The 62145-nt window shown below is 45.6% G+C and overlaps 1 protein-coding gene across 1 annotated transcript; it reads left to right on the plus strand.

Annotated features, from left to right (window-relative positions):
• The first annotated feature begins 7012 nt into the window (after positions 1–7012).
• Positions 7013–52575, plus strand: NFATC2 (nuclear factor of activated T cells 2). Its single transcript, XM_031556555.1, has 8 exons — positions 7013–8047; positions 8410–8578; positions 21334–21536; positions 22877–23049; positions 32554–32694; positions 46824–46879; positions 47777–47903; positions 49475–52575. The coding sequence occupies exons 1-8, from the start codon at positions 7155–7157 to the stop codon at positions 50200–50202; spliced, it is 2490 nt and encodes an 829-aa protein (XP_031412415.1). The 5' UTR covers positions 7013–7154; the 3' UTR covers positions 50203–52575.
• Positions 52576–62145: the final 9570 nt, after the last annotated feature.

Below are 62145 nucleotides of genomic sequence, written 5' to 3' on the forward strand. Positions count from 1 at the left end.
CCGGCGGGCGGTGGCTGCCCCGAGCCCTGCAGGGTGACCGAGCAGCTGGGGGATGGATTTCTGATTAGTTACAAAGGTGGTGCACGTGGGAACTTGAGCCCAGCGGTGAGAGACGAAGCAGAAGCGCTCGGCTCGGTTGGTCTCCTTGTGAGCGTCGTCATCGTGCTGGCGGGTGCGCTGGGAGCTGGCGCGGGGCAGGAGCGCGGCGGGGGGCAGGCAGCTCCTGCTCCGGGTTCAAACGCCGTACGCTTCAGCTTAAAAACAAGAAAAGTCAGTCTGTTCTGCTTCCCGAGCTGATGCGAGTCTGTGGTACGATCAGCACTGTGATGTGTTCCCTGGCTTTCTAAATGGTTCTAAAAAGTAGCACTTCCTATCCCATGAAATACAGTCTGTGTGAAGCAGATGAAGCCAAAAGAGGCAGGACCCGGGGGATGGATTGCCAGGAGGTCGTTTGTAAGATATGTTGGTTGTGGTTCTGCAGAGCTGAGGAGGTGTTTCGTGAGGGCGTTTGTGGAAGGAGGCCATTAGGCCTGGCTGGGCTGTCCTTAGTGAAATGGAGAGTCCTTATGGAGGTGCTCTTTGCTCACCTGTTCACAAAAACAGACTGTGCCAGCATGGCAGCTGGGGAAGGGTGGGTGATGGCAGCAGATGTACAAAGCTGAGTGCTGTTTCAAGGTTCGATGTAGATCAAACCATACTGAAAGAAATCCACAATGTTCCCATTGGAAGAACAGAGGTCAGAGATTTTAATGGAAGTACATTCAATTTCAGTGAAAACTTCAGATACTGGCTTTTGTTGTTTTTTTTTTCTTTTTTTTTTTCACAACTTTTTTTCTTTCGTCAGTATAGATTCCTGCTATGGGGCATGAAGTGGGAAGTTCCACAGCACACAGTAGTGCGGAGGTGGGGGTTAGAAAGTTTTAATCTTCTCAACCGCATAAATGCGGAGCAATGGATGCTTGGAGTAGAAGTAACTTCCTTCTCGAGCCTGCTTTCTCCCCATCTGAATGACTGGAAACCATAATTAATAGTAATTTTGTTTGTTCCAAAGATGGAAATCATTAGCATTTAAAAAAAAAACAAAACAAAAAAACCACAACCGTATATACCAGCATTGTAATCTGGAGAGCATTCTCTCTCGCTTTGAAAAGCACCAGGCAAAGTCTGTAAGCAATCCAGTATACATCCGTGACCTTTCATGTACAAAAGATTAAAGCGTGTTTACACGAGAACAGAAAATGTTCAAATTTTGGGGAAGGGCTTTGTCCACATGCTGGTGGTAAATGATGCTCCTTGTTCATGTGAGATTCTGGCCTCATCTGAACTGCAGTTGCAAAAACAAGTCCTTTCTGTGGAGGATTCAAAATGGAACCAAAACCATAGGAGTGTCTGAGGATCTCAGTGCTGCAGTCTGCATTCAGAGCCCGTCTGAGTGGCCCCGGTTTCCTCCGAGTCTGGGCAGCTCCACCCACCTCGCAGCTCCTGCAATAACAAATCTCTGCAAACACGCACAAAGTCTTTTTTTTAAAGAAACAACAGCAACCGTGAGGCTCCAGGAGTGGGCTGGGAGAAAAAAGCATTTCTGGTGAATGTATTCAAAGGCTGTGATTTGATAGTATTCGCTTAAGCTTATGTTTTAAAAGTAGGATCTGTATCACAACTTGTTGTCGTGGGAATGCCAGAAATATTCTTACTGAAAGCCGCTGGCATTCAGGAGGGCTTATGTGTGCCTGAGACAACAGGAACAGGGACTGCTATAAAAGCAACAGGGGAAAAAGAGTCAATAAAAACCCTACGGTCAATATTATTAATATTAGATATTCCTCATTAAGCCAGCTGTTTCCATAAGCAGGAGCCTTGTACCCAGTGCCATTTTCCATGTGCCTTTTCCCATCCTTGCCAGATGCGGTTTAGACATCTGCGCTCCCCAGGCAGGCGGGACGGGGATGGGGACAGGGATGGGGACAGGGATGGACGTGGTGCTGGAGCTGCGGGGCGGCTCTCCTGGCTGCCAAGGACTCGTGGTTTCACGTGGGCAAGGAAGATGCTTTCTGTCTTGTCAGAGAACCTATTAGATTCGCTTCCTTCCAAGAGACACGTGGAGGTACTGCTGGTGGCATCCCAAGGTTTATCTTATTTCAATCTTGAGAGGTGCTGAGTGTTCCTCAGAGCATGCAGGCAGGTTCCAGCTCCCAGCGAGAGGCACAGCAGAGCTGAGGAGAGCTTGAGCTTGCTCCTGCACACGGGGTTCCCACATGAACACGTTCTGATGGATGTTCTGCATATTGCTGTGCAGCACTCCCATGCTGTCTCTCTGCTAAGAGAGGCACAGAAGTGAAAAGCCAGACTGCCACTCTGGGTCAGTTCTTGTATTTTTGGTCTGTGCTCACGGTGGATGGGATGATGCACAGGATGAGAGTTAAACTCGTGTGTCGTTTGTTACACCTGAGGTTACTGTGGAGTGATCCTTTGAGTGGTGTTTTGAAATTTAAAATGCAAACAAAACCCGCCTTATAATCAGGTTCCACGGCAACAGGTGAGAGCAGCAGCTGGAAGTTTTCCTCCCAGGACGGAGCCCTGCCTGTAGCTCAGCAGCACTGCTGTTACATGTTGCATTAAGGATCTACGAGGAAGCGGCTGTGTGCGTACCCTATAGCGAGGGGAAGCAGGGAACGTTTGTAAACGTTACTGTTCTTCTAAATGTTTCTTTGTGCATAGACAGATCCAGGGCTATTGCCACCTCTGGTAGGCGTCACAGCCCGGGTAGTCCTTCCTTTCCTCCCCAGTACAAAGCTACCAGAAGGGGAAGAAGGGCTTGCAGCTCGGTGTGCACCTGGCTCGGTAACACAGGACGCAGTGTTCTGCAGCAGCCCTACAGTAAGGAAACAAATATGCACATGCAGCAGAGAATGCCAGATTTCACTCAGGAAACCAACTTTCACTTCGAGCTTCCAAGCAGTCAGTGTAAATAGCAGAATGCTCAGCTTTTGAAAACCGCCACGAGCTTGGCACTGGCCCTTTGCAGTGACAATACGCAGCTTAAAAACTTTTGGACTCTCTTACAAATAAGTAACTCCATTTAAATCACAGAAGATGCGCTGCTGCAAATGGATGAGGACAAAGCTGTGCTTCTCCCCTGAGCTCCCCCTCCCGCACACAGCTGCTATCCTCAGCTTTTGTTAGGTGATGGTTTGTGTAAACCCATCGTGGAACGCAGTTGCTCTGATGATCTGTTAATCCTTGGTTTCATGCTAATTGGGAAGGTCGTATTTGGCTGACAGAATGGCTTAGAGACTGCTGCCTTGTTTTAAAAAAGTAGCAGAGAGTGGGCCGCTGCCACCCCGAATCCACACACACGGGACTCAAAAATGCCTCGGGGCCAGCAGGTCCCAGCACTGCGTGTGAAAAGGTGAAATCCTTTGGAACTTCAGTCCGTTGATCTTTTCCACCCGTGTTTTAACTCTCCTTGTTAATTGCATCTGATGAGAGCACCTGGGGAACTGCGGGGCCACGTGCTGGGTAGTTGAGCTGCTGGTAGCAGTCGTGTGTCTGCAGCGTCTGGTGTGCTGTTTATTGTATTGCATGGGAACGTGCAGAGCCCTGCTTCCCTTTGCTATTGTGAGAGGAGGAAAGATCGTCTTTTGAACAGTGCGTAAAGACTGCGAGGCAGAGCGGCAGCTATGGAATGTCAGCGTGGGTGCAGCGCTGGGGGGCTTGGAGCATCCCGAGCGGGGCTGGGACTTACTGAGCCTTGGGGGTCCAGAGGGAGCGTGACGGAGTTTGCTGACAGCTCTCACTGAAGCTGACGGGGTGTGAAAAGGTGCGGTGTTGCTTGGATGTGAAGCTTTCTTTAAACTCCCTTTCAAACGAGGACGTTTTGTTGGTGAATCAATGGGTGATTCAGCAGCAAAAGCAAAGGCTGAGAAGTGCCCAGGGGAGGGGAGGTGGGGAAGCACTGTAATAACGCGTGTGGCGTGGAGGTGCCGCAGGAGCTGGGTCGCTCCCTGTGACGTCTGTCCAGCTGTGGTCAAAAAGCTGTCTGCAGGAGGAGCCTGGTCTGTATGCTGGGATGCAGGAACGGATGAATCCTTGGAGATGACAGAACCCGGGTGCAAAGCTGCACCTTCAGAGTTTCCGCATGATGGTTTTAAAGCTACTTTGGTTCTTGAAAAACGCCACTGTTAGGTCTTGGTCCCAACAGCCCTCTTAGAGGGGATGCAGTGGCCCCTTACCTCCTGCTGCCTGCCACCTCTGGGCAGGGGTTTGCTGCCCTCTGCTCCTGGGGGCAGCTTTTCCTCCCCACCTCGTGGAGATGCACGGGCACTGCTGCCTCCCCGGGCTGCTGCACGTTCTTGCTGGTGCGGCAGAGGGGGAACCTTTCCCTACACCCCGTTTTCTCTCTCCCTGATACTGTTTGGAAGAACAAGCCCTGTGGTGTTTGCACGTGGGTCCCACAGCTCAGGCTGCTCAGTGCCTTGGCAGTGAGCTGAGCAGCCAGCCCTGCTCCTGCTGCGACACAAACAAAAACTACTGATTTCAGAGGCAGAATTCTGTTTCTGGAATGCAGCGCTTGCTGCTTTGCCCAGCCGCCCCTTTTCCCTCCCGGTGAAGTCAGAGTGTTGCGCTGTAGCATCACAGGCGTGGGCAGCAGTGCCTGGGACAGTGACTTCGCCACAGCAATGAAGGCACGCAGGGCCTGGGACTCTCCCAAAAAACCTTCATCCTGCGGGGACCGGAGCCCCGGTGCTGAGCCTCAGCCCCATGCAGCCCTGCTGCTGTCTGCAGCCCAGTCCCATCCCAGTGCTGCTGCCTGCTGTACTGATAACTTGATGGTGGGGCGGGGGGTAGAGAAATGTTTTTGCTCTGAGGAAGGCTGTGGGTGTTGTCTGCTTGGCACAGGGTGCCTGCTGTGCTCTCTCCCTGCTAGCAGTGTGAGCAATCTGGCTTTGCGTGGCCACGAAGCGCTGCAGTGCTGTGAGCAATGCCATGTGGAGGCACGGTCGTGTTGCAGCTTGTTGGTGTGCTTAAGTGGGGTTATTGACATCTGGAGCGTGGATCTTCCTTGGGAGGGTGAATATGAATGGTGAAAGTGCTCATTTAGACACAGTATTTCAGTGAAAGGCAAAACTAAAGTCATCTGAAGGCTGACTTTCAATGAACAGAAAGAGGGGGAGTTGTTTGCGAGACCTTAAAATTACACGTGCACATGAAATTTTTCTTGCTGCTTTCCCCACACCCCCCGGTGCCAATCTCAACACACCAGCTTCAGTGCTTGGCATGAGCTGTGAGGAGCTGCAGTGCTGTCCCTGCCGCGTGTTGCCCAGCAGCCGTGGCACAGATAAGGAGCGGATGTGTGGGGCAGCTGCTGCTGGAGCTGTGGGGAGTGGGGCAGCCCTGATCTTTGGCTGAAGCTTCGAGTACCGATGGTGATGTGAATCTCATTTCAAGCCTCGCTCTGTTTGGTGCTAATTTTGCTTTATTGCACCAATTTAAATCTGAATTATTCTTCTGAAAGCAGTGGGAGTGATGTCTTTGTGTCTGCCAAGAGGTGTGCTGCTCTACTGAGCCCTAAGGGGGGTGAGCCACACCAATATCTGAGTATGATGCAACAGAATCTGGGTGATGTGAGTGACACGTGAATTCCCACGAGATAAGGTGCAAAGAAGCATGCTGCTCCAAGTTCAGCTAGTCGCTGCTTTTTCCCTACCCCCCCAAGAGCGATGGGCCAGGATTAAGTGCCAGAGGGAACCTTAAAGCTCTGCAAACTGGACTTCCCAGTCGTCTCTGGTTCTGTCCCATGTAGATTCTTTGTGTGGCTGTGGTTGGTTGGCTGGTTGGTGTTTTTCAATAAACACTATGCTCAGCAGTTCTTGTGAAATTACTCCTTAAACGGAGTTTTCTCCAGGTTGTACAAAGCATTCAGCACAAAAAGCAGCAGCAGTCCGTGCTGAGGCTCTGTCTTCATTTGCACACTCTTCAGGCTGAGTTAATTTTACCATAAGTTCCTCCCAGAGCTGATGAGTCCCGTACTTGGGAAATGCCATCACTTTGGAGGAGAAAATGGAGTTCATCATCAAAAAGTAAAGGTGGCTTTGAACTTTTCCTTACATTCACTACAAACCCATCTGTGGAGGGTTTTGCTTTCGCGTTCAGAAGAATTCAGTAGTGAAAACTAACAGAAAACTCCTGAAATTAAGTCACAGTCGCTGAGTGTGGAAGCATCACTATGGGCTTCTCAGCTTTTGCACAAAGTGCAGTTGTCTCCGACCTGGCTCTGCATGCAATGTACTGCTCATGGGAAATGTTCCTGGTGTAGGGTGGGAGGTGGAGATGTTGGAGCTGTTATTTGAATACTTCAGTGAGGCACTCCTTGTGTGGCTGATACTGATTTCTGATCATCCGGTGCTTTCTTGTGCTAAACTTGTCACCAAAACTCATTGGGGTGATATGGACCCAAACAAGTGGCTTTTTATTTTAAGAACTTGAATTCAGCATTGGTTTCATGAAGCCTTTTTTTTTTTTTTTTGTTTGCGCTGGGATTTGATGTGTAAGAAATTTTTCTCTCCATTGAAAGCTGTTGCTCAACATTTTGGTTTTATGTGGGCTTACTTGGAAGAGGTTTCACGATGCGATGGTCTTGCTCCAGCTCATAGCTGATAAAAGTTGACCAGAATCACAACGCCCCAATTGGTGCTAATGGGTATAGTTGTCCAAATGAATAGGAAGGCCAGCAGAGAAGCTGATGTGCTGTGTGCCCTCCAGGTGACCCCTCTAGCTCAGGGCTTGGGTCGTGGGAGCCCACAGGGCAGCGTGGAGATGCTGGCAGTGCTTCTGTCCGTGTCTCATCTGCTCTCGAGCTTCCCTGGCTGTTAATCCAGTACTTTTCACAAGTATTAATTGCAGTTAAAAATAATTAAACAAATATTTACCTAATATCTGATCACAAGCAGTATATAAATATGCATATTTTTAATCCGTGATTGCTCAGCTTCTGTAATAATATTTATAGTCTTAAAGAGACCCTTCTTTTTCCAGAAGAACCGACTCCACATAAAACCAACAGCCCACCCTCTGGAGTTGCATACGCTCATGATGTCTTGGACTGTGGCCTCAAGCCATGCCCCCTGCCTTTTCCTAGCCTTTCTGCAGATCCCATGGGCAGATATGGACAGCCAGATAGCATAGGGACAGCACCTACACACCCTGCCAGCGCCGCAGGGGCCTCTGCTCCGAGTCCTAGGATTGAAATTACTTCATATCCTGAACTGATTAATTCAGGGGGTCCCTTCCGCAGCAGAGACACAAATGTTCTTTTGGTAGAACATCAGTCAAACTCAGCTACCACTAGCCCAAGGGTTACCCTGCCTGTCCCTGGCTTTGAGGGCTACAGAGAACCACTGTGTCTGAGCCCAGCTAGTAGCGGCTCTTCTGCAAGTTTCATTTCAGAGACAAATTTATCTCCTTGCACATCACCATGTGTTTCACCAAATAATGGTCCTAGTGATGACCTTTGTCCGCAGTTTCAAAACATCCATACTCATTATTCTCCTAGAACCTCTCCAATAATGTCACCACGAACAAGCATCACGGAGGAAACCTGCTTGGGACAGCATTCACCATCACCACGTCCCAACTCAAGGTCTTCATCACCAGGTGCAAAACGGAGGTACTCTTGCACTCAGCAGCCTTCCACCTCTCCACGACAGTCAAGGACCCCCTCTCCACAGTCCTCTCCACGCATCCCCCTGAGGGAAGACAGCTCTACGCTTACTTACACGCAGTTGTCCAGCGCTCCACTTTCCATGGATGCTATGAACAGCCTTCCTACAGATCCTTCCTGTGGTGTTCCCACCAAAATTTGGAAAACCAGCCCTGACCCTTCATCAATGCCATCCCACAAAAACAGCATTCCGTGCCACGTCTTTCAGACTGTTGACTTCCACGGGCCCTGCGAGCAGGAGGACAGGAGAAACTCAGCGCCAGAATCGATTTTGTTGGTTCCTCCGTCCTGGACAAAGCAACTGATGCCAGCAATACCTATCTGCAGGTATGTAATGCTTCTCATGGTTGTGGGTTCTCCGATGGTGTGATGCCCTATCCCGTGCACGGTGATCCTTAGGGAGTGTTTCCCTGGGCAGATCCTGCTGTAAAGCAGAGCTATGTGCTTAGGGACAGCAAAGGTTGATGAGAGTCCAATTCATTATGACTGCGAGGGATGAAAGATATGGGTTTGGAAGAAACATTGTTGAAGTGATTCATTGGTACCACGCCATGCAAAAAATTCACGTTAGTTTGCCTAACTGTATAAAAAGTGGAAGCAGCTCTGGTGGGGTCTTTGATGGGCAAATGTATCAGGGTTTTGAGAAGTAAAGTGCTGGAAGCTTCAACTTGCCTGTCTCTTGTGCCCAGCTTACCTGTCCAGTCTCTGCCGCCCCTCGAGTGGCCGCTCTCCAGCCAGTCCGGCTCCTACGAGCTGCGCATCGAGGTGCAGCCCAAGCCCCACCACCGCGCGCACTACGAGACAGAGGGGAGCCGAGGGGCCGTGAAGGCCCCGACTGGAGGCCATCCTGTGGTCCAGGTAAGGACTGGAGAGGAAATGCATGGGGAAAAATGAGCTGGCTTATGGGGGAAAGTTGTGCCGGGTGCTGACCCGGAAACAGGGAGCTCGTGGCTCTGTGTGTGATTGTGGATGTGCATGAAATGCCTGAAGTTGACGGTGGCGAGGAAGTTTGAGAAGTTGGTTTGGATTGGCTTATGAAATCTCAGAAACTGAACAAAAATATTTGCCACTTTTTCTGGGCTAAACGTTGAATTCCTGTGATCCAGCTCTGTCATAAGATATCTAGATGACCTAAATTCCAACTGAGCCCATTTTACTTTGAAAACAGGCTCTCTGTTGGATGGGGTTTTTTGAGATGCTCAAGATATAAAGATATCATGTTTGGCTTTCAAGCTCAGAGACCAACCAAGCTGAGATTTGAAATCAATAACAGATTATGTTAGATTTGCAGTACTGTGGATGAATGTTTCAGAGCCTTGATGCCCCGGATTCCTGCAGAACAAGTTCCCATGAAATGCAGGTCAGAGAACATCACCTGATTTGTGTGTGATTCAAGCACTCATTACATTATTTTCAGTCTAGCACCTGCTTTATACGTAACTTACCGATAGTTTTGCTCATCATCTATGGTAACTTGCTGCCTCCTTTTTGTTCTGGATATGTGACACCAATAGGAAATGGTACCAGATGTAATTGTGGTGTGATAAGGAGACAGGAGGGCATCAGAATTACATAGCAGTGGGGATGAGCTGAAGAAAACATTTGCCCTCTTTAAGACTTTGGCTATAGAGAGGATGTGTTGACCAGCTTTGCAACTCTACAGAGAAAGGATGAATGAGTTTAAGCAGGAGCTCCCTCCTGAATTGGGCTGATTTCTGTACAGGCACAAAATTTTCTGTCTCTGAGATTTTGCTTGTAGGGCTATTAAAAATTCTGGTTCTGGTCCTTACCCATGCTTGTGAGAAATCAGCAAACCAAATCCAGGCTGATAGGGATGAGGGTAACCAAATTTAGCCTGCAGCTGATCCATGGAAGGGCTTCTTCACTGTGCAAAGTCTGTGGTAAAGAAATGGCTGAGTAGCTGGACTGTAGCCGTTTGGGGCCACATCAGGCTTTTCTCTTGTTTCCTGCTCATTTCAGGCAGTATCCTTCAGGAAGGAAAGCCAGCTTTTGGTCAGGGTTGCAATGTATTGGTGTGATACTGCTGGTAACTGTATGGCACTTGTCTGACTCAGCTACAGCTACAGTTTTCAATAAGCAAAGTTGGGTCTATTTTACAGCTGTTTCCATTGCACTCATGACTTGCTACAGGAAGCCCAGGCCAGGAAAATGCTGATGTTTCTGCTCAGTTCTACGCATGTGATTAATACTAGTAATTTCACAGGGTTGAATTGTGCTTGACTTCAAAGATATGTTAAATATTACCCTGCAGGCTCAGCCCCTTTTAAAATCAAGCCATAAATTGTTAAATCAATGAATGCGTTTGCTTTGGTTGAGCTGGACTTGTGTATGTAAACTGGATACTTAAGGGTACAGCATGATAATAAATAGCAATCACCATATCACCATCAGATTTGCCATAACTTAATAGACAAGATTCCTTTTAATTTATAAATCTGACAAGCTCATAACACACCGTGGTGTGTTGGCAGCTCCGTGGATGTGTGAACTGTATATGCAGTCAGCACTCGGTTGTTTCTCAGTTGCTTACAAGCAATATCATTTACCTTTCCAAGATGTTCCTAACCTCTGGGTGTTTATTGCAGTGAATGAGTTTCTTGTCACATGGGTAAATACAAGTGTTTTGTTTCCTTCCTGTAATCAATATTAATCAAAGGGGATTTATATTTTCTGTTGGAGACAGGAACTGATATTCCTAGTTTTAACATAATTTGCCATCAAGCTTAAGGATCTTAAACTGTGAAATCAAAGATCCCTGTTAAAGTCTCCCAAGCAGATGTGCCTCCGCACAGCTGTGTCTGCATATGGGGGAAATATGGACAGTTTCTTTATGAAGGCTTATTATAAACCTGGAAGTATTTGTTGGATCTCTGTTCACTTGAATGTAACAGAGTTCATATGGGTACGGAGCACTGAGATAGTTGCACCTGTGCGGTTTATGACATCTGAAACTCATGAAGGCTAGTAAAATCCAAAGCTTTCATGTCGTAAGTTATTTGGCTTCAAGGCTTTTTTCCTTCTTCCCCCTCAGTGCATTTTAACTTTTGTGTTCCAGTCAGATTCCAATATTACAGCCACAGACAAAATGAACCAGAAGAGATTTCTAGCACTGTGCAAAGTGCACATGAATTTCAGGCAACCAATCACAAGGAAATTGAATTACATTACTTTTCAACAAGCTGTGTCTGCTTTCAGCCCCGTTGCAGAAATGCAGTGCTTGCCTGGGGATGACAGGGCTGCACCATTGCAGCCTTCAGACTGGCGCTGGGGCCTGGGCGTGCTTTTGAGATGTCATTATTGAGCACACCAACCACTCTTGGGTTGGTTGGGGGTTTTTTGAGCACTCAGATCCCTCCGTGCCAACCTTCTCAAGTCCAGCACCGTCTCTTAAACTTTTGGACTTACCACTGAGAAGCCAAATGTGCCCTGGGTCCCTGAGCCCCACCACAGTGATGGTGTTCATAGAAAGAGTGACCATCCCATTCGTGTTACTGTGTTTTGCACTGCTTTTGATAAGTTGCTATTCATCTGTTTTGATTACTTTTTCTAAAATATAATATATATTTTTTGTAATTTCCTGTTAAATTAACCCTTTGTGTGGCTCATTATGCAACTGAGCCTTCTGGAGGAAGAAATGCAGGCTAGTTTTCACAACTTTGTCTTGGTCTGCAATATTTATTTTTTGAAAACTAATTTTGCATGCAAGTTTCTTCTTTTGGGTGCTCTGAAGATACAAAGCAGCAGATCTCACATCCTCCAGGCCTTATCTTGTGGTTTATCTTTCTGATGCTGCTTCCTCCTCTTCACATGTCTAGCCCCGAGAGTTTGTGCTCTGCACCAGTTGTGCACTCCAACTTTGGCGGGAGAAGAGTCCGATTTATCAAAGTGACAATTTAGATGGGCCAGGCAGAAGAGGCCATTTGCTTTGTTTACCTGGGGAAGGAAGAGAGAAGGCATTAATCCCATTTAATGTTCACAACATCTAACTTCAGAGATCATCTAGAGACATGGAGAAGTAAAGGCTCCCAGTTCAGTTCTGAATCACTCTATGAAGGAAACTACAGCTTGCTGTCAACTAAAGTGAAACTTGAGCCTTTTAGAGATGTAAGTTGAATGCCAACATTTTGCTAGTCTAAGTGTCCCCTGGATGTCAGATCACTGAGAACAGCAAGGAAATCCGGAGTGGCAGGGACAAAGCAGAAGCTTGCACGCATATACCAAAACACCAGATAGGTGTTTTTCTCCTTTGCACGTGGGAAAATGTGGCAGTAAGAACCTCTGTGCTTTAGGGAGACAGATTTTCAATTCTTCAGCAAAGGTGGTGATAAAAAGAAATGACCTATTTGATAGGAAAGGCTGGGTATGAATGAGCTTCACCCTGTGGTCAAGAAGAGTCTCTGATCCCTTAAAAGCCATAAAAATTTAGAAAGCTCAGCAGTTCTGTATTTGTCCCATTGCTTTGCATGAAGGCAGACTTTTTTCGTGATTGAACTGAAGTTATAGGTAATTGTGTGATATTTCGGGGAGTTCTAAGTAGAGCCCTTGTCCTTCCTTCAAGGCCAGAGAAAGGAGAAGGAAAAGCTTTAAAGGAAGATGAGCAGTTGATTTGTGCAGGTCATTATCCACGCGCTCTGGATAGTTGGATCTGTGCTTGCTTCATTAGAAATAGTTGTGTTCTGAAACACTTAGGTTCTTGTAGGTGGTCAGATAGATAAATGTGTGCTTTACTGCTGCATTCACCTAAAGCAATTGAGAGCAGTGACAAAGGGTGTCAGTTTCCATTGTGCATCTCCCACGGTCCATAGAGAGGCCGAGAGATATTATTTTGTTAAGAATCTGTTTGAGAAACTTGTTTCTAAGTTTTTTTTTTCCCAGTTGCCCATGTGTTTTGGACTTAGCTTGCTGTAAGCAGTCCGTGGGGAAGCTGTGTTTTACACAGCTCTTCAGCACAGTAATTTGTAGTAATTTTCTCAAAGGAGTGTGCCTAACTCTGACATTTTGTTTTTCACTGCCATCTTGGCAAAGCCTTCCCCTGATAGATTGCTTCTCTAATTTATCTTTACAAAAGGCTCGATTCTTTCTGAATGAAAACAAGCACAGAAGCAGTCAGTAACTTCTTTGCATCTCTCATTTAGTTTCTCATACTCTCCCCATGTTATTAAGTTTTTCATCTACAAAGCTGCCATTTTCCACTGCTAGTATCAGATAATTCAGTCAATTCAGCACAATCTGAGACTGCGATTTGCAGAAGTATCCGAGCACGCTTGTTCCCGGGGCTCTGATTTATAAAGGCAGCACCTGGTTCATGGCGCACAGCCTGAGCCGTACGGACTGCCATGGCCACGGTTGGCATGGCCTGGACCTACCCCGCGTTCAGGGGCACCGGGAACCTTTGCAGAGAGCTGTGGTGTTTCATCTGTGAGGGCGGCATCAGAGGACAGGATGGGAGCATGCCCTTGCCTTGTAGCAGCATTGCAGTGGGCTGGGTGCTCATCAGGAAGTGGCAGTCCCACACTTGGGCCCTGCTGTGCTGCAGACCCCAGCGATACTGCGCACGTTCCCCAGGCAGCTTTCTTCTGCCTCCTCGGGGCCCTCACCCCATGTGGGCACAGAGGCAAGCTCTCTGCGACTGCTTCCCCTGCTGCTAAGTGCTGGGGTCAGGGTTGAGTTGAAGGCAGTCGGTTAAACTGAGCAGAAAGGCTGAGAGAGAGAAAATTGCATGGGATCTGTGCTTCAGGCTGGAGCACCTGGGCCACCTTGTTCCCCCATTTCCTCCTCGGAGCAGAAGGAACCTCAGGCAGTCTGATACCAGAGCCCCTGCCTGCTGCCAATGCCCTGAAATCACCTGGGAGCTGTAGTTATTTAAAGCTGATCAGGTCCTCAGCCTCCTCTGTTCTCGGCACAGAGAACATCAAAAGCTGTTGGTGGTTTCTCTGACTGAGCCCCAGGAGCCTCCAGCCGGGCAAACAGGCGCAGGGATGTCCACGTCAGCCTCGTTTCAGAAGCCGAGGAGAGGGGTAACCTGGTATGAGCTTCCATCCCACTGCCACAACTACATCTTCAGTAGGGTTTGACTGTAGCAGCACAATGAAAGGCATTATCGAGCACTGAGCTTCGTGCGGTGCTGTGCTGCTGCCCAGGTGCAGCAGTGCTGGCCCAGCATGGCAGTGGCACAGCAGCACAGCCCGCCTTCCCCTGGGTGGTCACTTTTAAAACTGTTGTGACTTTCACTGCCTCTTTATTTATTTATTTATTTATTTATTTATTAAAAAGAAGCGGTAATTGTGGAGTTGTTAATGGAACACACAGGAGCTGCTTTACAATGACAAACGTATGTTCACTTTCCTTTTATATTTGAATTTTGCCCTATGTGTTTTCTTGTGGTTTCCAAGTCAAAGAAGACTTTGTTTTCTAGTCTAGGCTTCCCATGGGGTTCTGGCTTGTAAATGTGTGTGACTTCCAACAGTCAACTAATTGTTTTGCTTATTAGTGAAACCAGAGCCTTTGATGGAAACTCAAAGCCAAATCACAGCTTGCTATCGTAATTTACCCTCCCACAAGCAGGGCTGGATGGATTCTGTGCAGGGAGCACACGGAGGTAGCTGAGTTTGGCCTTCTCTGCCTGTCCTCCTGCTCAGAGAAGGGGAAGTTGGAGCTCTGGGATGAAGCTGGGTGCTGGTGCTTGTACTTCTGTAGAATTTGGCCTCTGCAGGCTGTGCTGGGCGCGTGCAGCAAGGCTGGCTTGTGCTGTGCCATGCTTCTCTGTGCTCTTGTCGCCTTCGCTTCCTTCTTGTAGCAAAGGGAAGCCTTGCACAGGCTCCTGGCTGCTGTTGGACCTTGAGGATTCTGCCCCCAAATCACCATGTATGACAAATTGTGTGTTTCATGCCTAATTTACCTGCAGGATTACTGAGCTTGTTTGCACAACTGTGATGACTGTATGAGTGCTGAGCTGTTGGTTCGTGCATCCATTTACTGTGGTCACACTTGCTATCGCAGGGATTGCTGTGCGCTTCTGAGAATGCAGAGCTTGGTTTTAGATAAGTCTGGGAAACTCTCTTCAAAATGAATATCCCATCAAATGCAAGGGCAGATGAGTTGGTACCCTCACACTGTCCTGGTATATACTGGTAGCATGACTGTACCTTGGGATCTATCTGAAAGTTCACTGGTGCCACTGAGAAAATGAAAGTTCTAGATAATTTAGAGGCGAGGTAGGAAAACATGGACTGGTCTGAAATTGGCTTCTGTTGGCAGAACTGGACTGAATAATAGGGAATATCAAATACAGTACTTAATAAGCCAAAATTAGAGGAAGAGCTGACTCGTGCATTTGCTAATGCAAAAAGAGAACTACTTGATGACAGTGAGGGTGATTAGCTACTGAGAAAATTTACCAGAACATGAACCACATTCTCTGTTGCTTAAAGTCATTAAGCTGAGTCTGTCCCAATGAAAGGTGATGTGCTGAGTGAGGGGTAGCAAAGCTGAGGCACAGAGAAGCAACAACCTGCCTGTGTTACAGAATGGCCTGTGTTGAGGCAGTGAGGAACTAAAGCCTGCTTTGACCCTCAGTTGCTTCCTCCTGTCTTTTCTGCCCTGGACTTCTATTTTAAATCCTGGTAAGCCCAGTTACATATTGGGAGCCTGGTTGTCATTTATGGTGAGGAGCAGCACAAATGAGATTCAGTCCTTGGAAATTTCCTTATGGTTTCTGTTCTTTTGCTATGTGCCAAGTACATCAAATTGAACAGAAACGTGACAAGTTTCAACTTTATTGCTCAATGTCAGCTGTAATGAAGGCAGACGAGCAAGCTGCTACGTGGTATGGTGTCTGGAGGAGGTCTTTTGTTAATTACTGACAGCTATTTGGTATGGTGCTCTCCCTGAGACAGCACGCTTTTCCATCTTGGTCAGAATATTGTTGAATAAAGGCTCCCTAAAGAATCCTTGGAAGTGTCGCAGCTAGAGAGTATTAATGATGGGAATTAACGATCAAATCCAAAACACAAAGTTCCTTCAACCAGGAAAGAAACTGACCAGGCACTGCGGAAGAGCTGTGGCAAGCAGGGTCTGTTCAGACAAGCACATCTTCCTCTGCTCTGCTGCACGTTGTCCTAAGATGCTTGCTGGCGTGGAAAGCAGCCTCTAGGCAGATGCAGTGTGAGCAGGGAAATAATTTCTGGTGTCAGAGCCCTCAGGGCACAGGCTTAGCTCCGCAGCCTCTGGCTGCTTCAGGAGGAAGGTGGGAGTTGGGGGAGTGGGGCTCCTTCCTCAGGCAGCCGGCACTCAGCCTGCATGCTGCCCTGTGTGCGCCCAGGGGCGATCCTGTGAGTGCTTTCTTATCTCCTCGTGTACAGCAGGAAAAGGGAAGCAGTAGGAGGAAGCGATTTCTCACGCGGCTTTCTATTTGCTTCTAATTAAGCGCTGCCGGTTGAGCTCTGTTTTCCCATTTTCCACCAACGCCTGATGGTGGCCCCTCTGAATCACCACGGCCACACACATGCACACCCCTTTCAGTGGGAAGCTGAAATGACTTCCACCAGGAGATAGCAAGTAGAATGCAGCAGTTAATAGACTGAGCCTTGTGTTACAGTGAGCTGAAACAAGCAGAAGAGCTGATTTATTTCAAACAAATTAATTCACTAGGCTCGATGTCCTTATTCCCCAATTTTATCCTCTCCTCCTGGCAGTAGCTTGCGTTGTCTAGACAGGAAGATGTGCAAAATCATCTTTAAAGATGTGTAGCTTTATATCCCCCAGGAGAGAAAGGCCTCAATTCTTGACAAGCAAAGCTCTGTTCGGATGAGTGGGAAACAGATTATTCCCTTCGACTCTCAAAGGCCATCAGTGTCTGTATCACGCAGCCTGCATCACGCAGGTCCTCAAAGGGCTCTCCAGAGATGCCTTTAAGACTTGCAGGTGCTCCTGCTGCTGTCTGGCAAAGCCCATCGCTGTTTGCTTGCAGGCCAGGTATTTGGCTTGTAGATGTGCAACTTGAAGTCCTGAAGAATGAAAAAAGCAAATGCAGAAACTTTCAACATTAGCAGAAACCAAGATCTTGTAGCTGATGAGAGGAGTTAGTGCTAATTGCGGAGAGGTTGGCAAGCCCTGCAGTGAGGCACAGCGTGGCAGGGATGAGTGCTCACTGTAGTTACTGCCTGTAGGGACTGGCATGTCACTGCTCCTGGCTGCTTTGGAGTCCCTGTTTAAGAACAGTTATCTCCCTATCTGCCCTTCCTACTTCCTGATAATAATATGGTTTTATATAAACTGCAGTAATATTTAAATTCAAGTAAATACGTGCAATATTCAAAAATCTGAGTTCCAAAGGTTTCTCTGAATTCCCTGTTTGTATGCATACGTTGTACCTGTGGCTGAGCACCTACAGAATCTTTAAGGAATTCACCTTGCTGACTGCTGTCAGTGTATCACTCCGTTCCCAGACAGCATAAGCAAGCAGTGCTGCAGGCTTTGCTTTGCAAAGAGATTTGCTATTTACACAGTGCTGCAGAGGTGAACCTGTGTTTTTAAATCACTGTAGCCAGAGGTTATGCAGACTGTGGAGCTGCGGGGTTTGATTCATCTGAACACACTGAGTTAGGGACTGATTTAGACTTGAATTTCAAACTTGCTCTGTGAGCGTTATGTATTCAGGTCTGCCTCCTCTGTTTATAAGATCCGAGTTCTGAAATAATTCAGAAATACATTCAGAAAATAATTCAGAATGATTCAGGAAAAATAATGCCTTCTCTCAAGTGCCCGATGCGTGCTCTCAGCGTCTGCAGCTGCCAGTACTGCCTCAGGAATTGTTTGAGCGGGTGACTGGGCTGCCCATACACAGCTGCTAATGGCACATCTACTTGTGTTTTGCACGTGGAGTTGCATGTGCCATTCTGAAAATGGCAATTAACTACCCCTTCTCCCAAATTTGACTGCTCTTGATCTATGGATGGAGTGCAGAATGGAGGAATTTTGTTTATGCAAAGGTGAGCTGATGATTTTAATCATACCACAAATTTCCATTTTGTTTAGAAATCCAATCGTAACAGCAAAAACCGAACAAGAAAAGTCTCCTTGTTTTCTGAATGATGTTATTTGTTTATCTGACGAAGTGCTTTGCATTTCCTCAGGTCACAGACCAGCCCGTGTCTGGCCATGTTAATATTATAAGAGTTATGCAAAAGTAAAGTTTAAGAAAAATCTTTCAACTGAAAGAAATAGGATCTTAAAATCCCAAAATAGAGTATGGAAAGGTACACATCATGTCTGGCTTCTCTTTCCCCTTGTGGCAAATGTGACTCAAAGGAGTTGGTTTTTTTCCAGCTCGATCTGTATACAGTTTGGGGGAGTTTTATTGTGAATAGCTCACCTTATAATACACAAACATATTTCCTTCCAGAGTTCTCTATTCATAAAGCTTTCTCAATTCTTACCCTCTCGAAACTGAAATTCAGGTTTTTTTTTTCGTTGTTTTTTTTTTTTTTTTCCATTACTGCAAGAAGTGAGAAAGGCAGTAAGACAGCACCTTGGTGCAGGGCTGATCCTCTGCCCTCATCCCTGCTGCGCTCCCACTCCAGCTGAGCAGCACAGCATTGCGCCCTGCCCTTGGGCAGCTGCAGCTCTGCCGTGCCAGCTGTGCTCTGCCCTTCTGAGGGATTAGCAGAGGAGTGGGACGAGGCGTTAGAGGAGCTTGGTTGTTGCTAAGAGAGGAAAATGAACTTCACAGTTACTATTTAGAAACTTCACTTCTCCATAGGGTTCTTTGAGAGTCTCTTTGTGCCCTCAAAGGAAAGTCAGCTTTCTGCTAAATTGTGAGGTAGATGCCTAGCAAGTTAGTGGCAAGTCTTGGTGTAAAACTCTGGCCTTCATGTGCCTGCAGCAGTTCTGTGGGCTGTCCATCCCCAGTTCTGTTCCTAAGTCATCCTGGTGTATTCTTGGTGTATGAGTGGCAGATGGAAATGCTTATGCCAAATGATCACCTGTATAGTCCTTTAAAATGTAAAATATAAGCAGTTAACTCAAGATAAGGACATGCATTTTTTAAATTAGGATGCAGAACATTTTTATATATCTTTTTTTCATTGTATTTGATTTATATAATGCTATTTTGATTTACAATGATGTCATCCCAAAGCATTGCCGGGGTGCCATAAATTACCAACTAATTACTTTACTTTCTTCCACTGATGAAACTGTTTATTTAAAATCTGGTCCTGTGAAGGACGAGGTTTTTTATGATGTGTTTTACTGCTCTCGACCCTCAGGTGACACAAACTTTGCCATATGAACAGACAATTGACTCCTCTTTTTTTTAAGCGTTTAGGTGGGTGTACACCTATGTATAAGTATGTTATTAGAAGACCAGGAATAGTTTTACCTTGGGAATGTGCTCTATACGTGAACAAAGCCACCGCTTACGATTAATTTTCAAGATGGTCAGTATTAAAACCTGTGTATGGAGCCAGTTCTGCTGTAGCTGCTACTGACTGCCCTCACTTGGGGAAATTTTCCTTTGTAATGTGTTACCTGTTTTCCTCTGTTCCAGTCTCCCAGTGATAACTCTGGGCTTGGCAAGTTCATAGGTGGAGCAAATGCTGCATTGCTGTCACTGCAGCCATTCTCCAGCCCAAGGCATCCTTTCATCGTCCTTGCTGGGTCCACAACGAATTGTGCCGTCAGGCATGATGATAACTGTGCTCAGTACTTAAAAAAAAACTCCTCTCTTCTCTTTCTCTTCTCCCCTTGTAAAGACAAGATGACTTTTTGTCATACAATGGCTTTTTGCTGAAGGCCAGGAAATCCTGGATTTTGAAAGAGCTGTGCTTAGGCTGCATTTCAGTATCGCTCCTGGAGGACCTGGGCTTAGTGGGCCTCCTCATGGGTAAGCAGGGGATGATTCGCACACTCAGGTCTGTTCCCAATAGACTGCCGTCCAGACCTCTGTTGCCTTTTGCTGTCTTTTTGCCTCACTCTGCTTCTTTCTGAACCTCCTCATGGCTGCCATCATATTTAGCACATTCTAGGCAGCGTTGCTCCTCCAGTACCAACAGCTCTTGTGCTTGGAGCCCAGCTCTGCTCCTCCTCTGCCTCGCTGCCAATTGGCACGTAGGCTCAGAGCCTCAGACCCTAAATTCCCTCCTAACAACGTAGCAGAGTGCTTGTGTGAGTGAGTTATTGTAGATGTCTGAGCTGCGTCTGGGCTGGGTTCTGAGGTTCTGCCATGCATGACCCGTGCTTAAGTCTGTTGGCTTCGACGGAGCTTTAGGTTGTAAGGTCTCTGGGGCACGGACATCATCTTTGTGTGCCTTGCAAATATGTGTGAGATGAGTAATGATAGCTTAGCAGAGTGAGTGTCGCTTTACATTTGCCATACTGGAGGAAGGTTGCCAGGATCGTGTTGATGCTGCATGTGGTCCCCTTCCGGGGGGGATTAGTCCTTCTATGCAAAGATACCTCCTGCTGACTGCTGAAAAGGAAAAAGGAGGAGAAAAAAGAAACGTTTGCCATAATTACCATTAGCTTAATCTTCCTTTTTTTGTGTGATCTTCTAGTTCTATTTGCTTTGCACAGCTTCATCAAGTTGTTGTATGTGGATAGAATAATTGAAAACAAATTTGGTGTGTCTCAGACTATAACGTTCCCTTTCAGCTAGATCACTAGCTATGTGGTAGATAAATGTCTGTTTTTCATTTTTGGTTATGTGAGAAATTTAGGATGATTTGATTTGTAATTTTGAATGTTAATGAAGAAGAAGATATTTCTTTGTCTCCTGGCCTACAAAGAAATTCTGGCTTTCTTGCTTCTCTTGAAGCAAATACTGTTTAGGAACATGTTATTTATTATAGAAGGGTTTCTTTATGTCTTTGAACTGTAGAGGGTCTTACCTCTAATTCAGCCAAGTCCTCTCTGTGTCACAAAACAAAAAGACCGTCTCTATCTGTACAGATAGTATTTAATGGAAGGGATAAGCAGTGGCTGAAGGCAACATCCTTCCCCGGCAACTGGGGGAAGGATGAATTTCAATGAGCAGGGAATCAACCCCACATGAGTGAGTTTGGAAGAACGAGAACATGTGTATTTTTAAGACTATTAAAGAATTTTGCAGACTGAGAGCTTTGTAGGGTGGAGATGTAGATGTTAACAGAGAACATCCTCCCTCGGGGAAGAAGGTGGTGGGCAGAAAATACAGAGCTGTGAGCAGACGGTGTATGTGAGCACAGTGAGGCAGTGGGTGGTGCATTTCAGCAGCGGTGACGTGAAAGACAAGCCGCATTCCTGATGGCCATGCAGATTTTTATGAGTGCAGCTTGCAGGCTCCCGTTCATCACTGGCAAAAATGCACAGCTAATGATGATGACTAAGTTGGAAAATACAGTGTTTTGTAGCCAAGACTTTACTCTATCAAGCAGTGTCATTGCACTCTTTGTATCTGTGGTAGTTTCCATGGAAATAAATAGGAGGCATTACTTTTGGAGAGGCTTACTTTCTGATCTCCGTATCTGTGAGCATCTCAGTACCTCTGCTTCGTTTCCTGAAACGAGGGTATTGCAAGCTCTGTGTGTGATAACTGATTTTGAATGTCTTGCCAGCTTCACGGTTACATGGAGAACAAACCCTTGGGTCTTCAGATCTTCATTGGGACAGCAGATGAACGGATACTCAAACCTCATGCTTTCTATCAAGTCCATCGCATTACAGGAAAAACTGTCACCACCACCAGCTATGAAAAAATTATTGGCAACACCAAAGTTTTAGAGATCCCACTGGAACCCAAAAACAACATGAAAGCAACGTAAGCAAATTTCTTTTTATTAGCAAAGTTGTGGATGTTAAATTCTTCCTCCCATGGAAAGCAGGAACTTGGATGGATAAAGATGTCTGTCCTGGAAAGACTCCCCTTTCCAAAGCATTTGGATGATACGTGCATGTGAGGCCCTTTTTACAAAAGCTTGAGCAGACAGTTACGGGTACCTGGGAGAAAGCTGATAGCAGGGTTATCATTCACCAGCTAAGCACACGCGTGTTTTTGTTATTTGCCCCGGTTGCTGCAGTAACTGTACGGTAATTGCCTGTTGTATCCAAAGTCAGAATGGTTCGGTATGGCACTGAGGAAAATGAGACTCAGATCTCAAGTCCTTATGCCACAGGGATGCGAACAAGGAGCAGTAGACAGCGGAAGAAAAGCATACATTTCATTTTACAACAGTTAATGGAATAGAAAACATCTCTCCTGAGCTCAGCCAAGTGCTCTGGCCATGAAATTGCACTCTCCTGTTGTAATAGGTTACCAGAAAAGCAAGTACAGGCACATCTTTTCTGTATTATTCCTTGCAGTTTTATGGAGGCAGAGGGATGAAGTGGGCACCAGTCTGAAACTTTGGGCTTGAATGTGTGCCAGACTGCATGAGAGTGATTGCTCTGCAGAGGGAAGAGCTGTGTCTCCATCCTTCGGAGGATACTGACAAACTTGGCAGAGAGGCTTTGTTTTTAAGCCCCCCTGCGTCATTGCAAAATCCACGTTCTTTCTTTATATAGCTTCTCTTATAGAATTTATACCTAATTTCTCCCTTTCCTCTAAGCCTCTCCTTCCCTCTACATCCAAAGAAGTAAATAAAAGCCTGCATTTCAAATTTAAGCAGCCAAGTGCTAAATGGAACATGACCGTCTCTTCCTAACAAGTAACCCTGGAATAATAAACCCCTGCATGTAAGCAGCGGTGAGGGGGTAGGAAACTGAGTTGGATTTATCCTCCCAAAATGTGATTTTCATTCATATGGAATGTGTGCTATCTTTCAAATGGATACAAAAACATTTTTGCAGTGCCTGTTAATACCAGCACTCACTGCACCCTCTGAGCTGAAGAACTCAGATCCTGTAACTATGTATTGGCACTTGCCCGGGCTCTGCTGTAAGCAGGCAAGTTTGCAATGCTACAGAGGGCTCATTCGAAGTCAGCCTGCAGATAAACGCGCAGCGTTAAGCAGCAGCGCTGGGTACAGCGGCCCTCATCCCCCACTGCCCCCTCCTGCTCCTGTCAGCCTCCCGTTGTGCGGGGCTTTGGTGAGTGGGAGCAGAGAAGAGTTTCTTTTTTACCGGGTTGTGCCCGCTCTAAACGGCCTGTATGTTTGGCAGCATTGACTGTGCGGGGATTTTGAAGCTGAGGAATGCGGACATCGAGCTGCGTAAGGGTGAGACGGACATCGGCAGGAAGAACACCCGCGTCCGGCTTGTCTTCCGCGTGCACATCCCTGAGTCCAGCGGCCGCATCATCTCTCTGCAGGCTGCATCAAACCCCATCGAGTGCTGTAAGTACCCTGAGATCTGCTGGGAACCAGCATGGGTGTGCGGCCGGGGTGCTGTTTGCATCGTGCTGTTTGTGCCCTGAGGAGCGGTCTGTAGAGTGAAGCTGCAGCCAGAACTTGTTATCTGCAAGCTGGTGGTTGGAGGCTTGGAATCCGGACCTGGGTTGGGTCCCACCTCTCTGATGGGAGCACAAATGAAATGGAGTGCAGGTTGGGTTTAGAGGCTTGGGCCCATCCTGGCTGTTATCTTTGCTGGGTGATAGAGGTGCTAAGGTGTGTGCTGCTCGGTAGGCTGCAGTTGAAGCAGGGAAAGCCCAGGCTATTCTGGTATTCCCCTGAGAGACAGAAGAAAAGTCACAGTTTTGATTTCTAGGGGCATGTTCTATAAGCGTGTAAGTTGAGAAACCTGCACCTCGCACTTGTTATAACGTACTGGATCCTGAGAAAGAGAGGCCTCCAGCAAGGTGCCCCAGGGTCACAGTCATTTCTGGAAGGGCTCCACCCACTCTGCTGGTTTACATGCGTCCTGTGATGCTTTTTGTTGGTAAATGGTGTCTTTTCTGAGGCGTGGGGATTTCACAAATACAAAATGAACAGTTTTCCTCTTCCTTTGCTGTATGATTCACCCCTTTAGCAGAACCAGTCTTGCCATAAATCATGTTAAAGTCATTGAAAAGTTTCTCATGTGCATTTTATTTATTTATTGAGGTGCAGGCTTACTTAAATAACAACTACTTATAACAGGAGAGGAGACAACTTTGGATGGAAAATCAAGTCAAACTGTAACTAGTGAATCATTGAAAAAAAAGAAAAAGAAAAAGAAAAAAGAAGCAACCAACCAGTAGAAATTAATTTTAAAAAGAAAGCTAAGGAGATAGTGATGGATATGTACATCCTCCTGGCAATTTTTGTGAGAGAATGCCAACTATCAGAGTGTTTTACCATCAGAGCTAAGCTTCTGGGCACTGTGACGGGAGTGAAGAGCAGTGAGAGTAACTACCAGCTGTCTCCAGGGGAGACAGGATTCTCTGTGTGACCAAATGACTGAAATGATAGTGGCCCCAGGTGTGTCCCTGCTGAAACAAAGGTCCTTGTGCTAGAGGAAACATTCAGTAAACTGCACATTCTGTGGGCAGGAAAGGAATTGCAGGAAAGGATCACCTGGTTTCTTCCTTGGTTTCTTTTCTGAGTGAAAATAGCCTATTTTTCCTTGTAACGGGGACCTCAGGTGGGGAAACTGTGGGTGCAACAGGTAGGGCAGCTGTGCAGACAAATAGCACAGGTCCGGATGGATGGTCCCTGGGTTGTGCGTGAACTCACCAACGACACCACAGTTGTTCCAAACCCACTTTCACAAAGACTGAGCTGAGCAGTTCTAAGACCCTTCCGCAAACACACACTGTATTTGTGCCCATCACTGATGAGCATTCAAGCAGAAATCCAGTCATGGTTTACAGAATAAGATCACGTTTTCTGAACCATACATGCACACCTAATTTGCCTGTGCAATGACTATTTGCACCAGCTTGTTTAAGATGTCTAGGCATTCATTCTGAGATGTGCTTACTTAGATGAGTCCTAGAGGCGTAAAAAGGCCAAAGGTGAAGATACTATTCAAGTGGCCTATTTATAGCTTTCTTATAATTAAATAATAAGTTTATTATAATTAAATCGAACATAAGAAATGTTAGGCAGATAAGAAAGCATGTACAGAGATGTATTTTCCTGAACTCATGGAAGTAGTGTGAAGTGATCTGGAGAAGTAAGCCTCTTCCATTTAGAGTGTGTTACATATTTACAGGGCTTTTGCATTTAAGTAGCGCTTCCTGATGGCAGCCCAGTTCTGGGAAGATGGTTAAAACCATGGGTTGGCTCAGCCAGCACTGCTAACGCAGACTGAATCACACCAGAGATGGCAGTCAGATTTCTCACAGTCTGCTCACATCGCAGTGCTCAGATAAGCTCAGGCAACCTGACAAACTGTGGAATAGCAGGAGCACGCTGGGGCTCCGAGGTGTTTCCTCCTTGCATCCCAGTTTCCTCCTTTCCGTGCTGCTGGGATTCTCTTTTTCACCACTGTTTGCTTTTTGTTTTCTTGGCGTGGCCGCGTGGGAGCCCTTCTCCCCACGGCCTCCCTGGAAGATCTCTTCTTCTGGTAGCCGTTAATGATGTCTCACCAGGAAAGCCTCAGTAAGTAGCAGCTTTAGGATAGATAACTGCTGTTTCCCCAGCAGTGGGGTTCCCTGGAGAGCGCTGTTGCTACCAACAGAACATCTGAGTGCTCTCCTCAGCAGAGGCCGATCCCGGCTAAAAACTCCCACCGGTGTCAGCAGATCATTAGCTGCAGTGAAGCAAGAACTGTGAAGTATCTGCTTTTCTAGGGGGCGATTTGGTTCTGCCTCATCTGTGTCACATTCAGCACTTGACAGGTTTTAGGAGGGGATTTCACAGGTTCAAAGAGCCTCCGGAGCAAGTTCCTCCCCAGGCAGCTGTGTGGGAGGAACACAGAGGTGCTACGTTGTTAAATGATCAGTTATGCCTCAAAGTGGACCTGGATCCGGACATGCCTGCACATTCAGCAGCTCACAGAGGTCTTATCCTTTTGCCTGTTGATTTGTTCTGAAGTCTCTGAGGAGGCAAAGGCATCTGAAAGCCCTCTGATAATTGTAACAGGCTATCACTTAGGTAGGGAGAAAAAAGCTGCTGTCTTGGAGGTGTGGCACTGGAAGGCGAGAAAAATCTCTTCCGATCGTTGCTCCTTGCTGACCTCAAGTCTGAGCCTAAGCATGAGTCCTAATCTCTGAAAGTACTGAGAATATAATTAGAGCGAAGTGCATCTCAGTTGCAGTCCTTTGCTGCCAAAACACAGTATTGTCATCATCACACAGCACGTCTGAGATCAGAGCAGCCATCGCAGGGCTGCAAACGCAGCTGCTGTCACACAAGGGGGTGAAATCTCAGCCATGAAGAGTCCTGCAGTTAACTTGGCCCTTCATCTGCAGCCGTAACAGCAACAAGGCACGCAGTGAATTGCCCACGGAGAGTTGTGGTGTTTGCAGACCTGGTTGTTATTTTCAAACCATTCCAACAATATCTATAATATTGGTTTTGTTTGTTTCTTTTGATGTGCTGCTCCCTACGAGCTGAAGCTTGTTCTTGGTGAGTGGTTGGTCACTCGAGTCGTATCTCTGCTCCTTGGCTGAGATATCCGTGGGGTGGGGAAGGAGCAGCGTTGAAGGCATTTCAGAGCAGCCACAAAAGCACCTGTGAGAGATTGCCTGTTTTTCTTCATGCTGCTGACAATGGACTGTGCAGGTGTCTGTGAGATGTGAATGTAAGGGTGGGAGTCCCACTCACTTTGTCACAAGATTTAATTCTAGTGGATCGTGGTCAAAGCTTCCCAAAGCATCTCACAGCTCTTGTTTCGTATACTCTGTGCTTGCTGAAACTAAGCTGTGCTCACAAATCCCTTAAAATGCAAACGATGACACTTGGCACGAGAGAGAGAAAAATTCTAAAACCTTGTTCTTATAATAGATATTCCACGGTGGTAAAAACAAAACAAACAAAGCTTATTACTGAAGAACAGTGTGTCCAGCTAAGGAATTTAAAATAGTTTCTATTATTGACAGTATTTTGTTCCACTAAATCGGATCAAATATCTTATTTCCCTTCAATCAATTTCCCTGGAAGTTTCCTTTATTTTTCTCTCCTTCTAGTAGATTTTCCCATATTAGACAATCTGAGCCTATGATATTTGACACATTAATAACTCCAGAGGAAAGAGCTAGTCATTTGAAAGAATGCTGTCCTGGCAAAGCAGCGAGCGCTTTTCCTCGGCCGCGAGTTGTGCTGGCTGGAATACGGTGGCAGGCAAGAAGGAGCCCTGCTTTGCTGAGATAAAAGCATAGAAGCAAATGGTCTCTTTGCACCTGAGAGATACTCATCTGCAATTTTAACCAGAAATGTGATTATTATGAGAGTAGCATGGTTTCCAGTTGAATTCAGGGAATCTCCCCCGTTCACTTCAGTTTCAAGACAGTCGTGCAGTTCTCCATAATGCAGCTCACGCAAAAACTGCTGCTTTTCCCAAAGTGAAATTTGTCTCTCTCTTAGAGCACAGAATTTGACAGTTAGTTCCGACATCTTTTGCCACTTTCTGTGTGCAACCAGACGATTTTAATCTGGAAAATCCGAGTCAGAGAATGCCCACCCTTTCTGCAGGCTGCAAGCCTTCAGTTTACTTCATGCCTTTGCAGTACTGCTGCTGGTAAAAGTAAGCGACCCAGCCTATTATGCAGACCGTGGATTTCTGAGCATAATTTAAGCTCAGTAGATCTCCTCCACAAGGGATTAAAGGGAAATGCTGTGCATACCCGCAGAGATGATCGACAGAGAAATGAACTGAGGCCATGGTTTTCCTGTCATTAATCACATGCTGGTTTGTTGAGCTGGCTGCAGTTCACAGAAAGTATCATACTTATCTGACACTGCTGCCATCAGTGCTTGTCAGTCCTCCTTCACATGGGCATCATAAAATAAATTATGTGCAGAGAAGGAGGTGGGGAAAAGTCCTCTATTCTTGGTGCTTTTTTTTCTTGGATGGCTCTGTACAAACTGCTAGTAAGTCGTGCTGGTAACAAGTTGGAAACTGTTGTCATCCCATCCTGGATTCTTTTTTTGGTAGCATTTAGATCACATTTCAAGGCTTCACATCGCAATGGTTGGAAATCTGCTTTATTTACTTGGTTCTCACTTAAGCCTCCTGCTACCCCGTGCTCTTACCAAGAGGTAAATCCTCCCACCCTGCTGCCCTTGGTCCTTTCCCAGCTCCCACAATGCAGCTCCCAGCTTCTGCCCACCCAGGGAGCTCAGGGTGCTTCAGTGTGTGATGAATGGGATCAAAGTCTCTCAGGACATTAGTGCATTGGATAAGCAGAGGGCACAGGAGTGCTGCTCCTATCAATCCTCCCACAGGCAAGCAGTTTGCAGTAAATAAACACAGAGTGACAGGAGGAAAGAGATATTTACTTTGGCTCATTAAGGTTTGCACTGAGGTGGAAGGATTAATCCCACAACAAATTATGCTGCTGCTAAGGCACTGCTGTTGCTTCTAGGGTTTAGGATTTTTTTTAGCATCAGAAAGGCTGCTCTCCTTGCCCTTCTTCAACCGAACAGGAACCGGTGGCTTGAGCCAGGAGCCTTTGGGGGTTTGAAAAGTCATGTTGGGGTTGGTGAGTCATGGTGTAAAGGCTTCCAGCAAGCTGGGGCTGCTGGGCACGTGGTGGAAGCAGGAGGTCCCAAAAAGAGACCTGGACATTTGGCCTGGGACAACTGCTACGCTGGGGCTGCAGGTCTGGAGTCCTCTTTCAGTATCTCAGTTTTAGTTTACTTGGCTTGTGATGACAGAGGTAATTAGAGGTAATGCCAGCTCAGTGAGTTGTGGGTGGTCCTCAGTCCTGCTTTTCATCACACAGGATAAGATCCGTTCTGAACTGTGCTCAACTATAGGATCAGATATAGGGACAGCGGGGCAGCTTAAGCTCTGGATCCAGAGTTGCGGCAGGTGTCAGCAAGGTAGCACAGAGCAGCTATTCTTTGGCCTCTGCTACCCAGAAATGTGCATGGAAGCCTTCAGCCACGCAGCAAAGTAAGGCATTGAAAAACTGCACTGATAGAAGGAGGCTATGGAGTGTCTGCCCTGCAAGCAATTGTCAGACCTGCGCTGCTCTGTGCAGAGCTCACAAGCCTTTTCCTCCCCAGAGGCACATCACAGCGGTGTTTTCACTTTGCCTACCTTCCCGGATCCGGTCCGCACTCATTGCTTATACGGAAGAGAGATTGCCTAGACAGTTCCTCTCTGGAAGCTGTTAAGATACATTTAGCTTCAGTTAAGACTCCTCATAAAACGAGTCAGCATTTGGGCAAGACAAGGCAGCACCTGGAAACCCTCCAAGCCAGTGGAAGGAAACACGATGCTCAGGCAGGGCTTGAGCTGCTCATCTGGGGGATACATGGAGGAGTCGTGCTGATGGGGAGATAGAGGGGCTCTCAGGCAGAGCTGAGATTTCCTAAGGGGCTCCTATGAGTAACGCTTTCCTGGGGGGCATTTGGAGCCACAGTAGATGTTTCCAGGTAGTCACTGTCTCAAAATATACCCTTTTCTTCCTAAAAACCCAAAAGCCTCTCTGCCAAAAAAGGACCAATTGTAGATGCTGTGGGCAAGTGAGGAAGGAAGAAAAACCTTCTCCCTGCCTTGGCACTTTGCTTATGGTCAGCACACAGGCTTGCGCATTCCATGTGCAGCGTTCAGCCCACCAGCCTAGAGGTTTAGGTAATCTTTACCCTTCTTCCACCAGCTGGCACAGGAAGGGAAACCAAGGGGACAGGCTGTGTGACGTGGCAGCAGCATGTGGGCCCCCAGGTGCTGCGGGCAGGGCAGGAGGCGAGGGGCTGCATCCCTCCCAGCTGAGGCAGCCCGGAGGTGGTGCGATGGCTGGGACAGCCGCTGCCTTTCTCTCTTGTGTCACCGTGTGCATTGTGTTTCTTGGCACTGTGCATCCATGACATCTTGATTTGCAGACAGTCAAATAAAATAGAAAAATAATGCCCCCTATTAATAGGTTGGCACACTGCTTCAGGCCAAGTGTGAGTATTTCTATAGCATTTGCTTTGCTGCCTTATGTCAGTAACTGTTGCTATTGAAAGTAAACACCCCAACTGGTTAAATCAACAGTGTTTTGTTTATTCAAAGCTCATAAACTCCAGTAGCTGTAGGTCACTTTATGAAGTGTCAACCCCTGGGGGAAGAGAGGGAATAGTGTGAAATTATTGCATACAGTCCACCCATCATGAGCCATAGAGGAAGGGGATTTATTGGCAATTAATATTTCTTGCAGAGGAAAATAAAGTAATCCTATTGAGGCAGTTCCATGCTGAACCTTGAGCCTCCCTTCTAGTGAAAACGGGGAATGGGGTGAGATGTTCTTGCAGGCCTGGGTGAAAAATAAGATCTTGGAAAATTAAAACTATTTTTTTAGAAAATGGTTTGCAAACCACCCAGTAGGAGGAGAACAGTGCCGGCAAAACATGCAAGAGGAAGCCTGTTGCTCAGTAGGTACCTGAATTCCTCCACCTTTCCCTTTGGCATGATATCTACACTGTGAACCTCAACTGGAAAATTTCTAAATGACATTGTTCTGCTGCACATTTAAAGAATGTGTGGGTTCTGCGCACCTACAAGCAGGCACCTATAAGTTATTAATTCTGGGTCTGGCTAAAAGCTCTTCTGGAGATGCCCATAGCCTGTGCCTGCTGTAGCTGTGCCTGCGTGTAGCTTTGCCCCAGCCTGCTGTTGGCCAGTATGGGGCTGCGTCAGGAAACCCCACAACTCCTCTGCAGATTTCAGGCAGCATTGCTCAGCTGCCCTGCTTGGCTGAGGATGGCATCAGGGTTCCCCAGTGTACCTGCTGCCCTCCCCAGCTCCCTGGTAGGTCGTCGCAGTTACACAAACACTGTGCTGGATGGAAGTTGGACAGAGACTTGGTCTTCAGCAGCCATTTCCAACTTGCCTGGATCCAAATGTAATTAAGATGAGTCAGATGGTTATTTCCAGGCTAAAATTTGTTCTCTTTCAGCCTGAAAAAGCCTTGCAAACCACTGATCGATGGGATGGCAGGTTACAAAGCACCCTGTTAAGGCACTGAAGTCAGTAGGAGATGTAGATTAATCTGCAATTTTGAAAATTTGGGACACTCAGGAAGTGAACTCTGTGGATTGAATAGGAATAAACAGTGTTTGGGGCGAAGTGTAACTACGTTTTCTCTTGAGTGTTATAGACACGATCTTGGTTGTTGCTGTTAACTTGTAAGTCTTTGAGGTTCCAAACCTTTGTGATAAATCCAATTATGAACTCATCAGAAGTGTGAGGATTTAGGGCTTGGAATTAATCATGCAGCCATGTGAAAGAAATTAGCAGCTTCTGTGAAAGTAATCTGAATATATAGTCTTAATTGGCAGCATCTTAGCCCAGCTGTTGTAATATATTTGAAGGGAACAATGAGTCATAAGGTTGTTTTAAATAGATTTTAAAAAATGCCTTTTGAACGGCATAAGAAACTTACAGATATTGACTTATTTGTGTTTCTAACAAGAGCAAAAATTGTCAGACTGCAGAAGAGCTTCCACTGAGTTTGTCCTTACTAGAAAACTTGCCCTCCTCTCCCATGCACGGCTGTCTGCATGGCTTAATGCTTGTGTTTTCCCCCCAGATATACCAACTCTGTTTTGCTGCAGTGAGAGAACTTGGGCAGCTCTCTCTGCAGTCAAGAGCTGTCAGATTTTCAGCTCTTGTAAGGTTGCAGAGCAGTAAATGATGAAAAGGATGCCTGCACCACAGCTCTGCCCATGTGAGAGTGGAAGCCCAACACCGAGTGTGTAGGATAACATTTCCTTATTTTTGGCCCGGCAGTGATTGGTGTCAGTGAAGGCAAGACACAAGTGCTCAGGGCCTCTTGGGAGCTTGCTTTTTGTTACAGAAAGTTAAAATCCAGCCAAGGCAGCTGCTAAATGGATGAGCGGCATCCTCTGGAGGCTTTTGCAGTTGGGGTGGATGAATCTGGAGGAGTTTGAGTGCAGGTCACGAACTCGCAGTTCACCAGCCCCAAACTGCTGCCCACCTGGTCTGCTCGCAGGGAAGCTCGTGATGTTTTCCAGCTGCCTGTGTTGCAGGGAACGATTCTCGCGTTGCTTTCTTCGGCCCCTGCTGCATGTGAGCAGAGAGTTAAGGTGGGCTCGCAGGGAAGGTGAGCAGGACCCTCTGAAGCTTTCCTGACCCCGCACATGGTGGTTTTAACGGGAGGAAGGGAACGCAGGAGGAGAGGTGGTGCTTTCTAGGTTTTCTGAGTGGGGATAGAGAGAATCACAAACAGCTGGGGCTGCTGTGCCCCCACGGCTTTGTGATTCCCCCGGCCGTGTGTGGGCTCTGAGTGTGCCCATGGAGGCAGTGCTGCTGTGGCAGCCGCGCGGAGCTGGGCCGACATTGGGCATGGGCTGCGGGAGGCAGTGGGTGTTTGTAGAAAAGGTTTATTTTTATTTTTTTATCTTTTTTTCTGTAAGGAACTTGGTGTTATTCAGTGGAATCCTCTCTGCAGGTGGAATTTTTGGGCTCCAGTGCTGTAGTGTGCCTGCACTTGAAAATTTGGCCATTTATTTGGAAACAGACATGGGCAAGTTCCAGCTCATTCATCCAAGCTGTCCTTTTTCAAGGACAAGGAGTAAGGCCAGCACAGCTGAACGCTGCAGCCAGCTCCTGAATGTTTCCAAATAAAATGCCTTGAGTAAGTTTATTTTTCCCTCTCAAACCTAAATTTAGCGCCCTGGAGAAGCTGCTTTGGCAGTCAGTGGATGGTAACGATGACAAGATCAATCTGTGGATAGTTCTGGGCAGATTTGGAAAGTGCTGGTAAAACAGAGTTGATTTCATTCATGTCTGTATTTTGTCCACAGCCCAAAGGTCTGCTCATGAACTTCCGATGGTTGAAAGACAAGACATTGATAGTTGCCTGGTGTATGGAGGGCAACAGATGATCCTGACAGGACAGAATTTCACAGCGGAGTCTAAGGTGGTGTTCACAGAGAAAACTTCAGGTAAGGCAGTTTTTTCCTCGCTTTCCCTAATGAGATAAGGCAGATCTGCAGTACTGTTGTGTCTCGCGGTATTGTCCTATGGTTTGTGCTCAGCCCTACTCTAGTGAGTAATCCCTTCAGGTTGTGCTGAGTAAAACCAAATCTCTTGACTTGAGTTAACCATGTGAGTGAAATTAGTCCTGGGGGCAAACATCTGCAATGTTGGCCTTGCAGGCACTGTTGGAAAGTAAATCAAAGCCACGTCGTGGGGAAGGCTCACAAGAACACAGACGCTGGGAATCAGTGGAAAAAGGATGCATTATCAAAGAAATGAGATGACTGCTACGTGCTCCTTGTGCTTGTTTAATCTCATGTTTAGTGAACAATACTGTAGAAATAATAATTGAAATGAGCATTTCTTATTGCAGTCAACTGCAGTCAGAGGTTGGGTTTTCTGCCCTTAGAAGTCTGTGGGGGAAAAATGTGCATGATGTGTATTTTGGTGTCAAAGCAAAATATTTTTATACGCATAGTGAGATACAAGAGTGCATCACTTCATCTTCTATATTTTTTCAGATATTTTTACACTTTTTCAGATATTTTTACATTGATTGTTTCCACATCGCTTCTTAGAAAGAGCCCTTTTAAGCTTAAGCAAAAACACGTATTTCCCCAGTGTGCAGGGAAACAGTGCCTCCATGGGCAAACGAAGTTCAAGACTGTTGAAATATGCTGAAATTAAATGGAAAATAATCCAAAATGCCACAAAACATAAAAATATATTGTATTGACCAAGGGCTTGCTTCTGTAAGGGTCTTTCTCTTAGGTTTCAGTTATCTCCAGGCAGGCAGCTGCTGAGCTCTCTGAAGAATTTGTCTCTAACTTTACAACATACCCCTGAAAAATAGTTGAAATTTGTACTGCTTCCACTTGCGCAGGTTTAAATCACCCCAGCATTACCGTTGTAAGTTGAGGCATTGGGTTAAATTACGCAGCCATCTCAGCCTTTGCACATCCTTGCTCCTGCCCTGCTGGCACTGCATTCTGCACACAGACATGTACAGCAGGCCCAAGTGCATCATCAGGACAGCAGCCCACAGAAGCGTGTTTTGCATGTTTTAAATCATGTTTTGCCAAGGTTTTCAGGTGATACTGCTAGCTCTTGGGCAGCCATGAAGGGAGAATGATTGCAGATTTTAAATTCTCTCTCTTCTCCTTTCATCTTTGCTCTTTATTTGCTTGACTTACATAAAGTCAGTACAAGATGATCCCAAGTCCTGGTTGGTGTTGGATGAATATAAATAATAAGAATAATGAGTGGTTACAGGGAGTTATTTAATTGCCTAGCATCACCTCTGCTGCTTTTGCTGAGTTCATGTTATTGTGTTTTCCTAATGGCACGCCGTAATAAACATCACTTGATTTCTGACTCAAAAAATACCTTCCCCAGAAAGTATTCTTAGTGTGCTCTGGTAGTTCAGGTGGGCAGCAGAAACCCAGCATTCTGCTGTAGTTAGTAACATGTTTTCTGGGAGCGGAAATTGTTTCTTTTCTATCATGCACTCGCAGGCATTTCATCTCACTTCACTGAGCAGTATTTGTATTTTATTGGATTTTCTAAGGCTGTTTTACAAAGTGACATTCATTTGTAGATGGTCTGGACTTGTTTAACTTAGGCTTGATTTTTGCATTCTGAATAATGTGCTCTGCGAGGATTGTAACAGTGGCCAGGGAACAGAAAAGCACTTAGCAGTATGAAAGGCCAGACTCTGCCATCCTTTTACTCTTGTTGGTTTCAGCGAGACAAAGGAATTAGCAGCACTAAAAAGCAGCACTTTGTTTTATGTCAACTTTGCAGTCTCTGTGCTGCTAAGAAAACGCTGTTCCTACGTTTGCTGTCAGCGAACTATGGCAGAGAAGGCATAAGCACGATACTGAGTGACTGGCAAGAAGGGATTTAAGAAATTTCATTGCATGGATGTGATTTGTTGGGAAATGCTTTTGGCAAAAAATAAGAATCGAACCAAGCATTAATGTATGTGGGCATCCACTGGTGAAAGTGGGGGGACAGCTAGCATGCTGGGGGGCCCGATTTCTTCTCACAGCGTCTGCAAGGCGTGCTGTTTCTCAGTAAGGGTCAGTAGGCCTCTGAGCTGTGAAGGCTCCGAAGAGCCTGTGCAGTCAGTGCGGTTTTCTTGGCACTCTTGGTTTCCTTTTGAGCCCATGGATTAATTCCTTCCCTCTATGCTGCCACTGTTCCGTCCATGTCAGCGAATCATGAAGGTGCATGGGAACATGCTTGGCAGCCCGCGATGGTACCTGTCCCAAGAATGCTGTGCAGTAACTAAAGGAGATGATACACTAAAAAGGAGGTAGCTCTTAATGCCATTTCGAGGAAACATCTGAAGTGCCCAGCCCTTATTTCCGTATGAGAGTAGAGAAGACTCTGTCTGGAATAGATGTTAGAAAGTAAGAAGGACAACAACATTTTCCACACTAAATCTAAAGCTTTTCTTCACTACTGGGGAAACTGCACTTTTTTTTTTCTTTTTTTACCTCCTGGTAGTGGAGAGCCATGACTTAGCCCAGCAGCACCGCTCAATCTGGAGCAGAGATTTGCATGCTGGCATTCCGTATCCTGCACTGCTCCCCCACTACCTCTGCAGCCAACCTCAGGCTGCTAGACTTTGGAGAAATGATGGGCAGAGGGGATGTTTGGAGGCTGGGAAGCCTAAATTTAAACCTTTTGTCTGGATCAGAAGTGTGTGCACAGTTTGGTGGTTTGTAGTGTGTCTGACGGACTCTGCGCTCTGCTGCAAGCTTGGTAGTAGTTCTTTGTGTGCCCATGCACTGCTTTATAATTCAGCAGTAACTCTCTCAGATACGCCCTGGAGCGCTTTTAGGGTGAAGGTTTCTTTCTTTAATAGATACCTGGAAGATGAGGAAGGTTTAGAAAATGAGCTGGATATGCAAATCGTGCAGGGGCTGATGTAACTTCAGCTGAATGCAGTAGATGGAGAATAAAGCCTTTCTGTGGGGCTTGTACAGATTAACGAGTGTCCCAGCCAGTCTGAAAGTTAGGATCTTACTCACCTGTGACTTTCAGCTTCTCCCTTTATGAACTGTGGACTACTCAAATTATTATTACACTTCCGTACCTGGTTGTTATTGTGTTAGGCTGCATGAACACAGTAAAAAAGTTCTGCAGCTGAGTTTCTCAATTAGAAATGTCTCTGGGTGGAAGGAGGAGGTGGATGCTGCGCTCACCCTGGAGAGCTTGCTTGCTGCAGCTTCTGTCTGCACAGCACTGTGCAGAGAGCTCTGATAAGCTGCTCAGCAGCAAACTAAACCACAATAAACATGAATGTGGGTGGATTGCTCGCTGCTCGCGTGACCCTGCCTGTCGCGTCCTCTCCCAGCTCGTGATGCTGCCCCGGGGAGCCTCTGTAAGAACAGTACCTTTGTGAGGCAGGAGCATGCAGCAGCTCTCGGGGGAAACACAGTTTTCTCTGAGTTTCATTTAACAGCCACAAGCCTTCTCTGTGCCAGCAAGCGCTGTTTGATTTCCCACCTTTGCCACTAGTTTTAGCTCTACCAGTAACAGCAAGGGTGAGAACAGCAGCGTGGACAAGTATCTAATGGCTTTTGGCATGCTGTACTCTGCTGATGTTCTTGGTTTGGCTTGTTTGTCTGGATTTAAGATTAGAGTAGCAAGATCCCTTTTTTTCCCCAAAAACCTTAGTGCAAGTACATCTGTGCAGTGAGGTGTTCTCCTGTTCAGGGTTTCACAGGCATTCCCCCACCTGGCTCTACCCAAGGCCTGGGGTCTGGAGGTGTCTGCAGTGAGCCAGGTGCCGGTGCTGAAGTTTTACAGACTGGAGTAAATAACCTGCTGGTGGGGCTCACAGCTGTCAGTGAGGTTTTACTCTTCAGATGGATACTTAAAGCATTCTTCAATTTCCTCTGGATTTTGTAGACAATTGTTCACTCATTATTGTGACACAAAGAAACATGGCTCTGAGAACAATAACAAATAGTTTTTACATCTCTGTTACAGAGCACAATAGATGTCATTTTTACCCTAGAAATACCTGGAAAATAAAGAATACTCCCAAAATTACATTGCGATTCATTAAGAAATTAGCTGCCTTTTTGTATGCTAACTACAAACTAGTGCAATTAACTCGCCACCAAGAAGTCTGTAAAGGACTCATTCTAGGCTTGCCACAGGAAATGGCAGCAGGAAACAAACTGAAGAGGCTGGAGCTCAGTGCTTTGTGTGTGATGGAGGGGATAAAGTGCTTGTGTTTGAACTGCTGATGCCTAAATATAATTCATTTTCTTAATGCTAAGGTTTACCAACATGCAAGCATTATAGTTCTAAACTCTTTTTAAGATCGTGTCTTCCTGGTGAGCGATTGTAATCTCTAGCTGCTGTAGGGCAGGGAAGCTCATGCATTACAAAGAGCCAGTCAGCACACACAAAAGCAGAGCTGGGTTCAAGATCTGAACTCAAAGATACCTAACAGCCTATCTATCTGAATAAAAGTAGGTCAGGGAAAGTTACTGGGTGGGATTATTCAGATAGAAATTTTTGAAACGTGTGTATTCTTTCAATTGTGATCTGGAAGAGAGAGCTGGGAAAGCAATCCTGTGGCTATCGAGGGCTTTGAATATGCTTAAGGTCAGGGGTGTTGTTGTTTGGTTATGGCCCACATCTCACGGTGCAGTTTAAAAAAACCACACAACAGTTTGGGAATCCCCTCTTGTATTTGTTTTAATTATCATGTAATAATTTGCAAGTCAGATGCTGTTGGTTGCGTTGTTTACTCCCATTTGTATACTGGTTACTGCTGCTCTGCTGTGAGTGATAGAGAAGTTCCGTGTTTCTCCAGGAGAAAAGTGCAAATGGACTGGCTTTCCCGTGCCAAACTCTTATGGTGGCCACATGGACATCATGAATCATCGCTAGGACAATGTGGGTGGTGGAGGAACAACCCAAACAGAAAGCGTTCATCTTTGGAGGAGATCCACCGTAAATCTTCCAGTTCAGCGGCGCAGTGCAGGGAGAGGAGGTGGTGCTCTGTGCCCTTTGAACTGATGCAGCTGTCAGGTCTCTGAAGCATGGACATGCGAAGTCCATTTAACAAAAATAAATCTTTCCAGCCTCCAGATTCAAGCAATAGAGTTCTAGGATTTTGTTGTGTTGGTTTGTTTTCCCTTGAGTTCTTTTACGTGTCTATCTCAGTAATTTAATTTTTATGGCAGTGGTTTCTTAGAATGTTATTATCTGAGCGTACCTGAACATCTGCTGCTTTCAGGAGAGCTGGCTGCAGGGCAGGATCAGGACTGCTGTGTTCAGTGTGCATGTCAGTCTGCCCTGGGAATTAGTGACAGCAGTGAGCTGAATCTTTCTTCTGTGCAGTGCCTGTAATGCTGTGTGTGAATGGAGGCACTGAGCTCTGCACCCCAGGTACGAGCACGGAGCTTGTGCTAGCACTCGGAACAGCAGGAGCGGAAAGTCCCGTCAGCCTTTCTTCTTTCCTCTCTCTTTTCTGTCCTGTACCTCCTCTAGCTCCATCCTTTACCCCCTCTGTCACATCCGACAGCTTTACTAAAACATTTAGAACACAGCTCACAGTTTGTTGTGTCACCACCTCAGTAGCACACGCCTTCACGTGCAGCTTCAGGTGAGCATCTGGCCTGCAGCGTGTGCCCGTCCTAAGGCTGGGCACTTTGTGCTTCTCGTGCACATTTATGTACTGCTCTATGGGAGGTGGCTGTGGGAGATAGGCTCTCATTGCACATCCAGCCCTACTAACTGCAGTGGGTTGTGTACTCGGAAGCAGCCATGTTCCTGTTTTGTCTCGGTCTCTTACACTTACATCCCTTGCAATGACTTGCCTGTCGCTAGAGCAACAATGACAATAACTGTTCCAATGATATCTGTACGACTTGTGCGCTCTCTCCAATTTCCAGCTCTTCTGTACATCTCTTACTGTAGGCATGTACTTTATTTTAATTCTGAGCAAATCATTGCATTTCTTTTAAACAGACTCCTTTCAGATTCTGAGATTTCCACTTGCTAGAAAAGTTCTTGTTTATAAAGCACAGTAGGTTAGACCCAATGATGCTATCAATCTTCCTGCACCACTCCCTGCAAAAGTTAAAAGGAAATCACAGCTCCCTAGAAAGGATTTATATTTATAACTTACTGATGGAAAGAGTGATTATTTGTTACATATATATTTAGTTAAAATGCACAACAGAATAAAAATATAAGAAATTAAGAATTTATAGCTTCTTAGATTCCATCCTTCTGGTCTGCAGCTGTAGCAAGAGATCAGGGGTCTTGCTTATGAAAAGCAGCCAAAATGTCCAGTGAGATGGGGTAAATCCTTTGCTAATGGCGAGACTTCAAGAAGTGGTTTTGGAGCAATGATGTCTCAGCTGTGTGCTGCCAGGCCCCAAAGGGAGCAGTAGGGCAGCCTGAACAAGGGGCGATGTGTTCTTTGAGCTGCAGCCCCTTTGGAGGCTGAGTCCAGAGTCAGTGTTGCCTCACATCTGTGAATCCCAAGGCACGTACTGGCTGACACTATTGCAAGTGTTCTCCTATGCAGGAAGTGCCTTTTGCAGCCCATACTTGTTGTAATTGTGTAAGTTGATGTTTATCTGCTCACAATCACTCACAACTTGAAATGTGAGACAGACTTCTGGACAGTGCAGTTTGCTGTAGAAAAGTGTGATGGGAGGGCGTTATGACACAAAGTGTGAACAGAAGTTGGCTTCTATATTGATGACAGTGAGGAGCTGGGGCTGAAGATTGGCATCTTTTGTGGGAGATGTGAAAGGAAATTATAAGATCGTTCCCTTTTCTGTTGTGACAAGCTTGAAATGCCTCCCCATCTCCCAGACAAGGGACTGGATGGCAGTCATTTGTCTGACGATTTTGTCAGTGACCAAAAAATGTCTTTTTGATCATTGATGACTTTGAACAATTTTCTCTTTGAACTTAATGATGCAAAATTATTGATGCAACTTACTCAGCAAATCAAAGAGAAGCTCAAAACATTTTGAAACTTTCATTTTTTTTCCCCATATGCATTGAACAGAGATGTTTTGTATCTTGGTTCAGCAAACAACTTTAAAGCTATCATGCAAACTGGAAGCTCCAGCTCTCTCACTGGATTTCTAAACCAGTGAACTGAAATAGAAGGTTTAAGTGCTGGAGAACTGAGAGGAGCAGAACCTATCTTTAGAACCTGGTCACAACTCAGTCACTCACACTGCTGACTGTCCATCACAGTGTAGGTTTATATGGTATCTTAATCTGAGGCAAAATGGTGAAAAACAAACCAACAAACTACTGTTTATTTTGTTATGGAAAAGGCTAAGGAAGAAAGCACAAATCTTTGGGGACATCTGTGGAGTTAGCAAAACTAAGAGTGGTACTGTAGTTTGAAATAATTCCATTTGTTCACAATATGTGAACAATATGATGAATGGGATGACCCAAGGGTGTACATTATTGGTCTCTGTGTCAGGAGGCCCATCTGATTTTTATGTTAGCTGAAAGTGATCACCTCACAGATTAATCTCCTCTTCTTACTATGCCTTGCAGTGCACTGTATTGACTGCTTGGTGGTTGTTGCTGCAAAAAAAAGTCAGAACTAGGAAGGGTTGGGGGGAGATTGTTTTCTCTGAGTTTCTGTTCTGTTTGTTCTTTCTGAGCAAAAGAGAAAGACATCCAGCAGATATCTTCATTTATGAGCGCTGCAGAGTAACAAGTGTTAATCAGGCAGATTTGAGTTTGTCCTTTTTTGTTTAGCAGACTGGGGTGTCTCGGGGTAGACAGGACATCTGCTGCTGCTTCTTGCAACCGTAGCTGCTGAAAGCCCAGCAAATCTTTCTGCGCACAGGTTTACTGCATGGCCAAATGTGCTGCTGGAGCCAGGTGTGCTTGTGATCCCTCAGGACGGCTGTTAGACATGAAGCTGGGGATCTCAGAAAAACACTGCAAAACAGGAAAAAATCTAAGGATCACACAGACAAAAATGCAAAAGAGTGTGTGGCTGCAGGAATGGAGTTGCCATAGCTGTCAGAGGCTCAGCGAGACAGGGTGGAATCCAGTGTTTTGGAAGGTTTCCCCGTATGACACAAGATTTTGGAATTTTACAGCTGGTAAATCCTTATTAACACAGGCAGCCCCTACTGGCCTGGATTCCCTGGCTCGCTGTTTGCTATGGGGGCGCCTGGTGGCAGCATGCCTGGGCCTCGTTATTCAACTCTGAATCTTAATTGTTTAAAGAGAAAATTAAAAAGAAATAATTCTGGGAATAAACAAATGGCAGAGGGACAAGCTCCCATCACCTGTTGACAGAAAATCGATCATATAAAAAGCTGGCACAGGGAGTGGAATTCCCTATTCTCCCACTTAGTCATCGCATCCTGGTGTGACTCATTTTATTACATGGAGGTTCCCAGTGGTTTTATTTTGAGAGGAGCTTTTGTTTAATAATTTATACACACACAGACAGACACACATACAAACACACATATAATCTTAAGAAAACAACTATCTGTTTTGATGAGTTGGCATAAGGGTTGTTTGGGAGAGCTCTGGTATGACAGGCTGCCTCAGCTGCTTCCCTGCTCCACTACTGTATGGGTCTCTTTAGTGTGAATTGAATTCCTCAACAATAGCTGGGGAGAAATCTCCTCTAGACTCATTCTCACTGTGCAAAATGTCAGATGTGGGGCTGGGCTGGATGGCGGATGACTAATCCGTTGGCCTTTTACCTCCCAGACCTTGACTTGTATCTTTGGCCTTGGTGACTCAAACTCACGTCCTCAGTTAAATGAAGGCGCTGGCCTCAGCTCCCTATAAACAGAGCTTCGTTAACTGCTGTGCGCAGTCCTGCTTCAGAAAGAAAAAGAAATCAAGCTCAGTGAAGAAGTCAGTCGCTCTTCTTTTGCAAGTTGTAATTTCATTCACGCTGTGTTTGCTCTAAAGTTTTACAACTGTTCTGAAGTAAAAGGAGGCCACAGCTGCTTAGGTCTGGGTGCTGAGCAAACCTGCTCTGACGTGAACCAGAATAACTTCCTGGCTAAAAGCAGAATTCGTCCTCAAAAAGAGCAGGAGATTTGTGCATGTTTTCCCCTGTCTGTAAGGTTTCTACGTCCCAAATGTGTCTGCTTTGCTGGAAAGCCCTTGTATTTGCTTTGTTTTTGAGGTGGCTTAAAAAGCCTTGGCTGTTTCCAGAGTTGCCTGTTGTGTACTGATAAAACTTGACAGAGGTAATTGTTGGGTGTTTTTGGAAGAGTTTCCCAGAAACACATTGAACTGGGACAATTCATTGCAAGCCCAAAGGGAACACTGCAGAAATGCGTGGTGGGGGCAGCTGCCCCATGGCTACCAGGCTCGATTTCTGCAGGGAACTCGCATGGTTTGCTGCCTGGGAAAAAGGTAACAGGTTGTTCATTAAGTAATTTGTGTAATGCTTGACTGAAAAGCAATGTACATTTTCAGGCATAAAATCACATGCAGGCGCAGGATCCTGTACAGAATCGGCACAATAGTGCACTTAGTCTGCAGTTGGAGAGAGCTGCAAAGAAAATTTCCTGAACCTCTCAGTCCATCAGTCATGCTTGTTCAAATAAAGCAGCAAGTTTGTTTCTCTGCTAGTTACTGACCCCAAAGTCATGAGTAAAGGATCGTGAATAATGTGTAAAGGCTGTAACTGGTTCAGAAAACCTTTAATTGGCTAGTTATAAAAAGCCTTATAAGGGGCTGCAGAGAATCACCCAAAATGTTCCTAATGCAGACTGACGTTTTGATTTTCCCAAAGTTTGAAGCAAGACTTTTGGTATGATCACGGTTTGAGCTAGATAGGGTAGAGTTACTTTCTTCCAACAACTCATTCATTCCTCCAAAGAGTGCTGACACAATCGGATCTCTCATCGGGGTTTAATGCTATGTCTCATAACCCTGAAGCAGCACAAAAATCTCTATTTCCTGAACATTTCCCTGACCTGTGGTGTTAAAGACTTGCCAACTAAGACAAACCATTAAATGAGCAGGGAACCACAACAGTAAAAATATTGCATGAGGCAGCCGTGGCTGGTAAGACCTCAGGGTCTACATCCAAAAGTATTTTATCATCTTGAGAGGAACTACCACTCCGTTCAGAGCCACCGATTGAATTCCCCGCTGGGGAGGTTGAATTTGAGATGCACCACACACGTGGAGCTGACACTGAGCTCTCACGTGAGCCTTGTTCGTACTGGGATGTCCTGCAGTGCTCTGCATGCTGGCACAGCTCTGCACCTTGCCTCTTTAAAAGGCTTCAGAAAAAATGATGCCGTCACACCATTGCAGTTTTTGCACCATTGCAGTTTTTGCACCATTGCAGTTTTTGCACCATTGCAGTTTTTGCACCATTGCAGTATAGCATATGCCAAAAGCTCATTGTAGTGTGCCTGTCCACAGGGGTTACAAGGAAACCAGATACTGATTACTTTGAAGTAAAGATCGTGCATTCACAACCGTGGAAGTGACATGTGAGACAGATGGAGCCATACCATTGGAATTTAAGCATTAAGGTCAGCAAGTGAGCTGTGGAGTGCTTATCTTCAACAGGGCTTTGGTGCCTAAAGAACAGGGATTGATGCTGCTGACAGATTTGTTAGGATCCTGTTTAGCTGCTGCAAGCATTAATATATCCAAACAGATGCATCCATCATCGTTAGAATGATAACCCCAAATACAATTATTTCTTGTTTAGTTGGGCTTCGTCTCACTCTCCCCAGACTTTGGACTCAGCCTAAACATCATTTGATTTTTATGGTTGGCTTCATTAGCTTTTAGTGCGATTTCAGTGGCTGGGTTACTAAATCAAATCAACTGTGATTGTGGTCACATATGCTTCACAGGCCTCATGAGCATGGCAGATGACTTTTGGAATTATTTCTCTTTTATTTTTTGCATTTTGGACTGACAAATCCTTTTGATATCTACCTTCTATGCAAAGTTAGTGCTGTTGCATCTGCACAGGCTGTTTAAATTTAACAGTATAGAAACAAAGATGAAAAAACTGCCTGGAGGGAAAACAGTGTCAAGTATTGGCAGGCTTTGTCAGGACATCTTCGTATTGCATTGCTGAGACTATTCCTAACGCATGTCCCTCTTAGAACTTTTATGTCATATCTTCTTGTTTCGTATCTTCCTGTTTCCTTTTACCACCTCTTTTCCTCAGAGGGCTATAAAAATTGCTCTTTTGGAGTTGTTTTGGCATATGTGGTAACGTGCGTTAGCACCTATTACGATGGTTTCTTTTCACAAGAGTCACCTCAAAGGGGAATCCCCCCATTAAGTATTTACTGCCTTGTCATCAGAGGATGCATTTGGTGTCTGCGGGATTAAACCCGCAGCCTCCCGCTTCCCCAAATGTGTTTGCCTTTGCAGCCATAGTAAAGCATTAGCTACATTAACGGGGGCATAGATTTAACCTGCAACAGCCCAGAGCAGTGGCCAAAGCAAATGCTTGTTATTAGCTATCAGAATACTTTCCATTCATTTGCACAGCGGTCCTCTGGGATGGCAGGGCTAACAGCAGCCAGACGAGAGCTTGCTGCTCCAATTACTCCGCTTGCTCTGGCCATCTCCTCCCCGCCACCCGTCGCTAATCCACATGCTAGCGTGGAGAAGACGACTGACTTGCTGGGGAGGGACTTGAAATGCTGAAAAGAGAAGAAGCCAGAGACATTTTGTGTTTCCTCCTTGCAACAAAATGCTGTTGCAAGTGCTGGAGGGAGGTGTTTGGACGTTGCGCTGCAGCGGTGATGTGTGTGTGCATGAGAGCAAGAGACGCAGCAAGCCAAGGGAAACACAGGGGGACCCAGCAAGGTCAAAGAGAAGAAGGGGCACATTGTGGACACCCAGGGAAACCCTCCTCCTCCTTGTGAGTGTTTAGGGGCCAGAATGTAGCTGAGGTTTCCTGGATAGGGTGTGCTAGGGGAGGCATGGTCCTGCCGGGCTCAAGGGTCATGCTGGGACCCTGGGGTTGAAGCAATAGGGCCACGGCCATGGTGCAGAGCAGCAGCATGAGCCCTTCCCGAGGAGATGATACCCTGAGAGCTGGACACATCTGTTAGCTCAGTGTCTGTGGAGGGGAGAACAAAGAGAAAGCAACAGAAGAAATGCAAAACGCATTTAAAAATACTCTTTCATTTCCCTTTTTGCCAGAAGCAGAAGTACTTAAATAACAGAGGACAAAAGCAGCTTTTGCAGCATTTCCAAGAATCAGGAAAAATAACAAGTCCTCTGAGAAGAAGTGTTTTTATGAGACTTTATGCTATGCTACCAGGCCTGGGCATGCAGGAGGGAACCCTGCAGTTCCTCCCTCTCTAATGCAGACGCCAGCCCCATGGCTGCGTATTTCAGAGCATGATATTTTGTATATGTCACCACTACTCATTTTAAAATGAAACTTTCAGAAAGGTAAGAGGCCCTTTTTTTGAAGGTACTAGGCTTGTTCTTCTGTCAGAGGAGATTTGTTTCTTCTTATCATATGCCAAAGTTTTATTTTGCACGTGTAAGAAATAAGTATATATAGTAAGAAGGCACGTATAACAGAAGTCAAGTATCTTGCATAGCATCTGGTCTTGTTCAACATCTTCATCAATGACCAGGATGAGGGGATAGAATGCACCCTCTGCAAGTTTGCAGATGATACAAAGCTGGAAGGAGTGCTGACACACCAGAAGGCTGTGCTACCATTCAGTGAAACCTGCACAAACTGTAGAGCTGGGCAGAGCTCAGTAAGGGCAAGTGTAGGGATCCTACACCGCATTCGTGCAGGTTGGGGGCTGTCCTGCTGGAGAGGAGCTCTTCAGAGAAGGCCCTGCACGCCAGGCTGACCGTGAGCCAGCAGTGTGAGCTTGTGGCTGGGAAGGCCAATGGTACCCTGGGGTGCATTGCACAGAGTGTGGCCAGCAGGGTGAGGGAGATCACCTCCCCCTCTACTCTGCCTTGGTGAGGGCGCACCTGGAGTACTGTGTCCAGTTCTGGACTCTCCACTTGGAGAAAGATGGGGATCTTCTAGGGAGATTCCAGTGGAGGCCGCAAGGATGTTTGGAACCTGGAGCGTCTCTCTTACGAGGAAAGATTAAGAGAACTGGAACTGTTCCTCCTGGAACAGACTGAGAAGGGATCTTACCAATGCTAATAAGTATCTACAGAATGGGAGTCCATTGAATGGGACCAGTCTCCTTTTAAGCAGTGCCCAGCAGCAGAACAAGGGTAGGTGGGCACAAACTGAAACATAGGAAGTTCCATCTGAAAAAGATGAAGAAAAAACTTGTTTAATCTGAGGGTGACGGAGCTCTGGAACAGCTGTCCTAAGAGATTCTGGAGCCTCCTGTGGAGATACTCAAAACCCATCTGGATAACTTCCTGTGCAATCTACTGGGGGGAACCTGCTTTAACAGGGAGGTTGGACTCAGTAATCGTCAGAGGTCCCTTCCAACTTCTGAGATTCTGCGATTCTGTAGCTGACTTCCCAGTTACATCAAGAATCCGTCCCTGATGAACTAATTCTAGAAAAAAACCTATGCTCAGAGCATCTGCCAGCTTCACAGCACAGCACCTTTAGAAGTCAGCCCTGAAGTCACTCAGTTTTGCATGCTACAGTCTCTGTGCATCAGGGCTGAATTTTTACTTAGGCTTTCCTTCACCTCCTCACCCACACTGCCCCTATTACACTGGTGGGGAACTGTGTGGTTTTAGCTTGAAGCAGCAGAAAGTTTGCTGCACCCCTGATCCAGTGTGATCATTTAGGAGGTATCTGACCTTCTGGTGCCCTCCCTCAGTGAAGGTGGCAGAAATCAAGTCTGCTAAAAAGCAGATGTTGCACTTGTGTGGAATATTTCATTCCTCAGTTTGCTTAATTTCTACATAAACATTTAATTTTGATGTGTGAGTCTTTTCCTGGTGAGAGAAGTGTTCAACGGTGTATTTAAGTTAAATGTTGTTCCTTTTGGTTGAAATTAAGTCCATTTTGAGAGCTTTGCCCTTAATTTGTTGCTTTTTTTTCCTAAGGTTTATGATTTTAAAAAGATACAGTTAGGTTAATACTGTAATGTTCTTCTAGATGGGCAGCAGATCTGGGAAATGGAGGCAACAGTGGATAAAGATAAGAGCCAGCCTGTAAGTATGCAAAACATTGGATGTCCTCTCCTTGTGCTTCTCAGACAGCAGCTTGTATTCAGGGGGTAGTTTCTAAAGAGCGTCTCAACAGAAAGAGCTGCTATCTGCTGTGAGGCACAAATGTCAAATGCTTCAGTAGTAGATGTGCTGCAAAAAGAAACTATTCATTTAGCAGTAACCCACAGCAAATTGAATAACTGCTAGATTTTGTGTTCTTGCAGAAGACACTATTGTATCAGCCCAGTTTTGAAAGAGTCCTCTGCAGGATGCTGGCTGTCCTGACTTCCTTTTGCCTATGTGGAAGTCTTGGGTGCAGTGTACTGTGCAGGACAGGATTTGCACTACAGTATTTAAAATTAACATTGGTCTTTCAAGGGAATGAGTCTCATTGTTCACTTTGCTACTGGGACTGTACTGTAGTAGCTGAGCACATTTAGGAGCTAGCACTTGCATTGCCATGGGCCATGCCTGCCCTTGTGGAAGAGAAGGGGGCACTCACTGTTAATTTCCATGGAATCAAGATCTGGCTGTAAGAAAGAAACCTATAGAATAACCAAGTTTATTCTAACACAGAGGGAAATCTACAATACTTATTTGTTTAGCAGGCACCCATTCTGTGTCTTTTATTTGTAGCTGAGATCTCTGTCTGCAAATTGAGGATAACATCAAGTACCAGAGAGGATACAGTGCATACAAACCAATTTCCTAATGCCAAAAGTCTTCCTGTTTTTCACCATCTGTTCTTTTTTCCTTTCTTCCTCACGTCATCTTCTTTATAGGGATGAATTGGAAGGCTTCTCTTCCTTGATCCCTGGGCGTGTAATGGGGGAGATGCTCACAACAATCTGCTGTTGGCCTCAGTTACTAATTCTACACCGTCCCCTTTCGCTGTTTCAGAGCATGCTCTTTGTAGAAATACCGGAGTACCGCAACAAGCACATTCGCACACCTGTGAAGGTGAATTTCTATGTCATCAATGGTAAAAGGAAAAGAAGCCAACCCCAGCATTTTACCTATCACCCAGGTAATTCTCAAGGACAGTGCCTAGTCCTCATGAGCAAGATTTTATTTTCCACTATGTTGTTTCCCCATTATATGAGGATCTAAATTTTACTAATTTCATTCAGCTAATTGCAAATAAGTGCTCGACAACTGTTTGGTTTAAAGGATGCACGTGATTTCAGATTGAGAATTTCCCATAAACTTAAGGGGGCAGCTACATAGGCCATGGACTGACTCTGCCTCATTCACTCGATGGGAGTTTGCCAACAACTTCAGTGGGAGCAGACTCAGTCTGTGACATGATTTGACCCAGTGAAAACAATGAGCATTGCCTTCCCCAGCTGACGTGTACAACAGTAAGATAACATCGGATCTGGGAAAATTAAAAAGGGCTTGGTAAGGAGGAAGAAGAGTAATATATACTCTTCAGAATGGAGTTGTTGAGAAAAATATGAGTGCTTTTGTGATGTTTTAACTCTTGGGAATTGGTGAGCAATCTCACAATAAACTCAACAGGATTACTAATGAGATTCCCAGAATTTCTTAGCTTTGGCCGGAAAAAAACGTTGTGAGAAAATCAGAGTATTGTGCTTGTGGAAACCAGAAAGCATAAAATAACAGTACCAGATTTTTTCAAGCTTCAAAATGATGTCTTAATTTGACTGGTTTCTAAGAACAAGCAAACATTCATCCTGGTTTTCTTTTAATCTGCTCCAACTTAACAGTTGTTGATTCTCTCCTTAGATGTATGAATTGTGTAGGATATCACTGTCACAAAGGTTTAATGCAGTGCTAAATTGTTTTCCTATTGAATAGTATTGACAAGTACAATTTAAAGACAACCTCTGAAACAAGCTGCTTCAGAGTAGAAAGCTTACACTTCCCAAAGAAATAACACTGTTGCTTGACCATTATATGGTTTCTATTGTATGATATTTCTGTATTAAGCTTTGGGAAAAGTTTAAACAAACAAACAAAAAACAAAACAAAACAAAACAAAAAAGCTTTAGAAATGTCAGAATTTGTCTGTAGAAGACCAGAAGACCATTTACTCATACCAAGACTCAGGCAACTTTTCCTAAGTGGTGATCTTTGTACTGAGGATGTTACTTGTAGCAGAAGACCTGAAAGACAGCCCTTCAGTAGTTCACTTTGGTCACTGGCTAAATGTTTGGTAGAAAAATGAAGTGTCATATGTGTCACAGAATGGCTGTTCATCTGTTCATGCACTCTTCTTTTCAGATGCAAATATTACGTGGAACACCTATCTGTGGTGTTTCTTACTTTGCTTATGTTCCAGAATGGCTCTTAAATGAATGAATATATGACTTAAAATATTGTATTTTTCAATTTTCAGAAATTTGTGGTTAAATTATTGATTAAAGACTTTCTGGAACATCTTAGTACAAAATGCATTCAAGCGAGAGCCTCCCACAATTGCAAATATATGTTTTGTTAAATTTAATGCCTGTGTGATATGAGCTTGCACGTGTAGATCTCATAAATGGTTTAAATCTCTTTTTACTTCAAGGAAAACTTCTCTGTTTCTCATCAGCTTGTTACGAATAACATCCTTTGCATGCTTTATTGTAGTACCATCAATCAAAACAGAGCCCATTGATGACTATGATCCAGCCCTAATCTGCAATACAGTACACAGTGGTCTGGGAACAGTAACACAGCCGTACTATTCACAGCACACAATGGTCACCGAATCCCCTTCCTGTCTTGTGGCCACTATGGCTCCCTGCCAGCAGCTGCGCTCGGGCCTTTCTTCTCCTGATTCTCGATACCATCCGCAGAATCCAGCTGCAGTAGTATACCAAAGAAGCAAGAGCCTTAGCCCAAGCCAGCTGGGATACCAGCAGTCCGGTCTGATGGCTACACCGGTTGCAATTTCAGATGCCCATAGGTCAGTGCTAGTGCATGCTGGTTCGCCAGGCCAAACTTCAGCAGTGCTCCACCACTCTCCAGGCAACCAGCAATCTTCTCCAGTGATCCACTACTCTCCAACCAACCAGCAGCTGAGGTGTGGAAGTCACCAGGAATTTCAGCACATTATGTGCTGTGAAAATTTTACGTCCAGTGTTGCGAGACCAAGCCAGCCCCAAGTCAGTCAAGCACAAAGATTAAGTCCGAGTTCATATCCTACCGTGATCCAGCAGCAGACAGCTTCAGGCCAGCGGGGAGCAAAAAATGGACAACCAGTCAGCGACCAGAAAGAAGTATTACCAGCTGGAGTCACTATTAAGCAGGAGCAGAATTTGGACCAAGCGTACCTGGATGACGGTAAGCACCACTCCTCTCTTGTACGGCTCTGATGGTTGGAGGGAGGGGTGAAGCTCGTGTAAATCCCACCTGTCCCTTGGCACAACGATGACGAGGCCTCCTTCTGATGAGTGTGTGTATTTGCTGTTTGCTCATACAAGTATGTTTTTTGTCTTCTATCAGTTGCGTTTTTGGTAGATGGCAGTGTGCTATGGCTACTGTGCAGAAAGCAGCGTTCAGCAGAAACTCTCTGTCTTGCTTCGTGACATGGAGTGAGCTGTCAGGTTTCAAGCTGTTGCCATTTTGTTTCCATTTGCCAAGCATTACTTTAAAAAATGGAGAAATTGAAACAAAATGCACTTTTAAGTTATTTTTTATTATTCATATCAGGGCAAAGTCCACTTTGCAAAATGCTTTTGTACATTTTGTACCAAAAAAACCCCATTGAACAGTCTATCAAGGCCTGTAATGAATAGGGTTGTGCTGCAGGCAAAACTATTGCAGATGTTCTAGATGAACAGTAGGACATTGATAAGTAAAACAATGCCGTTTCTTTGTTGTGAGCTTTGCAGATTTAGCCTTTAGGAATGAATATAAGTTAGAGTAAAGCTTTCTTTGAACATATCCTGCTTTTTCTTAGGTAGGCAGATACTGGCAAACTGGTTGGTTGGTTCTTTTATTAAAATAGTAGGACTGTTCCTTGCAAGAGGAAATCAATGCAAAGTTAATACTAGCTGCTGGCTGCTGCAGTCATGAAGGCCACTAGCAAAACTTACATTGATTTTACTGGAGCAGAGTGAGATTGCTTGATGTATTGCTGCTAATACAGAGCGTTCTTACAAAGTAAAGACTTGATTTTTGCATGTATTCACTGCTCTTATCCTTTCAGTCTAGGTAATTGCATGCATGATTTGAGATTTCTCCTTCAGTAACCCAACTAGAATTGTAACACTGTACGCATGAAATAATTTTTTTCCCAGGTTGAGGTACTGAGTGCTCTGTGGCTGTCATACACAGTTTTGCTGCTTTTGTGGACAAGGTAGAACATCCACAATTACTTAATTAATTTACTTAATTAATTTACTCCATTGGTCTCTGTTTGAAATAAATGTGATTGATTCAGTTTTGGTGCTGTGACAGTAAAATCTGTGGAGTTTTTACCAACCTGCATGAAAACAGCTAAGAAAATCCACTTCCCGTTCAGAGAATGGGGCATGATAGCAAAGCAAGATAATCTTTCTGGTGATAAAAATGAATGCTGTGTTGTAAGGCACTTTTAATATGACTAGCTGAGGGGCTCTTCTATGAGAAATACTTGGCAAAAACCTTGTAAGAGAAACAGAAAGAAGGAAAGATGAAGTTAAAGCTAGCAAACTTTAGTCGAGCCCAAGTCCACTTAAATGAACTCCCAAAACAGACCACAACATTAATTTCAGTGGATTTTGAATCAGGCCAGAAGCATGTAAATACAGCATAGCTCACAAGGGATGTGCTTGACCTCTGTTCTAAGAGGAGCCATTAGGCAGAGTAGCAGCAAGTTAGAAATGAAATTCCAGGCTTCTGTCTGAGAGTTAGAGATTACTATATCAATTCATCTGCACAAATCAAGCAAGGTGATGTTGGTCACATCCAGCTCCTTACTGACTTCAATGAGCTTACATCGGTTAGAAGTGTGACTTGGAAAACTGTGATTTACTTTAGGACTTTGCAAAACATTTGATTCTGAAATGTTCAGGACTTGAATTGAAAAGCCACTTTGTTTGCTGCTGAGGAAAAGTGACTCAGAACTTAACAAAAGCCGTATTTTTCCTAGCTAGAAAGTTTATTTTTGTTCTTTATAGTATTAAAAGAAACCAAACCCTAAGGATTATGGAGGCTTTGCCCTCAAATCCCTTTTATCCAGAAAACTCTTCTGAGATGAAGTGAGCCGTTAGGTCTTGTGGTTTTCACAGGCAGATACTGAGGTGATGGCTCCCCAGCATGGCTTGGCACGAGCACACCGCCCTGTCGCTGATGTTCAGATGTTAGGCAATGACTGTTCTGGTGTCTCTCGCTTCCCTTCTCTCCTCTTCCCTTCCCCCATCTTCCTCCTCCTTCCTTGTTGTTCTTCTTTCTCCATATTTCTGCTGACAGTCCAGCTTTTGACTCTTCCTGCATCTCTGACCCCTTCTTCTCACCTCTTGTCCTCTGTCTTCATGGTTAACACGCAACCTTAATGTTCTGGACTTTGCTTCTATTCTGAGCTCTGCCCTGAACTTCTTGTGTGCCTTGGGACAGGCCCCATGGAGAACTGCTCCATCAGTTCTCACTCCTGAAGCTGCCGCCTCTCAGAGGGAGTACAGAGTCCCAGTGTTTGAGCTTCCTGGATGTGACCAGGGAAGAATATCTCATAGATAACACAATTACTTTAACACAATTATTTTACATATGTACATGTATATACAGACACAGACACAGCTTGCTGATGAACTAGTGTAAAGAAGAATCCCCAGAGGAAGGGACTGTACATGGAAAATGAGCAGCAAAATCTTTGCCTCACAGATTCATTCCCCTTGTAAATATGTTGGGAGTGAAGATAAGTGGTCAGGAAAAGCTTCAGGGGACATCAAGTAATGCTGGCACAAAGCAATTTGTTTCAAAGGCAGGTGAAGACCGTAGGAAGATCGAGTTTCAGCCAAGGCCTCAATTTTGTGAAGCTCATCACCAAAACCAACCACTGCGGTACAAGTTGTAAAAAACTGATTATTTGCAACACCATCCAAAACGTATTGGCGCTGACTTGTGCAAGGGCAGAATGGAGAGCAGGAGTGGCTGTGGCCTGGGGCACTGGCTGTGCTCCTGCTAAAGAACCAGAGGTTTCCTGCACAGCCCTGGGAAGCTGCTCAGCTGCCTGCCACGGCTCCCATCTGTCACACAGAGACACTGGGATGGTGTGAGAAGAGCAGGACGAGGGTGAATGTGTCACAGGCAAAGTATTCAGATGCCACATGATCTGAAAGTGTCCTGTAGAGGTGCAGTGTAAATGTGGTGTTAGGTCTTTCCATATACAAATGAATGGACGTGTAGCTGTTGTTTTATCAAGCTGCCTGCCCCGGATTTAGTCCTTCTTTCAGCTTTAGCTGTCACACTGTGTGCTTTCTGCTTTACAAAGAAAAGTGGTTGTCATTATTCAGATGGTAACTATCTAACCACATCTGACGCTCAGGGCTGTCTGCTTGATATAGCATCTTTAAGTGATTTTTGGTGCACCAGTAATCTTTAATGCGGAGAAGCGAGGCAGATGCTCGTGTAGTGCAATCAGACTGATGATTCGCAGAGGTGTTTCATAGTCAACTCATGTATTGCAGCGAAAATTTCACATGCAGAAGAAAGTTCGCAGAAGACTGGTGTGCAACGTGTGCAATTCAAAACGCCTGTAATTCACCGGCACTTTCCCCTTTGCAGCGTGTTCGTCCCCACCACAGTAACCATTGCCCCTACTTGGGAGTGTGTAAGATCTCTACGTTTTCTTTTTTGTGTTCTGTCTTTCAACTGCTAGAAAATCCAGGGTCTGAAATCAAATGCAATTCTTTCCTTTCCTCCATGGATAGGAGGATTTTTTTCTGAGCAGTTTTTCTCTCTCTTCACAGAAGGTGGTGGGAGGATTTATAGTTGTCTTCGGCGTGTGTCTGCACTCGATGAATGCACAGAGAAAAAGAGTGATCCAAGGCAGAGAGGGAAATGTCCTTGTTTCCCCATGTTTTAGACAGGAGTGAATTTGCATGTTACAAATGAGCTGCGGTTCAGTGAGGGCAGCAATTTGCATCATAAAAAGCCATGCTCTGTTTTTAATTAGAACTACTTTTAATAGAAGGTGTGGTCATTTCTGCTAGACAGGGTTTTACCAAATGCGAAGCATTTTGCTCAAACACACCAGCAAAGCTGTGTATTCATCAGACTTGTTCCTGATGCTCTGACTGACTTTATTCCAGATTTTCTGTTCTCTGCTGGGACCTTGCAGCACTCACAGGGTACTGCATGCTTCATTCTTGGATTGCTGCTGTTGTGTTTGTGTCGCATTAGGACTGAAGTCTTGCAGTCACATGCCAGAGTCCTGCTTTACTGGGTGTGATATGAAAAAAGAACAAAAAGGTGGAAGGAGAAAGATTGCCATATCAAGAAGCAGGTCTCCTGAGTTGTGTCACTGTTTGAAAATTCAGCCCCTTTTCAAGACCGCTCCTCTCCCAGTAGACTTTCTGAGTGACTGTCCTGCTGCCTAAAAACATGCAAAAGAAAACAGAGCGAGAAAAAGAAAAACCCATACATCTAAAATCAGCAGTGGAGGAAGGAAGAAAATGAATCGAGTGATTAAAACCATAGTTCCACTGGCACCTCTTTGTTCTCAAGCTCAGTAATCTGTAATTGGTGCAGTAAATGCCCACAGGCAAGTTGTGTTACAAAGCGTTTCCTGTTCAAAAGAACATGCAGGCTCCACTAGGAGACCACGGGCACAGCTGCCAAGAACTGACAGTGCAGGATGGGTGTGTGGACGCTCGGTGCCTCGATGGGCAGAGTCCCAGCAGGAACTGATGCACCAAAGCAGTAAACCCTGGTCCACATAATTTGCTGCTGTTTGAAGACTTAACCAGTGGACAGTTATCAGCAGAAAGCCCCTAGTTTTCAGAAGGCATCAAGCAGTTCTGTGATAGTTTTGAAATGCTGGCAGAGTCACTTGAAAAAAAGAACTTGTTCATTCATTTAGGAATTGAGAGCTTCTAAACCACAATAAAGCCCTTTCCCAGACTTGCTGTCCATTTGCTCCATGTTCGTGGCATTCCTTAGGCGTTCTGAATCACAGACAGCAGACAGCTCTTATAAAGACCATAGACACCCATCTGTTGGAAGACATCTGCCAAAATAGGCTATATCCACTTTCAGTTTAAAGGGATAACAACAGTAACATTTTTCAGTCCAGTGACATTATTCGTTCAGCGCAGAGGAACAGTAACAAGCTGAAACAATTCCACTGCAGAAAGCAGAGGCAAGGCTTCTCCCCTGCTCTTACAGATGGATGCAGTGAAGCACGGAGCTGCTGAGTGATTTGCCCAAGGTGATGCAGAATGCCACTGGTAAAACAGCAGCTGGCCTGAGGGATCCCAGGCTGCCAGGACCCTGAGCCACGTCCTGTGTGCAGGCTCAGGGGTAGCAGTGAGACAGTGAAGGCACAGCTCACATGTGCCAACAGGAGGAATGGCAGAGCTGCTCTCTCCTTTTTGTCTTTCCAGCAAAGTCACTATTTTTTTACTGTTTATATCTAAGTGTACTATCCACTTTATAGAACTGAATGATTGACTGCTGGCAGGATACATTGCCTGTCTCTGAGAACAGGTGTGGCTTTCAGAAAGACCCTCATTTCTTAGTGCACAGCACTAAAAAGTGCAGGGAAAGAGCAAAGCTGTCGTAAAGCAAGTGCAGGGTGTAAGAAAAATGAGTCGGGTCTTCCTGTCAGCTAGGAGTGACACTGAGTGTTCTGCACAGAGAGCTTTCAGTTCGGTCAACATCGTAACTGTTTCGACAACATTTTTTTGAAATGGAGGCTGTTGGAAATGAGAAATGTGAAGATAGGAAATGGCTTATAACAAAACTGTGCAAAGCCAGAAAGGGGGTTAATTCCTAGAGTTACCATTTTGCATTGAGCTGTAGGAGCGCTTTCTGGAAACCTTTCACAAGGCTTGTCTTACGCAGCTTACCACATAACTATGCTGGTTGAGGTGGCTGATATTTTTTCTTTTGCTAACAGCCATTATGGTAAGAGCCCTTGTATAGACACAGCTCTGTTGGTGTAAAACCGCTGCAATCAGCACGCCTGGTGCCAAGGTGGGAAGCACCACCAGCTGCTTTGCGGAAGGGTTCTGTACCAGCATGGCCGTGGCTGCACAGTTTCACCAGCAGCACCGGTGCCTCTCAGCCGGCTGGACTTGTAGAGGTAGCATCAGCCCATGTCGTAGAATGGATTCTCACATGGGTAATAATTGCATGGGCTCAGCTCTGTACGCTTACCACCTCAAAATGAATCCTGATGCCATTGCCCGCAAAGATGGCATGATGTGCTGGATTCATTTATTATGAAGATGTGTCGCTGGGGGGAACTGTTCCCCCTGGGAGCTACACCAGCAGCTAGGCGTGCTTTGTCCTCATGGTGTATTCTGTTATCTCCCCTTTAAGATAAGTACTTTGTAATTGATGTAACCAGGGATCTGCACTGCGTCCACATGGCAGCTCAAAGGCTTTGCTAATTCTTTGTAATTTCATTGCGAGTCATGGAATATTGATAGTGATTTAAAGTCCCTATGCAGGCAGCTGCAGCAAACTATGAGATTTTTTTCTCTTAGTGATCTTTTCAAGTTTGATCCAAGAAAAGCAACAAAACATTAAAACTATAACCATGTCTTGTTCTTCCAGAATCCGGGTGGGCAAAAAGGATGCGGCAGGGATTGACTGCCCGATTTTAAAACCAATCTCATGGTTATTAGGTGCATGACTCACGAGCCATCAGCACCTGTGTTTGGTGTTGATGCTTTTCACAGTTTCATTTGTTACAAATGCTGTTAGTGTTAAGAATGCACGAAAGTGAGAAAAGAGTAGAGATGTTTTCTCCCCTGAAATCCCAGTACTGCTGGGATTCCCATCCTGCTGGGTGGGTCAGGTGCAGACAGCTCAGGCAGTTTTCAAACTGCGCTTCCAAAATATTGCAGGCAGCTGTAAAGAGCCCCATTGCATTGGAAGGTTGGGACGACGTCTGCGCATTCACTCTAACTGTTGTGAAATAAGATGCCTGGAGAAAGTAACCATCTTGAAGATACACGGCCTGTTTGTGGTGCAAAGTGAAAGGCAGTTGCAAAGCCTTCTGCTACAGAAGAACAGCATGTTTCACACCAGCAGCACTGTTGCTGCTGAGGGCAGTTGCTGGCAGGCAGCACAGCAGTTTCTGGGGCACCTGTGGCCCACGTAGCTTTTTGTCTCTCACAAGAATGAGGCCCTGTTGGTGAATAATTTAAAATTCATTTTTCTGCCACTAGCTTTTCATACTTAATTACTTCATTTCTTAAAAAACACCGTTATTTATAAACCCCTAGCAATTTAAAATAAAAAGGACAAATCATCTGAATTTCCTGTCAAAGGCAATGTTCTTATACAAACTCCAAGCAGCAGGAGCCGCTTTTCTGCCCAGCAGAAGCTGGTATGGCCTTACAGTACCCAGTCACTTTGTAATGCTAGTTACTCACCAGTTTCCAAGAGACTCGTATGCTCTAGCTTGGATGCAGTGTGCTGTTCGAGCAATTGTAAAAGCAGACTGGACAAATGCAGAAGACAACCCTGCATTGGCTATGGGAGGCACTACATGACCTAATAGGTCATTCCTACTTCTACAGTTTGAAAAACAAGCAGCACATCTGTAGTCACGCCAGCAGGGACGTCAGAGATAGGGGAAAGAAAGCAAATGCTCGAGGACTGTAATGTTCCTTCCCAGCATACTAGCTTCTAATGTGAGTGGTCAGCCAGCTGCTAACTGTCACAGTCCCTCATTTTGTAATATGACTTTTTCTGTATTTGCTAAGAAGCCAGAAAAAGGTAAAAGCCAGCCTAAAATGTGTAAACAATGCAGTTGTGTCTGAATCATCTCTCCAAGTCCCCGTGCTTCAATTTTGCAAGCACAGAAGTCTGGGCGTATATCCAGCTGTGAATTTCACAGTTGGATCTTCTCTCTAAAGGGGGCTGTGCAAAAACCTAAATCCAAGTATTCCCAGCTTTAGAAACTGTCCCATTCTTCAATATAGGTGCGTGTCTACTACAAATACTACAATCTGCTTGGCAATTAAAACTCTGACCTCTCTGTATTCACATGACTAATGGTCTGATAACATTGACTTTGAAAACTTGGACCTGAGTTAGATTTAAGCATTGGATTATGTTGGATATAAAGGAGTTAAATCTTCAGCTACTATAACCCAAAGCACTGAGGATCAAAGGACTTTGGGGGTGCTGCCCATGTGACTCAGCAGAGCAGCACTAATTCACTAAGTGAGAAACTGGTCTAATACTCTCCATCTCCCTGCAGGTTCTCTTAATCCACACAGTTCCCATTTTAATCAAGACACGTCTTTTTGTGGTTTTTTAATTTGGAAACTGTTTGCACTCCAAAACGGACTAAAATCTGCCCTCAGCTGAACAAACACCATTTATTTAGAGTGAAATTGTCATTGAACTAGATGTAGTGAGAAGACTATTACTGGCTTCTGCGCATGGACACTGGAGTGATAGGTTTGCATCTGAGGGAGAATTTCCCACGTGGATAACTGGCAGGTGTGACAGGGGAGAACAGGGCACAGCGTCCCATCCTGCACTCTGAGCACGCTTTGGCTCGTGGCAGGGAGGTACTCAGCAGATCTGGTGTGCACCAGGGTGCACCACGTGGCAGGGAGATCTCGCAGCTGTGCAGGGACAACCAGGTGACGCTGTATGGCTTCATCCTTTTTCAGAGCTTCTGTGTTGACTTGCTCTTCCTTCGTGCAAGGATGCTGAGCCTTTGTTTTTAACATGCAGAGGATAATTTGGAGCAGGGCAAAAGCACTAAATTAGAGGAGTGTGAGCTTGCAATCATTCCCTCTGATTATCTGTGCCAGGGGAGCCAAGTCAAAGATTCCCAAATGGTGGTGTGGTTTGGTGCAGTTTCTTAATGATGAATGACTTCATCATTCATGAATGAATCAAGTCAAACGTAGGACGAATAGTGAGACACATGAATGACTCTTATGACATTTGCAGTGTCTCAATCGGCGCTGATTTATTTAGGTGGTTTCTAAGTTTCTTAGGAAAGAGTGAGAATGACTAAATGAGGGGGGAGCCACTTCAAAGGAAGAGGAGTCAATGGTGAAAGTATTGTGACAGTTAAACCCCCCTGGGTTCAGTAGCTGTCATTATGAGCAATGCAGCATTGGAGATGTTGTCAGAGCCCAGCTCCAGGAGGCTCAGTAGCCCCAGGGCCAGAGGAGGCAGCGTGATGCACCCGGCACTGCTATCTGTCTGGCCAGATACCTCCTGCTGCCGGGGGGATGCTCACAGCCCCCTGGGGTTTCCCATTCCTGTGTGGAGGGAGTGGGCTCTGAAGGTGTCCATGGAGGTCATGCTGCTGGTGCTGAGCAGTTCCTGCCCTCAGATGTTGTGTGCAGAGCTTCAGTCACATGAGTCCCAGGTCTGCCCCATCACCCCAAAGTAAGGCTCGGCATTTCTGTAGGTAATGGTCACCGTCTAGCTGTCCTGCTGGCTTAGGTGTGTCCCTCAGTTCAAGTCCTTGGATATGGAGTAACTGTGTATTTGTACAAATTGATATTCGCTAAAGGCTGGAAACTGTCTGAAAACATGGGCTCTGGGCAGGTCCACAGAGCAGACTGGCATGGCTTGAATCAGATGAGGAGCAGGGCAAGTCAGAGAAGACTTCTGAGATTTATAGTTTTTAACTACATTATGCTGCCTTGTGTGTCTTTTTTCTTTAAAATTACATTAGTTTTTCCTTATTTGGTTTCTTCTTTACGCATATGCATTGGCTTTGAGTGGAGTGCAGTCTTTCTTGGAATGAGTACCAAGGTCAGCCAGCAGACAAGCCGTGAGGAGGGCTAACGTGAGGAGGGCTGGCTTGGAGGAGTAGCAGCTTTTAGTGCTCCTCTGACCAATTCTGTCATGCAGAACAGCATCTCTGCTCTTCAGAAACTACCATTGAGGGCGAGTGGCTGAGCACAAGGCTGGAAGAAACCTCTTCTGCGCGCAGCATTCTCAATAGGCAGCATCCCCCAGCAGTGCAAACCAGGTAGCCATTAATCCCAGTTAGACTGTAATATTTACAAGTCTTTTGTCAAGTTGTGGTCAATATAAGAAGACATTCATTTCCTCCCATGCATGCAATGAGAGATGTGCGCAGCCGATGGCTGGGCTCTTGCAGGAGCCTCCTGCTGCCACGCACAGCCGTGCTGCACCCAGGTGGCTCTGGGCTGAGGAATGGGAGCAATTAGCCAAGGGCTGTGTCTGCCCCGGCCTCACTGCAGAGGTTGCTCTGCTCGTTGTGTGTCCTCACCAAAACCTCTCAAGGATGTCTCTGTTCAGGACGCACGCTGATGCACAGCCAGCAGATGCACAGTGATCCGGGGACTCCCTGGCTGTGGCACACAAGCAAAAATGCTTTGGCTGACAAAGAAATGAGAAAATTAACTTTCTTGTCTTCAGAAAGCAGTGCGCGCCATCATGCCTGGATAGATGGAATTTGTTTTGATAGCAAAACAAGTTCTATGGAAACCATTGTGAACCCTGCAGTGAGGCTGCCCAGGAGAATTGGGGAAAGCCGCTTTTGTTTGTTGTGCTTGGCACTGTTTTGCTCTGGATGAAGATGCTTTAATTTTGTGGGGAGACCCAAGAGAGCATTCCTCTTTTTCCATACCAGAAAGCCTTCCAAGATGGCATAAGTGTCCCCTCTTTCCAGCTGCTCCTTTCCAAACACACTGTGCCTCCTAAAGATAGTCTTTACAGTGGCTGGGGCTGGTGGAAAACATGAAGCCTGCATGGATTAGCACAGGAATTCATTTGGGCTGACGAATTGGGTTTCCCTCTATAAACAGCACTAGTGTTTTCGTCTTCTGGACAGCACAGCAAACTTCACATCCTCTTGCTCCTCAGCCCGCCTCTCCCACACTGTGCATGCATCCAGCAGCCTGGTAACAGACACACGAGGTGCTGCTGCTGGGGGTGGAGAAGAGCAGACTTCCAGCGAGGCGTTCCCGGCCTCCCCCCTTCTCAGACGGTTTTTTTCCAACCCTTTAAAGAGATAGTGTGATTATTTTGTTTTCTTGGTTTATTTTTGTTTCCAGGTAAAAGGGGAAATTAATCCCTCCTCCTCTGGTTTAGTGACCTTCCAAGCAGCCCACGCTGTATATTTGTGCATTTACTTTGCAGCTTTATGTATCTTCAGCTGTGATACACTTATCAACTGCAGGAATCTGGGATTCTCTAAAGAGGGTTTTGTCTGCTCCTTTTCCCTGCAGACTTTGGGCTTTTTCTTTGCTCTTTTCCCAGTATTCCTCATGTTGGTTTGTAGGATTGTGCTGATTTTTGTAGCCCCCCGTGGGTGTGAGTGGCCAAGGAGCTGTGTCCAGTATCCCAGCTCGCTGCCCCTCCATCCTTCCCTTTCCTCCCTCCCTGCTGTAAATGCTCCATCAAGCCCTTCCCTGGCATTCTTCTAAACACTCCTTCTGCAACAAATGCACTTTTGTAGAGCTTATGCTTTCTTTTGTAGCTCACTGGGGTTATTATCACCTATCATTGTTTCCCTCCTTGCTCGGCAGTGCCAGTTCCTGCACTGAGCAGTGGTTCTGTCTGACTGTTCAGTCATGGATGATTTTGTCCAACTTACTGAGTATGGAATTAGAGTTGTGAGGACAAGAATTGGGGACTTGGGATTCAGCTGTCAAAGAGAAGAATGGTTTAAGAAGTAAAGCCCTATCTGTTAACCACACTTAATCATTGTAAAATCCAAACCCTGTTAAAAGTTCTTTCCTTGGAGGTAAGCCTCAGTGCTCTCTCCTACCCTTTAAGGCACTGGTGTAGGCATTGCCATACTTTCAGAAAAAGCAGTTGGAGCATGTTGGAGACAAGATGATGCAGTTGGCTGCAACTAAGATCTTTTCTATGCCACATTATTTGCTGTAGAAGCCTGTTTGTGCAGGTCTTGATCACCACACTCCTCTTCTCTGGTGAGGTTATGATGGAGTTCCCAGAAGGGTGATGAGGAAGCTGCCCCCAGGACCCCAAGGGAGGAAGGTACTGGCCAGGACATGGACTGTCTCACTTTAAGCAGGCTCACTGAGTTTTTGCAGCTGGAGCATCAGCCATGCTGAACCACGCAAGGAAAACAAAACCCATCTGATTTCCAAAATACTAACAGCTGGATGCAGATGACATTACAGAATTAA

Source organism: Meleagris gallopavo, chromosome 22 (assembly GCF_000146605.3).
Source record: "Meleagris gallopavo isolate NT-WF06-2002-E0010 breed Aviagen turkey brand Nicholas breeding stock chromosome 22, Turkey_5.1, whole genome shotgun sequence".
Lineage (NCBI taxonomy): Eukaryota > Metazoa > Chordata > Aves > Galliformes > Phasianidae > Meleagris > Meleagris gallopavo.

Bases quoted from the DNA above. Each gene is read 5' to 3' on its own strand.
- NFATC2 (XM_031556555.1), top strand. From the start codon at position 7,155: ATGGGCAGATATGGACAGCCAGATAGCATAGGGACAGCACCTACACAC. The intron at 8,048-8,409 runs GTATGTAATGCT...TCTTGTGCCCAG, and splicing joins CCAGCAATACCTATCTGCAG to CTTACCTGTCCAGTCTCTGC. The intron at 21,537-22,876 runs GTAAGCAAATTT...TATGTTTGGCAG, and splicing joins AAAAACAACATGAAAGCAAC to CATTGACTGTGCGGGGATTT.